Source organism: Arachis ipaensis, chromosome B3, assembly GCF_059453495.1.
Source record: "Arachis ipaensis isolate K30076 ecotype BB chromosome B3, ASM5945349v1, whole genome shotgun sequence".
NCBI classification, from domain to species: domain Eukaryota; kingdom Viridiplantae; phylum Streptophyta; class Magnoliopsida; order Fabales; family Fabaceae; genus Arachis; species Arachis ipaensis.
Window position 1 is genome coordinate 3,851,241 of NC_142438.1, and position 72,089 is coordinate 3,923,329.

Below are 72,089 nucleotides of genomic sequence, written 5' to 3' on the forward strand. Positions count from 1 at the left end.
AATTATAAAAAATATATAATATATATAATTAAGATCAACAGTTAAAAATTACTAAAACACCGATATACTTTATAATTAAAATCAACTATTAAAAATCATTAAAACATCCATACACCGGTATACTTGAAAACTTTCCCATATTTTATCTGAAGAGTATGAATATGATAGATGCGGACGCAAAGTCACACTTCAAACCAATTTAATCGCTGTTGGATGAAACGACAACCCTTTCAAAGTTACAACTTACAACCCTCTCACTCTTCTTAGCTTCCTTTCTTTGTCACTCTCTTACTCTCTCTCTTTCTCTCCTTTCTTCTTGGCTTCTCCTTTTCACGCTCTATCAGGAACAAAACAAAGGTCAGCATACACAACTCTCCAAGCTTCTTCTTCACTTTCTATGCTTTCAACTTGTTTTGCATTTACATTTTCTCTTTAAACTTTGCATTCATATATAAAATGTAAGCAAATAGCCAAATGGGGTTGAATATAGTTCAAGTCAATGCACATACATTACATTCTTACCTCACAAGATCTCAAAACTTCATATTAAAAAGTGGGTCTCTGCCACTTATATTTTTACTATTTTAGGGTGTCCACATTTCCTTGCAAAATTACTTTTTTTTTTTAATTTTTTTCTCAAAAAATTTCCGTGTAAAAACTATTTTACTTTAAGGAGAGTAAAAGAAAAAAAAAAGAAACTTCTTTTCTTTTAAAGCTCTCTTTTTGCTTTTCTTTTTTTTTTTTTTTTCCAAAAGTGTCTTTGCTTCTAACTGATATATAGTTTAGTTTAGGAAACATTTCAAGGGTACCGCGGAGTATTGGTGCACCGGTACTCCCGGTTAAAATAATTGGAGCACCGGTTTATATAGTTTATTTTATATTTATTTATTATGGCAAAAGAAAAGAAAATGCGGTTTTTCTGCTTGATAATGTAGTTCAGGAGCTGCAAGGTTTTGTAGCTTTCATGTGTGTAAAGAAAAGCAGCACAGAGAATATATTAAAAAGAAAAGTGGATTCTATAATGTACTTTATTTGTCCCTTTGTTTGTGAGCTTCTTCCTCTCTTTTTTTATGCTTCAATAAATAATATTTCTCTAAATAGTGCATTCCTTCTTTCCACTTTTTAATCTCAAAATATGGGGTGTGTTCCCATTTTTCTACTATTTGTTTTTCCAAGGTTAATTAATTAATTAACTAAAATGTTTCTATATATTATCCATATATATACTTTTGTGGCAGAGTTAAATAATGTTTCTATGTATGGATCTGATTCCTCTTGTTTTTGTTCCCTATGAAAATCCCTTGTTCTTCTAATTTTTGGCGTTTTTCCCACTTTTCCCTCTTGAGTAACATAGCATGTTGTATTAGAAAAAAAAAAAAACTTTTTTTTAATGGTTTATTGTTTTTAAAATGCAACATTGAAATTTGAAACAATAATGATGTGAAAAATGTCAAAGAGTTGGAGCCAATTTGATCAATTGGCTTTCTTGTTTGGCAGACAGAATCTAAGTTTGAGAGTTTTATAGGTAATAAAATATATTTTTTCATACCAACTACAATTGGCTATTCCCTTCTTTCACGGCAATATTGGAGGATATTGAAATTTTCATTTCAATTGTGATTTTACAAAATACCCATTACACATGGATAAAATTGAAAATTTTCATGGTCTTACATGGGGGGTACTTTAGTAATTTCCTCCTCCTTCTATGTTGGTTTAGTTGTAGGTCCCTCTTGATCATAACTGGGATGTTGGAGCCTGAAAGACCTTATCATAGCATTTGGTAAAAAGTAGAACATTTTTTTTTCCCCTTAATTTTGTGGACATATGTGGTTTGAGTTTGACATATTCATAAAAATCTACTTCACTTTTTTATTTATTTTGTCATCCTATATAATAGTGGTACCCATAACCTAATATCTTTATAGTGAAACATTTTTGAAGGGTGGGGTACTTTTAGGGACTGAATCACTGAAATGTGAAAACCATAGTAATGAAGAATCTTGTGCATTTATGTCTTAAGGGGTAAATGGTTGATATGATAAGTAGTGCATCTCATATTGCATGAACACATTTATTTTCCCATAACTTCATCAACATTCACATTGGATTCTCTTGTCTCATTTTTTTTAGTCCTTGTGGGTCTGAGAGCATTGAAACAGTGAGGCCCAAATTGTGAACCCATTTCTCTTTTTGGTGGATACAAAATTGCAAGGGCAGGGAAGGAAGCCATGCAGACCCCTAACCCTAAGACAAGGTAATCTTGAAATGATTTATAACGCTTGCTTTTATAACCGTTAGCCCTAATCCAAATGGAATTTCAAGGTTTAATTTTTCTATAGGTCTTATTTGTAATTAGATCCTTATACTTTTTTTCTTTTCAATTGAGTTTTTATACTGCTTTTAATTTTATAATTACGTCTTTTTCATGTTAAAATTGTTAAAATTAATTGAATATCTCTCTCAAAAAATATGTGATCAAAGATTTAATTAGGTTTTTAATTGTAGATATCTTTAATTTGCAGAGAAATATTTAGCTAACTCTAACATTTTTTTATACTAGGAAGGATCTAATTACAAAATTAAAAATATAGAAACCCAATTGAAATAAAAAAAAATAAAGACCTAATTATAAATTTGATAAAACTATAAAGACCAACAGAATAATTAAACCGAATTTTAATCAGCTCCATGGAATTGTTTAGCTTCATATATTTTGGATAAATATAAGCTTTTATATAACCCTTCATGTGGTTAGTAATAGCAGTTAGTGCCGAAAATGTTTTTTATTGGGCCTTCTACTAATAAATAAATACTTGTTCTTAATTTTCTTAAAGTTAGTTGTGAGTTCCCTTTTTGATAAATTTTGTTTAACAAAATAAGTCGTTTATTTTTATCTGAAGTTTTTTCCAACATTTAATTTAAGGTGAGAGAATGCAAGATTATTATTCTTAAATATTGTAATTTCTCTATATGTTTATTTTTAACAAAATTGAATTATATCATAGATTCAAATAATAAAAAAAAAAAAAAATAGTTGACGTGAAAACTAAGCTTGAATACCATTATCTTCTAAGACAGAATAAATTTTATCTGTCTAGCTGTTTAGATCGACTAGTGATTAGTGATTACTTAAGAAAATAGATTGATAATGATGGCTAAGCTTATTTGTCTCCTTAGATTAATGAGTAATTAGGTATCCCTATATCCTTTTTCGTTCAATTAGGCTTCATTACCCCACACCACTATAATTGCATTTTCATGTGTTCCTTTTTTAAAAAAATAAAACTAAAAACGAATTATTCTAGGGAAGACACAATTTGGACCACAATAGTAGTTAAGACTTGGAATAGATCCTCTCAATTTTTTTCTCACATGAAATGGTAAGGTATAATTTTTCACCACTAATTTTATAAATGAAACAAAAAAAAAACTATGCGAGAGAAAGCATTGAAGGGTTAGAGATGAGATATGACACTTTATTCCTTCAATTGAAAAAAAAAATTGAGAGGATTCATTTTCGTTACGGCCTACTAAGGAGGAAGATCTCCTTCATTAACACTAAGGTGTTTGTTTGATGAGAAAATGGGAGGAAGAAAAAGAACAGAAAAGAAATTGGAAGGAAAATAGCTATTTTATATTATTTGGTTGAATGAAAAAGTAAAAAAAAAAAATGAATATTGTAAAAAAATAGGTGTGACTCATTAAATTTTTTTCTCTCCAACATTGGATGTAAAATAGGAGAAAAATGTACTTACTGTTAATATTCTAATATTATCCTCTTATTTTTCAACATATTTTAAAATATATAAGGATAAAATTATTTTTTCATAATATTATATATTATTTCCTTCCTTTTCATTTTATTTTCATCCAAACATATTAAAAAAAAAAATCTATTCCATTTCTTTTCTTTTCTTTTTCTTCCTTCCTCTCTATGTAGATAACTAATTGGATATTGTTGCATAGCAAAAATAACTAATTTTTAAACTTACTATTTAAAAAATTATTTAAAAGTAAGAATATGATTGAATGTTACAACCAAAATTAAATTTTGCTCCCTTCATTTCATATTAAGTGTCTCTTTGCATTTTTATTTTTTGTTTGCAAATTAAGTGTCCTCTTATAATTTCAAGAAGTCATTTTTACCTATTATGCCCTTCATTATTAAATAGAAAGAGTAACATAGAAGGCTAAAGAATTAATGGAGAGAAAAATAATACTAGAGATATTTTTTATATTTTTCAATAAAATTTTAATGATTATCTTAATACATGTGCAAAACTAAAAAGAGACACTTATGAAATGGAGGGAGGATTAATATAGTTTGAAACTTATCATAATCATAAAATGTTCTTTAAATAGCTCTTGGAACTTGGAAGACTACATTTTCAAAATGAATTTAATGAAGTTGATGACATTTACACCTAGCTACATTAGCAACACTTTATTGTGACTAATTGAAGTAGTTCTATCCACCCAAAAAAAAGGTTACAGTGTTTCTTAGGTAGCAGCATTAAGGCTGAGTTTGGGTAGACAACTTAATTAAGTTTCTTTTGAAAAAATAGCTTAAACAATAAATACTTATATTAAAAGTAGCTTATAAATAAGTTATTTTGTGTTTAGTTTTTTAGTTCTAAAAGTACTTATTTTAAAAGAAATGTGATAAAAAAAAATTTATTATGAGAGAAGTCATTTTTTTTAGAGAAAAGGACAAATAGGTCTCTGACCTTTTGCCCCACGGACATTTTCGTCTCTGACCATTGAAAAATACTTTTAAGTCCTTGACCTTCACAAAACTTGGACGGACCAGTCCCTGATGAAGGCATTTGGACGGATCAGTCCTTGACGGAGGCATTTAGACGGAGGGACTGATCTGTCCAAATTTTGTGAAATGTCAGGGACTTAAAAGTATTTTTCAATGGTCAGAGACGAAAATGTCCGTGCGACAAAAGGTTAGGGACCTATTTGTCCTTTTCTCTTTTTTTTAACTTCTTCATAAGTACTTAAATAGTTTCTTAGAAAGTTGCAATTTAATTTTAAAAGTTGCACCAGACATTAATACTACTACTTTTCATAAGTCAAAAAACTCAAAAAAAAAAAAGCTTTTGAAGCTTCCCAAACGGCCCTAATACATACTTGTTTTTGCACCTGCATTTTTGTCTTCTGGGATTTGGATTCAACAATGTGTACATGATCAACACCTCTCTTTGTTTTGATTTCAGAAATGGCGGATCCTCTGAAGTTCCTCATAAGGTTTCGCCGCGTGCGATGCGCCAACTAAGGCCTACCGGTCTAGACACAGACGCTGTATCTTCGTTGAGCCAAGCTAATAAAATGTCAAAGGAAAGAAGCCCTAAGATCGCCGACCGCAGATCGCCGAGAAGCCCTGTTCCAGAGGTAACTTGTTTCACAAGTAACATAATTATTTGGGATAACTTCCTTTTTCATTGAAGATTTAGGATGCATTTGGTTCGTTTTTATTTTCAGCGTTTTCTGTTTTCAATGAATCTGTTTCTTGATTTCTATATTATGAAATTATCATTGTTTTTTTGTGGAAACTCAAGTGCAATCGATTTCACGTGAAGTTGATAACTAAAAGCCATTAGATGAAAATTTAGTTAAATCGGTCAAATCATCTAACAGCTCTCGGCTATCAACTTCATGTGAAGTTGACTGCACCTGAGTTTTCACCTTGTTTTTTTCATACATTTACATGTTGAATCTTTAAAGCATCCTGTGTTTTGTAGTCATCAAAATTTTTTATAGTTCTAAACCATTATAATTCCTTGTTTCCTCAGAGGAAGCGCCCGAGCAAGATATCCGAATTGGAATCACAAGTTTCTCAACTTCAAGAGGATCTGAGGGTGGTAAGGGACCAGCTTATTCTGTCCGAATCGAGCAAGAAGCAAGCTAAGCAAGAGGCCGAGGATGTCAAGGATCAACTGTTAGTCCTATCAGCGAAACTCGAGAATTCGCAGAAGCAAATTCTAGAGCTCTCAGCTACTAAAGAACTTCATGATTCTGAGCTTGAAAAAACCATAGAAGAGCACGAATGCGAACTCGAGGCTTCTAGAAACCGGCTTTCAGTTGACTCTGCTGCACTTGCCTCTGCAATGAATGAAATGCAGCATCTCAAGGCTCAGCTTGGACTGACAGCTAATTGTGAGACTCAACAAATCCAACACATCGAATCGGCGGATACAGAGCTATTGAGCTTGAAGCAGAACTTGTCAGAAACTCTCTCTCTTGTGGAGGAAATGAAAAATCAATTAAGGAACTGCAAACAATCTGAAGCTCAGGCCCAAGCTATGGTCAATGAGACTTTGTTGCAACTTGAGGAAGCTAATAGAACTGTAGATCAGCTAAGGACCGATGCTGCGAAGGCCGTTGATGGCTACAACTCCATTGCTTTAGAGTTAGACGAGTCTAGAGCAAGAATCAACTCACTCGAGGAACTTGCGAGCAATCATTCTGGAAATTCTCTGATTGAAGGATTGAAAGAGAGCGAGGATCCTACTCCGATCGAAGGCGAAACTCATGCTTTGAAGGCCGAGGTTGCGCGACTAAGATCTGCTGTAGAAACTGCCGAAACTAATTACCAAGAAGAACAGATTCGAAGCACGGTGCAGCTTAGGAATGCCTATGAGTTGATGGAACAGATAAAATCTGAATCCAACAAGAAGGCATGCGAGTTAGAAGCTGAATTGAAAGCGAAGAAAGTTGAAATCGAAGAGTTGAAAGCTAACTTGATGGACAAGGAAACTGAATTGCAAGGTATTGTGGAGGAAAATGAGAATTTGAGTTCAAAGCTTGATGAGAGCATTGCATCCAAAAAGGAGAACAAGCTTAAACAAGAACTTAACAAACTCAATGAATGTGTGGCCGAATTGAAGGCTGATTTGATGGACAAGGAGACAACACTGCAAAGCATATCCGAAGAGAACGAATCGCTGAAATCGGAAATCAACAAGAGCTTGTCAGATGGTGGCAAAGTTAGTAAAGAGGAGGCTGCAGCAGAAGTCGAGGCGGCTAAGGCTGCAGAGCGCGAGGCACTCGCGAAACTTGGGATTGTGATGGAGGAGGCGGATAGGAGCAACCGGAAGGCTGCGAGGGTGGCCGAGCAGCTGGAAGCAGCGCAGGCGGCCAGCTCGGAAATGGAAGCAGAGCTGAGGAGGCTGAAGGTGCAGTCTGATCAATGGAGGAAGGCAGCAGAGGCTGCGGCGGCTATGCTTTCGGCCGGAAACAATGGTAAGATCACAGAGAGAACTGTTTCTTTGGACAGCAACAACTATAAACGGTCACCATTTGGTGAACACATGATGGATGATGATGATGACTACAACAGAAAGAAAAATGGCAACATGCTTAAGAAGATTGGTGTGTTATGGAAGAAGCCTCAGAAATAATTATCTTGTGTTGTAGTCATGAATATATTATTGTAATGTCTTGTGTTTTTTTTTTTTTTAATTTCTTTTTGTTTGTTAACTACCCTCTGCTTTGAACTGCACTGTAAATGCTACCTGGGTCTGAGTCTCAGTGTTTGTGAACTGAATTTGCAAATTTAGTTTAGTTTTTGAATGAATGAAGATCATTATTATGTAGTATGATCTTTCTATATCTCATGCATTATTTTCAAACTTACTCATTATGTGTGGATTGAATTAGGGTTAAACATCTCATCTTGGTAAGTTGACTAACTATAATTATAAGGTGGAAACTCAGGTGAAGTCGACTTCACATGAAGTTGATACCTGAGAGTCGTTGGATGAAAATTTAGTCAAATCAGTCAAATCATTTAACGGTTCTTAGATATCAACTTCAGGTGAAGTCGTGAAGTCGACTTCACCTGAGTTTTCACCTAATTATAATTAGAATTGTCTTAAGGTTAAACACAAGTATGATTTATATTAGGGCCTAGATACAAGATAAATAAGTGATGAAAGATAAAAAATAATTCAAAAAGATCATTTACAAGATGATCAACGGTCAGTAGTCTTATTATAAACATAATATATGATAAGATTTAAACATTGTTTAAAATTATAAAAAAAAAAACTTTTCTTTTAATAATTTTTTTTTTATCATTTTTATTTTACAATAAATAATTTTATGAGAAAAAAATTAAACATAAAATAATTTATTTATAATCTATTTTTAATATAAATCCTTATATTTTAAATTTATTTCTTCAACCATTTTCATCACCTCTTTTAAATTTCAAGCATTTGGGTTAGTCTTGAAAATATTAATGTAATTTGTGGCTACTGAAAAGTGAAAATGCTCAACCTCAAAACATGTCTTGCATAGAACATGTGTAATATATAAGCATTGAAGACTGTGATAACTGACTGATAAGAAACTTGGTATTTTCTGCACTTGAACGTCATGCTTCACAAAATACTCACGCGTTTCATTCCAATTTTTATGGTAACCACTATGCTTTTTATTATCTTCTCAATTCACGCAATTTATTTGACCCAAAATATGCACTATATACCCAAAATGGAACTTGTTATATGAAGATTAAATAAAATTGGTCCAGAATCAATTGTCGTATAAAAGTATATATTCAGTATTCATGAAAAAATATGTTTATGCTATTATGAAGTGAGCAATGCTACATAATTAGCAGATATTATTATTTTTTATCAGTAATAATTTATATTTATATTTATAAATATTTTGCATACAAAAAATATGTAATTTACATCTATATTTATTAGAGTTTAGCACATTTTTTTTTCAAAAATAAAGAGACTCGAATCTGCAACCTCTAGATGAGTATGAGAAGATTATGTCATTTGAGTTTAGGTTTAGCACACATAAATCAATATAGTTTACACACATAAATTAATAAAATTTATTTATTGAAAATAATTTAATATTTATACTGATCAAATGATGACAAAAAAAATACTACAATTTATTGTCTCTAAAAATTTTTCTTATGAAAAATATATATAATTATAACCGTTAACTATGTTATTGCTGATATAATAATGAGTATATATTTAATGAATAAATATAGAGAATTAATTTTTAATTAATTAATATTTGTTAATTTTTTATTATAAAATTATCTTTTTAATTCTCAATTTTTGTAAAGATTAGGGTTAAGATTTTAGATATATGCTGAAAAGTAATTGATTCTTTAGTTGAACTCTATAATTTTAAATTTGAATTATGAAAAATGTAAAATATATATTTTATCATATAGAAATAGGAACTATTTAGATAAAGACGTTTAAAATGTCTTTTTTTAAAGATATTTTTTATTAATTAAAATTTAATACATATAATTGACTAAATTGTGTTATTTTTATCAAAATTAGAACAGATAAATTGATTTAGCCAAAAAATAAATAAATTACATCTTAAACCGATTTAAATTAATATTTTTTTTATAAAAAATAATTAAAATACTTTTATTATTATTATTATTATTTTGAGAAATGTACATCCTAACCTTTCTCTTATCTCTGTACCATTATAGAGTTAGGATTTAAGGTTCTTAAAATTAAAATAAAAAAAAATATATATTTATATATATATATAATAAAAATATTTTAGTCATTTTCTATAATAGAGTTATTATAGTTATTTGCTATAAAAAAATATTAATTTAATAAATTCAAAGTTTGGTTTACCGATTTTTTGACTAAATCAATTTGTATAATCTAAGTTTGACAAAAATAATACGATTTAATTGATTATATGTATTAAATTTTAATTATTAAAAATTATTTTAAAAAAATTTTTAAGTATTTTTATCTGAGTGACTTTCTCCAAAAATAGCCATAATTTATTAAGTTAAACTCGTAATAAGAGTTAGTAATATCATCTTAATGGTAATGATAAAGTCTAAAAGCCCTTTAATTATATGGCATATTGGCATGTGCATGTGAGCTAAATAAACAAAGAGATAGTGGTAGCTGAAGACTTTGACCATCAACACTTACTCCATTTTCGTTCTCATTTGAAGCCTCATCAACCAAAGTGGGTCCATTATTCGGTTGCGCTTTGAGGTGATTGCGACGGTCAATATAAACTATATATATACTTGATGGATAATATATAGTTTGTTTAATTTAAATTACATCTTTATTTGTCATAATCATGTAATTAAAATATCAACCTATGGCCCATCTCCACCTATCAATGTTCAACAATGTCTATCCTTATGGCACTATATCAAGGAGGACAAAAATGTAATCATATGATATCTCTCAACTAGGTGCAAGAAAATGACTTCTTCTTCCAATGCTATACAGCTGCTTTATTTTTGTTTTTATATGCATACATACACAATGAAAATATCACCTTGATTTGCGTTATAATTATCATTAGATTAGAGCTGAATTCAATTTAAATGAGATTCAAATTCTATCCCATTTAATGATAAATAATATGTAGGATAAAATTCTATTTTAATTTTGAATATTTAAATCATATTTTAATTTAATTTTTAATATTTTAGATATTTTATTTTTGTTTTAAAAAAATTTAAATGAATTTATAATTATTATATTATTAAATTTGACACGAATAATTAATAGAGTGATTATTACAACGCTATTAGTTGTTATATTATATTTTTTTGTATATTAAAAAAAAATTATCAAAAATTTTTTATAACATTTTTTCTTTTCGAATTTTTTTGTACAAAATTCTAAATCGTAATAATTAATTATCAACACTTTAAAATTAAAAAAAAATGTTTACATTAATAATCGTTGGTGTATCGATTTTATTTACAAACTAAAATCAAATGTTATTGACTTTTTAATATATGAATTATTTGTGTCAAATTTAACCGTGAGACAATATTAAATTATTTAAAATTTTTTAAAATTAAAATTAGTTGTATAAAACTTTTTTGAAGCTAAATATAATAATTAAAATATTAGAGACCAAATTAAAAATTAATCAAATTAATTAAGAACTAAAATAATATTTATCCTAATATATATGTAAATCAAACGATACTGTTTTATAACGTTTTTTTTTCTTTTTTCTTTTATACCGTAGAAACCAAAAAGTAATTCTCCAATAGTGACACCGTAACAAACCAAATTCTCTTTTTCTGACTTCATCGAATTCTTTTTGTTCATATTATTTCTACTTACTTTTGAGACCACAAAGATCATTTTAATTAAATTTATGTATTTAAATAGTGTACTTAAAAATTAGTTATTTTTATTAATATAATAATATACGATTAATTAATTATGTAAGAGTAAATTATTATTTTTGTACTTAACGTTTGTGATAAGTTCTAAAGTTGTCTTTAACGTTTCAATCGTCCTATTTAAGTCCCTAACATTTCAAAATTGACTCAATGTTGTCCTGGTCATTAGGAATCCGTTAACAGAATTGACGACGGAACAAAATTGAGACGATTTTAAAACTTTAGGGACTTAAATAGGACGAAAACGTTAGGGACAAAAACGATACATAAAATTAAATTTTTATCTTTCAATAATATTAATTTTTTACTATACATAGTATTCAATTATTTTTTAATTACGTCTAAATAAATTACACTTAATCACATTACTTTCATTTTAAATAAATTTATTTTTTTTATAATTTTAAAGAATTTTGATACATTAGAGACAAAAGGTATAATTTATATTTTATTGTATATATATTATTTTTTTTTTCTGCAAGTTTATATACTAGTCATTCTACAAACATTTCATGATAACTAAAAATTTTTAAGAGTAAAATTATAAAAAAATTAATTTATTTAAAATAAAAGTAATATGATTACGTATAATTTACTTAAATGTGATTAAAAAATAATTGAATACTATGTATAGTAAAAAATTATATTATTGAAGGATAAAATTAAAATTTATTTCTATGTATCATTTTTGTCCCCAACGTTTTCGTTCTATTTAAGTCCCTAACGTTTTAAAAGCGTCTCAATTTTGTCCCGCCGTCAATTCTGTTAACGGATCCTTAACGGCAGACAACATTGAGTCAATTTTGAAACGTTAGGAATTTAAATAGGATGATTGAAATGTTAGAGACAACTTTAGGACTTACTCCAAACATTGGGGACAAAAACATACTTTACTCATTATGTAAAATTCTTTTAAATTGATAAAGTATAAAATTTAAATTGTTATTATTATTACAAAAATGGAATTAAATTATGATCAAGTAATGTGCAAAATTTTAAAATTAACTAAGAAAAAGCAATTCAGTTCTAATTAATAATAAAAGTTAACATACAATTAAGTTAGGCAGAATGTTAATTTATGGTAAAGAATAATATTTATTTCTCTACTCAACGTGTTTACGCAGTGTTGTTTTCTAATGTAGAAAAATGTACACGTTAATCAAATTTTTTTATAAGGCGCCAAGAATCAATGTCCATATATAGTTATAAAATATTCAAACAATGATGTAACAAATGTATGTAGTAGCTCATGGTACATTGATTAATGGTAATGGATGCACATTATTTTATTTCAAATAAAATAATTTTGAGACTGATTACTGAAACAGATTCCATCACGCCCAAATCTTAACTCGGATTTTGGTCTGCCAAGTGACAAAAATCCTTGCCGAAGTTGCCGCATTTTGATATAATACGAGTGTAAAGTAATTTTATATGTGTAAATAATTACGTAATATCATATCAATAAAGATAACTATTTTTTATATATACTGTATGAATAGTTATTCAAAGAGTTAATACTCAATTTGAACTTATACGCGAGTTTCAATTTAGTTTCTGAGGTTTCAATTGCCTCTATTTAGTCCCCAAAGTTTATAAATGTGCTTCATATTAGCCCCTGAGACGATTTTTAGTATAAAAACGTTAATGGAGCGTTGTTATAGACTATCAGATGTCGCGTTAAAACTTGTAAAATGATGTAATTTTGGTTTTGGAATTTAAATAGCTCAAAAACGGTATCATATCACTTATTTTGTTAGGTAAAATTTTAATAAACACTACTTACGATGTTGTTTTTAGGTTATTTGAGTGTCAAAACTAAAACAACATCATTTTACAAGGTTTAGTGTTGCATCCGGCTGTTCACGACAGTGTTCCGTTAACGTTTGTACGTTGAAAATTGTTTCAACGACTAAATGAGTTATGTTCACAAAATTTGAGGACTAAATAAAGGCAATTAAAACTTTAGGAACTAAATTGTGGTTTGTATGCAAGTTCAGAGACCAAATTAAGTATTATCTCGTTATTCAAATAAAAAATATAACTGTACAACTGTATAAAATATTTTACAATACCATATATCAAAATTAAATTCAATTAACACTAAAATTCTTACCTAGAATTTTATAGTTGAATTTAATAATACATTTTCAGTATGGTATATAACTAGTCAGTAACAAAACTAAAGTACAAAACATGTTCCAAGAATCTACCTGATGAATGAAAGAATATAAGATGCAATCAATGGTGGCAGAATATCTTGAAACCATAACTAATCTATGAACCTGAAAATTTGATTCTAGGTGTTCAGAATTCAGAGAGTTGTTTCAGGGCTGCACATAATTTAAAAATAAAAAACCATGAAACATCACTCTCATTCCCTCAAATCTCTCTCTCTCTCTCCATCTGTCAAAATTAGGAAATGATGCTTCATCTACTTCTCTCCAACTTCATTGACTTGGTTACCAATTACTACCATACAAACCTCAAATTTCATCTCTCTATTCATCAATGAAAAAAAAATAGCACACAATTTTTGACAAATTGCTTAGGAAAACTAAAGAGAAGGGGGAGACAAAATGAATCATATTAATATTATTAACATGATTCAATTCAACACTCTTAAGGATGAAAATCTTATAAGACTTTTACTTTGATATTTTGCTCAAACATGAGAGGAATTTATCATTTAATAAGCAAATAATTAAACTCCATTAAGCATGGCATACAAATCTAGAATTTCATTAGTCTATTCACCAATTAAAAAAAAAAGAAAGATAATAACACAAAAGTTTTGACATTTGCTTAAAAAAATATTAGAAACAAACAAGAAATAAATAAAACCTAGAAAGAAGGAAAAAAAAAAAAAAGGTGATTCAAGTGAATCAAATTCCTATTAATCAACCCAACACTCTTAACACTAATTGATACTTTAAAGAAGAAATTAAAGGGTAGCAATTAATTAATTAAACTCCATTGTTGTTGTTCTACATTAGGGGAGTATTGAGAAGTCCATGCCAAGATAATGGAGTAGTGAGAGGACCATTACCATTCCAACTTGCTCTTGATAAATCAATATCTCCAAGCATGTTTGTATCTCCATTGATCTGCCATGGAAAACCCCACAAAACCTTATTATTATTATTGTTATTACTATTGCAATTATAACTAACATTGCAGAGTTCTTGCTTTGTGGTTGTGACAGTAACTGCTTGAGTTGTTTCAACACTCATTTCTTGCTCATAAGGAAGCATAATCTCATTATAAACCTCACCCATGTCCCCATTTCCACCATAGTACAAATCACTATGCATGGTGTTGCTGTTGAATCCATTGCTCCTAAGTGCATCCAAGAATCCTTGTTGTTGTTGTTGTGTTGTGGTGTTGGTGTTAGTGTTAGTGTGGTTCACCAACATTGAGAGATCATGGTGGTCATCAAGACCAAGATGCACACCACCTGTTTGTTTTTGGAGCCTAGCCAATGCAAGTGTGAATTCAGAGTCATATGACAATGGAGGGAGAGAATTCATGAGAGGGTTATGATCTGGGTTAAAGGGTAATTGATCTTGAGCTCTCTTTGATGAAGAAGAACATGATCTTTTGTTCTTTCTGCAGCCTCCACCTACTGGAACATTCCTCAATGTTCCTCCTTTTGTCCAGTACCTTCTGCAAGATTTGCAGAAGTACCTTGGCTGTGAGAGACTGTAGTTGTTGTAGTAACAGAACTTTGTGTTTGTTGAATCACATCTTGGACATTTCAATGCTTGTTCTGGTTGTGGCCTTGGCTTCTTCTCTTGTTGTTGTTGTTCTTGTTTTGTGCAACCCAACATCATGCTTTCTAGTGACTGATTGTTATTATTATTTCCCATTTGCTGAAACAAACAAATAAAAATCAATTACTGAGTTTTATGATTAAGATCAACGGCTAAAATTACTGGAACACGAGTGTTTCTGTTATACAATTAATAAATATAAGAACAAGAGAAACATGTGATGATTGGAACACATGAAATGGTACATATATGTCTCATCACTCACCTGCTGGTTCTGTTGTCCACTAGAAGGATCCATCCATATAAAATTTAAAGCTTATGGAGTCTAATTAATAAGACAACTCTGGATTGAAATTAGAGATATAGAGAGTGTTCTTAATTTTGGGTGTATGTGTTTTTGAAGTAGTAAAAGAAGAGAAAAAGGGGAAAGAGTAGAGGTTGGAGAAGAGAAGTAAAGAGATGGTTTAGCTAGGAAGTCATGCAAAGTGGAGATAATAGAAAGCACATCTCAAGTGTTCTTATATGTAAATAAAGCAAGGAGGCATAGGAAAATGCCAATCCCAAGAGTGAGAAAGAGGAGGGAGATTTTTTTTTTTTTTTTTGTATAATAAATATTTGATTATTTCATGTTAAAGTATATATATGTTTTTTAATTTTGTCAAAAATTTTAAAAATATTTATAAATTTTAATTTGTTTTAATTTTGTTCAAAATTTTTTTATTTGTATTAAATGTACCTCTAACAGTTAAATTTTCAAGAAATTTAAGAACAACTCAACAATAATTTTATATAAACAATTTTCGACACAAATAAACTAGATACAATTCTGTCACTATTTTTCAATTATTAAATATTATTACTGGATTGATTATAAATTTTTTAAAAACTTATATGTCATGGATAAATTTAATATGAATAAAAAAATTTAAGACAAAATTAAAATAAATTAAAATTTAAACATTTTTAATAAATTTTCTAGACAAAATATACATTACTCATTAATTAATTTTGGATTTTTGTTTTTCACTCAGTCTGCCGATGAGTATTTTTAATTTAAATTAATCTTCACTGAAATTTTGAATTATAAAAAGTAAAATGAAAATAAATAGAAATAATTTGTGGATGAAGATGGCTTGCACGCAGAGAAGGAATAATAGGAAGGAAAGGGAAAATGGAGTGAGAGTGAGAGAGAGTGTGTTTGTTGCTTTCAGCAATCAGCAGTGAGCACCACCCACCCAATTCAGATTTCAGAATTCTGCAACGGTTTCATACAACAAACACTAGTCTCAGTCTCTGACAACTCCTGTGGGACCCACATTCTCGCGTGGATTCAACTATTCGTGGACCCCACACTCATTCCTTCCCCTTTCAGTCCCCACACTTCCACCTCCTTTTTTTCTTTATTTTATTTTCTTTCGTATTAAAAATTTATTTATAATTATTTTTATATAAAATTAATATTCGAAAATTATTAAAAATTTTGATAGATTTGATTAAATTATTATCTAATAATTATTAATTATTAATTTTATATAAAAATAATTGTATTAATTTTTTTCTTTTTTTATACTTTAATTTCTCTCTTTTACCTTCGCATACAAAAAAAAATCTATTTTTACTACATCTTTTAATCTAATATATCAAATACTAATTAATCATAATTCTAAATTTTATTTAAAAATTTATTATTCATCAGTATTTATAAAATAAAATTTAAATTTTTTATATATATTTAAATAAATTAATAAATTAATTTAAAAAATGTTATTCTTTTAATCTTTAAACACTATAAATTTCATCTTTTTTGATAAAATATAATTAAAAATAAATAAAAAAGAAGGCTACAAGCTAAAATTGTACATTCAAAAGAATCTAAGAAATTATTTTAAAGTTGGGTTTGACTACAAGTCTTAATAAATGATCCCATATGCATAATTCCGACTTTTTCTTTAAAAATAGACATGGAAAGGGTAAAAAATCCTCTGAAGATAGTTGAAAAAGGCCAAATCACACTTGCATTGTTCTATTAACGTTCGCTATTAATTTAGTATTACAAAATTTAGTTGCTGATAAAAAAATTTTAAATATACTATTAAAAAAATAATTTTTGAATTATTTAAAAATATAATAAAATAATTAATAATTATTATATTTTTGTAAATAATAAAAAAATTTATATTTAACAAATGATTTATTTATTAATTTAAACTTTTGTAAAAATATTTAAAAGTTAGAAAAAAATAAAATTTAATATTTAGATTTTTTTTTTTTTTTAAATTATGATTATTTACAATAACTTTTTTTTTTAATTTCGTAAATGGATGACACTAAATTTTACGTTGTAAATATATGATAAACTAATACACGCAAGAGAAAAAAAATGCGTCATCACATAAATTTGATGTGATTCAACTTATATTAATTTTTGATAAAAAGAAAATTGTAGTCTCGGGTTTCGGGATTCGGTCATCACCTAATACTAGAAGGACGAGGGAATTTATTTCACAATTTGTAAATTTGATTCATAATCTAAACATCAATATTAGGTTGTCACCTAATACTTATATTTAATTGTGTACTAATAGTTGAGAGAGAGAGAGAGAGAGAGAGAGAGAGAGAGAGAGAGAGAGAGAGAGAGAGAGAGAGAGAGAGAGAGAGAGAGAGAGAGAGAACCCTTTTATTTGATGGTATTGATATGCAAATTCAAATTTAAACTTACACCCAATTAATCATATCAATTTGTAATATTAGTTACTATTTTTTGCTTGGAATATGGCCATATGCAATAAAATAAATGTCTTTTTTCAAAACAATAATGTTATATGTGTTGTAAAATAAATAACTAAGAAAGATAAATATAAAATAAAAAAATATAAATAAAAAATTATAATATTAATATAATTAGCTCAATAAAAATTATTTATATATGTATTTACTTTTATATATATATATATATATATATATATATATATATAAAGTGAGAGAGATATATAATTAAAGTGAGAGAAAGAAATATTGCTCTGCGAAGGAAGGGAGAGAATTATTGTTGTATTTTTTTCAGAGGCCTAAGCCTCTATTTATATGCGTACATTATGACACTTTTTCAAATTACATTAAATTAGGTCATTCTTGATAAACTAAGCTTTATGGGAAATAGACAACCACATCAGTTATTATCACAACACTCCTCTTTAGATGACTATTTAATATTATGCCTCATTAAAACTTTACTAAAGAAAAATCCAATGAATAAAACTTTAGTAAAGAAAAAAGAGTACAAAATTTTTTATGATAGAGACTGCCTCATTAAAATCCTTGTCAAGAAAAATTCAATGGAAAAAAACCTGACCAAGGAAAAAAGAGTACAGTCTCCCCCTCTTGTCGACGTTATTTAATATCTCGAAATCGACACATCCCAATCTGATGTACTAATATTTCAAAAGAGGATTTTTGGAGTGACTTTGTAAATAAATGTGCCAGATTATCACTTGACCGGATTTGTTAGACATTAATTGTCCATTGATTTTGAAGATCATGAGTGAAGAAAAATTTGGGAGAAATATGCTTTGTCCTATCACCTTTGATGTATCCACCCTTAAGCTGAGCAATGCATGCTGTATTATCTTCAAACAGGACAGTTGGAGCTATATCTTATGATCAATCAGTCCACATGATAACAGAATATATTGGATCAAGCTCCTGAGCCAAAAACTCTCGCGACTAGCTTCATGTATCGCTAGTATTTCAGCATGATTGGAGGATGTTGCCACAATCGTCTGTTTTGTAGACCTCCATGATATAGTTGTACTACCATATGTGAACATGTATCCTGTTTGAGATCTCCCTTTATGTGGGTCAGACAAATATCTAGCATTTGCATACCCAGCTAATTGTGACTTTGATTCATATGGATAAAACAATCCCATATTAACCATTCCATGAAGATATCGAAAATTTTGTTTGATTCCATTCCAATGTCTTCTGGTTGGAGAGGAACTATACATTGCTAGTAAATTCACAGCAAATGATATATCAGGTCGTGTATTATTAGCAATATACATTAGCGCTCTAATGGCACTAAGATATGGTACTTCAGGACCAAAAATATCTTCATTTTCTTCTTTAGGACGGAATTGATCATTTTCCACATCCAAAGACCTTACGATCATTGGGGTACTCAAGGGATGTGACTTATCCATATAAAATCTTTTCAAGATCTTCTCTGTGTATGTTGTTTGATGAATAAAGATCCCATTTTTTATATGCTCGATTTGCAGGCTGAGACAAAATTTAGTCTTTCCAAGATCTTTCATCTCAAACTATTCTTTTAGAGTTTTTATAATTGTTGGAATCTCTTCAGGAGTTCGAATGATATTTAAATCATCAACGTACACAGTAATTATAATGAATCCAGATACAGATTTCTTTTATAAAAATACATGGGCAGATATCATCATTCTTAAATCCATTTTTGGCCAGATACTCATAAGACGATTATACCACATTTGTCCAGATTGCTTTAGACCATATAGGGATCTTTGCAATTTGATTGAGTATATCCCCTACGAATATTCATTGGATGGTTTAGATATCTTTAGTCTTTCAGGGACTTTCATATAGATATCACAATCTAATGAGCCGTATAAGTAAGCTGTTACCACATCTATTAAATGCATATGTAATTTATGATATACGGATAAACTGACCAAATAATGTAATGTTATTACATCCACTACAGGGGGAATATGTTTCTTCATAATCTATACCGGATCGTGAAAACCTTGCGCTACAAGTCGAGCTTTGTAGCGTACAACTTCATTTTTTTCATTTCGTTTTCTCACAAATACCCATCGGTATCCAATGGATTTTACATCTTCTGGTGTATGGATTACAGGTCCAAATACTTCACGTTTTGCAAGTGAGTCTAACTCAGCTTTCATAGCTTCTTCCCATTTTGGTCAATAATTCCTTTGTCGATATTCTTCGACTGATCTTGGCTCAAGATCTTTACTTTCATGCGTGATATTTAATGTCACATTATATGCAAATATTTCATTGACAATTATCTTATTTCGGTCCCATTTCTCTCCTGTAAACACATAATTTATCGAGATCTCGTCATTTTCACAATTTTCACGTACCTGAACATCTTCTGGCGTTAAAACTATATCAGAATTTTGGACAATTGCAGGTGTCTCTATTATATCTTTTTCAACAGGAATAGTATTTACCTATTTTCTCTTTCGAGGATTTTTGTCTTTAGAACCGTTAGTATATAAGACTTGGTTATCCTCTTTGTGTCGGAAAATGTATTAGGCAATTCATTTGCTATTCTTTGCAAATGTATAATCTTTTGAACTTCTAGTTCACATTACCTTGATCGAGGATCTAAATGCATTAAGGATGATGCATTCCAATTAAGTTCCTTTTTAGAAAGCTTATTCTCTTCCCCTAATGTTGGAACTTTTGATTCATCAAAATGACAATCCACAAATCGGGATTTAAATACATCCCCAGTTTGTATCTCAAGATACCTCACTATAGAGGGAGAATTATATCCAACATATATCCCCAATTTTCCTTGGGGTCCCATTTTGGTGCGATTAGGTGGTGCAATGGAAACATATATCGCACATCCGAATATTCTTAATGGAAAACATTTGGCTACTGGCCAAAAGCTAATTGCATAGGAGAGAACTAATAGTAACTTGTTGGCCTCAAACGAATAAGTGCTGCGGCATGTAAAATAGTATGCCCCAAGCCAAAGTTGGAGATTTGTTCTCATAAGTAAGGGTCTAGCAATTAATTGAAGGCGTTTAATAAGTGATTCTGCCAACCTATTTTGTGTGTGAACATGAGCTACTGGATGTTCAACACTTATTCCATTAGCCATACAATAAGCATCAAAGGCTTGGGAAGTAAATTCACCGGCATTATCAAGACGAATTGCTTTGATTGGATTTTCTGGAAACTGTACTTTTAATCGAATAATTTGAGCAAGTAATCTTGCAAACACCAGGTTGCGAGAAGACAATAAGCACACATGTGACCATCTCGAAGATGCGTCTATTAGGACCATGAAATATCTAAAAGATCCACATGGTGGATGAATAGGTCCACATATATTGCCTTGAATCCTTTCTAAGAATTCAGAAGACTCAAATCCAATCTTTACTGGTGATGGCTTTAAAATCAACTTTTCATGAGAACATGCAGTACAACAAAATTCACTAGATTTAAGAATCTTCTGGTTTTTTAGTGGATGTCTATGGCAATTTTCAATAATTCTCCGCATCATGGTTGTTCCTGGATGACCCAATCAGTCGTGCCAAGTTATGAATTCATTTGGGCTAGTAAACTTCTAGTTTACAATGACATGTGATTCAATTACACTAATTTTGGTATAATATAACTCAGATGAAAGTGAAGGTAACTTTTTCAATATAACTTTTTTATTTAAATCATGAGTTGTAATACATAAGTACTCATGATTTCCCTCATTCATTGTTTCAATATGGTATCCATTTCGGCGAATATCTTTAAAACTCAATAAGTTCCTTAAGGACTTAGTAGATAATAGTGCATTATTTATTATAAATTTTGTTCCTCCAGGAAACAAAATTATAACTCTTCCGAATCCTTCTATCACATTGCCTGAGCCAGTAATAGTATTAACATATTCTTCTTTTGACACAAGATGGGTAAAGTATATATTACTTTTAAGAATGGTGTGTGAACTTGCACTATCCGCAAGGCATACATCTTCATAATATATTATTGCCATTTTCTTTTAAGACAAATAATAATAAGATGAGTAGTACTACATGCACAATTAAATTGACACATTTAATGATTTCAAAATTCATAAACATTAATATTCATTATTTATATACATCATATTTGAAATTTAAATACATAGAAAATAAAACTTAACAATAAGTTCTTTACATTATTTATTTACATGAATACTTAATAATTTCATATATTAAACTATTCCATCATTGATCAAATGACCAATATTTCCTTCAGGGTCCTCAAAGAAATCAGATACATCATAATGAATAGTAGAATTTTCAACAACATCATTTGAAACGAAATTTGTCTCCTTTCCTTTGTCATCCTTTTTCACAGATGCTTGGTAAAAATCGACTAGGTGCCTTAGGGTACGACAGGTACGCGACCAATGGTCCTTTGCACCACAACGGAAACACTTATCCTCTGTTGATTTATTTTGCCCAGAGTTTCTTTCTTTATTCCACTTCTGGTCAGATCTTTTCTTGTGAACATAATTCCTTTTCCTTCCATAATTTTTCTTGTTACTAAAACCTTGCCATTTACCTCTTCTACGGTTATGATTTGCCGCATTTGTTTCAGGAAATGGGGCGGCGCCAGTTGGGCGCGCTTCATGATTTCTTAAGAGCAACTCATTGTTGCGTTCAGCAACAAGAAGACAAGAAATTAGCTCAAAATATTTTTTAAATCCTTTTTTCTCGATATTGCTGCTGCAGGAGCACATTCGAGGCATGGAAGGTTGAGAAAGTTTTCTCTAACATATCATTATCAAATATCTTTTTTTCACATAATTTCATTCCTGAGGTAATTCGAAACATTGCTGAATTATATTCATTTATGGATTTAAAATTCTGTAGACGCAAGTGTGTCCATTCATATCGGGCTTGAGGAAGTGTCGCCGTCTTTTGATGATTATACCTTTCTTTAAGGTCTTTTCATAAATCTGCATGATCTTTTAATGTGAGATATTCATTTTTCAACCCTTCGTCAAGATGACGACGAAGGAAAATCATGGCTTTGGCTTTATCCTTTTAGGATACATTATTTTTAGCCTTAATGGTATCTCCAAGATCCATTGAATCAAGATGGATTTTAGCATCTAGTATCCATGATAAATAGTTATTTTCAGATATATCAAGAGCATTAAATTCAAGATGAATGAGCTTCGACATAATGAAAATTTGTTACCTGGAGTTTTCCTAAAATTTAATCAGAGTCTCGTGCTGATAATGTGTTGTAAAATAAATAACTAAGAAGGATAAATATAAAATAAGAAAGTGTAAATAGAAAATTCTAATATTAATATAATTAGCTCAATAAAGATGATTCATATATGTATTTACTTAATATTATATAATATATATATATATATATATATATATATATATAAAATAAAAAAAAGATATATAATTAAAGTGTGAGAGAGAAATATTGCTAAAAAAAAGAACGAATTATTGTTATTGTATTTTCTTAGAGACTTAAGCCTCTATTTATATACATACATAATAACACTTTTTTAAACTACATTAAATAAGATCATCTTTGATAAACTAAACTTTATAAAAAATGGACATTTACATCAATTATTATCACAATAATATGAAATTTATGATAATTATACTAATTAATAACACTATATACTAAAATTACTTTTCAAACAAGATCACTTAGTTACTTTTGTTTATGTTTTAGAATTTGTATTTGTATTTATTTAATTATTTATTTCCTTGAGGTGACCACCATATATATAAAAATGAGAGTTGCCGTCATTTTCCGTTAATTATTTTTTAATATTCAATCTATCTACCATAAATTAAAGAAACAAAGAACATCTTTCCTAATTATACGAAAAGAACAGCACTATAATTAAAATATTGTTTCCTTGTTAAACACGAAGCAGAACAGAGATTTGATTTGGTGTGAGAGAAAGAGAGAGAGGGATGTTTTTGGATGTGTGTGATGATGATGCAATGGGACCCAAACATGGCATAGGAAAACAAACATTACTATATGATTTGAGATGATATATACTATTGAAATGAAAGAATTAAAGAAAGATAAAAATTAAAGAAATTAAAAAGAAAAAGAAATTAAAATTGGATTGTGGTGGTTTGTTGAATGTCCGAGTGATGTGGACTTGTGGTTAATTATGTTGGGGACACCCTTGACAATGACACAGGTCCTCCATTCTCAAATCCTTATATAATATATTAGAAAATTTTGTAATATATGAACATAATAATTAATATTAGTAATTACTATTCTATTTTATAAATAAAAAAGTTTTAGTTAATTTTCTATTTTTAGTAAAAAATAATTATAATTTATTTTATTTAATATTTAATTAAATAGGATAAATTTTAGTTATTTTTTATAATTTAATTATTATGTCAGTTCTTATAATTTTACTTTATTAAATCTTCATACCATATCAAATTTTATAATTAAGTCTTTGTTGTAACAAAATGTTAGAATTAACGAAATATTTTATTAAACAAAATAAATATATTTAACAATTGACTAAATATTTTTTATAGTTTAATAAAATATTCTATTAATTTTAATATTTTTTTATAATAAAAATTTAATTATAAAATTTGATATAATATAATAAAAATTTAATTAAAAAATATATATAAAAATTTAATTAAAAATTTAATAAAATTTTAAGAATTAGCTGAGTAATTAATTTTTTTTTTTATCTCTGTAACATTATCGAATAATAATTATGAGTATAGATAAAAGTGTGGGATGCTTTTTACACTTTGATTGTGTTGGACTCTATATATATTCAGTTGGAAAAAGAAAATATTTACTAAATAGTTTATTTTCTTCCAACTTCCAATTGCAGGTTGCCACACATGTATGTGCAGATATTATAGGATCATTTGATGATATATTCTTTCATCCTTTTGATGTGTGCTCACAGAATCTGTTCCCCCATTTCATTATTCATGTATGTGTTTTCATTTTATGTATTACATGGGATGTATTATGTACAATACAACAACAGTACATGTTTCATTGTTTCCTTGCTATCTAATGCTTTTGGTGTCGGGTTGTGTCTTAAATCTTCTTGAATTCTAATTTATTCGATTTCAGTGGAGTCCGTTCATGACAATCATATTTAAGTACGTAGTTCATAATACACTTCTATTCGTAGTATAAGGTAAAAATTTACTAACAGTTAATTTTATGTGAAATTAATAATTTAAAATTATTAGATATTAAATTATTATTTAATAAATTTTAATTATTAATTTTACATAAAGTTAATTGTATTTAAATTTTTATATTTATATAATTTTTACTAAGCACTAACCAAACATGCATTATTAGAAGTTGTGAATTCTTATTAATTAATCATGTTTTGAAAAATACAGATTGACTATATAATTAGATATTGTATTATTAACTGTTTTTTACTCATATATTATTGATAAAATAATTATAAAAAAAATTTATTAATTAGAATACGCTGATAAGCATTAAATTTAAAATAAGATAAAATAAGGATAACATGACTTTTTAAAATTTGAAAGAAAAATAAAAAAAATAGTATTCTAAGCATTAAATTTAAAGTATTGATATAAAATATAATAAATTAATAGTTAATATTTTTTTAATTAAGATTTAATTATTATATCTGTTCGTTCCTATAGTTTTGCCAATTTTATGATTAGGTTTTTATATATATTTTTTTCCAATTAAATATCTACACTACTTTTAATTTTATAATTAAGTCTCTATCGTTGTAAAAAATTGTTAAAATTAACAAAATATGTTTTTACAAAATGAAAATACCTACAATTAATTAAGACTCTAATTAGATCTTTAAATATATATTTTTTTAAAAAATATTTTATTAATTTTAATACTTTTGACACAAAAAAAAGTCTAATTAAAAATTACAAACAATATAAAAATCTAATTATATTAACAAAAAATATAAAAATTTAATTATAAATTTAATAAAATTATAAAAACTAACCGAATAATTAAATTTTTAATTAACAAAAGAGTGTTGTATTTTTATTTAATAAGAAGCAGATCAGCCATAAAATTCTAAATAAAAGATAAAAAATCATTGCTATATAGCTTAATAGTAACCTAATCAACATGAATAATTTTGATTATAACAGAGGGTACTAATAACAATAATTATTTGTGTACTATAGTAGTAGTATGCCACTGAGCAGTGTCACCAATATCCCTGAATTCATCAGTCAATTTTGCTTTACTTGGTTTGGTCTTTTGGCTCTTTAATGTAATATGGGTGGTCCCATATTTTGATGATGATAATGATAAATAATAATAATCTATGCCTACAGTATTCACCGACTTGTCTTACTCAACTTCCACTAATTGGATCCACTCTTAACCTTTGTTCCCATTACCACTTCCCCACACATTATTATTTCCCATTATAGTCACTTACTCACTTCACTACTCTTCAACAACCATCCATACACTCTGTAAAAAAACGGAAATGTTTGGTAACCAAAGAAAATCAGCCAAAAATAGTTATAATTTATTTTATTTAGTATTAATTAATTGTTGTGACAATTAATTAATACTAAATAAGACAAATTCTGACTGTTTTTTTTTTGTCTACCTAACATTACCAAAAAAAAAATATCGAAAATATTTTGTAACCAAAGAAAATCAGCCAAAAACAACCATAACTTACTTTATTAAGTATTCATTAATTGTTGTGATAATTAATTAATGCTAAATAAGGCAAGTTTTAGCTGTTTTTTTTTTTGTCTACCTAACATTACCTAAAATATATATATATATATATATAGCATTAATTAAATAATATGCATATATATAATAATATCCATATTGTACCTTCCGCCTTAAATGATAATAATAATTGATATCTTCATCTTCGTCGTCATCATCATGAATAATCATGATTCATGCATTCATGGATCTAACTAGAAGAAAATGAATATCTTTGAATATGCTAATTCGTAAACATATAGTACTGAAAAGCCCCTGATTAAGTAATTTGAAATCCTATTTTTGTGTATCATTTAATTTAAGCTTCAAGCTAATTAAGGCCAAAACCCTGCCACTACTTGTGCTACATTCTAAAATATAAAATCATTTTAGATACCAACTTGAACCATTAAGTTCATTAACTGTATCAATTATCCAATTAAGAATGAAATAAACTATTTTTTAATTAATATTAACTAACTTTTTTTTTAAATTCATTTCTTTTCTTCTTTCTTTCTCCCAACACTATACAATTTTATCTCTTTTTATGGAGCACTCAATACTATCCTAAATTTTAAATTTTAAACTTTTAAAAAAAAAATAAAAAATAAAAACTAATTAATATTAACTAATTAAAAATTAGTTTTCGCACTTAAACTCCTAAGTGTGATTAGTATAATTTACTCTATAAAAACACACTAGAAATAAATTTCTCAAAAAAAAATAGTAATATATATATAGATTGAAATTAAATTGGGTTGGTCTAGTAGTTAACTCATTAATCTGCTTAAGTAAGTGTCGGAAGTTCGAATCCCACCTTATGTATACAGTAACGCGTTGGCTGGAACTCAGTACCATCGGCATATTAATCTTTAGTCTGTCGAGTTGGGAGATACAGTAAAAAATAAATAAATAAATAAATAAATATATATATATATATATATAGACTGATGGGTCTGTTTTCCCAACTGTAAGTAACAAGAATTGGCAAAACAGAAAGTATGAGATTCATCTGATGATCCGCCAAATATATGGGAAATCATTCTGTGCCAGTTGCCATTATTTACCAATGCAGAAACTTGAATCATTATTTTCGTTTTCTTCTTTTATTTAATCCATATCCATCTTGTCTTATCTTATAACTAGTTATATATATAATATTCTCATATATGGCGCTTAATTTGTCGCTTATAGTTGGTAGAAAAAATAATTAATTAAATAAAAGAGAGAACAAAGTTGGTAGGATAAGATAAATTGAACAAACTAAATGTACTACTCTCTCCTTTATTTTTTCCACAAGGACATATTTAGTTTTAATCTTTAATCAAGATATTAAATAATTACGGGAAAGTTCACATCCATCATTGCATTTTATCAACTTTTAATTAAGCCCTAAGTTTAGATAAATCATGGAGCACATTATTTCAATTCTCTATCTGCGGTAACAAAATTAAGATAAACGTGTAATATCTTACCAAACTACTAATTGCTAACCTAACAAATCATAGCTATTATTAGGTGCAAATCCCGGGGGAATAATGAAGGAGGAGAATTAAATATAGATCATATAGATTAAATCGAATCAACTTAAATTGGTCGAATAATTAGTTATTTATTAGTCTATTTAAATAAATATTGAGAATTTGAATCTCATTTTATATATATAGTAATTTATTAGTCAATAATTTAATAATAAATTTTTAAATAAAACTTAATTAGATCTGTGACAAATTAATCATTGACTTTTTAAATCTAAAAATACCGTAACAAAAAAAATCGGAAATATTAAAGAAAATCAGCCAAAAACAGTCATAACTTGCCTTATTTAGCATTCATTAATTGTTGCGACAATTAATTAATGCTAAATAAGGCAAGTTCTGGCTTTTTTTTTTCTACCTAGCATTACCCAAAAAAATATACATCAAATCATAGGAATTATTTATGTTTAAATTATTAATTAATTATTTAATTATTATCTCAACCCACAAGCAGAAAAAGAGAAAGTAGAACAATGGTTTCTATATATGACACTACCTACTACTATATAGTACTATGTATGATTAATTGTCAAATTGAGTGGTTTGTTGTGCCTCCATTTCTTTGTGTATCAGATTCTCTCTATAGAGTAGTAGTGACTCGCCGGAAATACTATGATACTAACTATAATAATAATAATGATCAATAATTCATATACTATAATTAATCATTATCCTTTACGAGTACTTGTGGAAAATAATAGCATGTACAATCATTGTTTCCACTTTCACATACTTTAGTTTGGATCCCACGGAATTTTAGCTTTGGGTGCACCCTATGTACCATTAGGGTTCCTAGTTCATATCTAGCTATTGTATTCAAAGTGACCACTGACCAGTAAATAGATTGAATAATACTGATGAATTCCACCACTACAGGATAATGATAAAGTGTTTGAGAAATATGGTTTCTATTTTTTTAAAATAATTTTTGTTTTAATTCTTATAATTTTGGAAGTTGAATTACTTTTTTTTAATTATTATTTTCTAGAATATGTAACTACGTTGAAAATGATAATTAAATAAATTCTTTTTGTATTGACTAAATTTTGAAAAAAAAAAATGTTTAGAACGATAATGCAATTAAATGAATTTGTTTAGTTTCTAATAGTAAACTTATTAAGAAGTAAATTAAATTTTATAGAAGAATAATGGATGATGGATATGTTATTATATGGTAGTTGAAATAACATGCGTCTGAAAATACATGATTTTGAGGGTATTTTAAGTTGATCAAAGATTGGAGGATGAGTGTTCAGCTTATTTATTCGCTTAAGTAAGTGTCGGGAGTTTGAATTCCGCCTTATGTATGCAGTAATTCATTGACCAGCGGCAGATCCTTAAATAAAGTTTAGATCTGCGACGAATTAGTTTTTAACCTGTCGGATTGTGGGATACCGTTTGGTTAAATAAAAAAAAAGATTGGAGGAGGAAAAAAAATGGTGGGGCATGGTTGTAGTTGTGGGGTTATGAGAATGAACATCATATTCATAGGGATCAGTCATGTTGGTTTGACTAGTCAAAGAGAACATACTCAAGAATATAAATAATGGAAAAAAAATAAAATAAATAAATATAAAAAATAAAAATAGAAAAAGTAAAAGTGAGTAGTAACGATGGGAAACTGTGCCCCAACATATCCCAAAGGAGCACATAAAAAACAACATATATACATAGGGTAACGTTGTTTGTAGTATTAGCATTGAGCAATGGTGTGAAGAAAAGAATCTGGTGTTCCCACTTCCACCACTTTTCTTTCTTCCAGGCAGCAGAATCTTTGTCTGAATGGTTGAGGTTGATATGTCATGTGATTTTGTGTGCTTGTTTTGCCGTTTTGGAGTTTAATAATCATAAAATCATAGTAATAATCAATACATGAGATGTGATAGGTTTAGAAGATAAAAAGAAAAAAAAAAAAAAAGCTGGATGTGATAACTATGGACCAAAGTAGACACATTGTTGTAGTTTACAACTTCAATGAGGTGGCAAATTGAAAAGAAAAAAGAATGAGAGAAAAAATAAGGAGGCAAAACGGCCATGAAATTTTTAGTGCTTTTGAACATGGAAAACTTTTTATAATGAACATGATATATAACAATTTTATAAAGTTATATCAATTAAACGAGTTATTGTCATATATTCACAGTTGGTAGCAGCTATACTATATAGATCAAATTCTTTTAAAATAACAAGTGAATTTAATAATTTTAGATCATTTTTACTTTTTCGAAAAAATAATGAGTCCTGCCACCAAGGAGGCAGGGAAGAATGTTTAAATTCTCTTCTATTCATTGCATTTTCTATGTTTGGAAAGACCATTCATTTGTTTTCATTGGTGGGGTTGTTTGATTGAACAATAATATATATATATATTATTTATCCTAAAACTTGTGTTAAGTATACATAAAATATCAACTAATAAATTATTTTTTAATCTATAGATAATATTTTAGTTATTGTTTTATCAAAAGGATTTAGTATTTACAATTTGTGTGTATTAAATATTATTGTATCTCGTAAACGAATTATAACTCAAATAATATAATTGTTAGTGTTGTAAGTATGAGGAGTGTTGAAGTTAGTCCCACATCAAAGAAAATAAAGAAGAGTGAAGAGTTTGTAAGATGAGAGATCCATTAACTTAACACCTTAAGATTTTGAATTTGATGTAATGTCTTCTCATTTTATGTAATAAATAATATTGTATCTCCTTTAATTTCAATATTGTACTTCAGTAATCTATCCGATATTCTAACAGAATTCAATAATTCATATAGGTTAGGTTGAGTGAAGGGTAAGCAAGTAATTGAAAGAGAGAGAGAGAGAGAGTAAGGAAGAAGAAAACAAAGGAAACATCGGCGATGAGAGTTGAGAGTGTTGGTGTGAAGTGGGTCCACCTCTGTCTTCCCTCTTAACACGTGTCACGTCTTCCGAGCAAGAAAACATTGCCTACAACCTCCAACCTTGCAATGTCTAAAGTCTAAACCATAACCTATAAAAAATAAAGTTGGTTATCTAAGATATTTTTATATACAAACAATAATTAAGATATAAATATACAATATATTAAGTAATTTAAATTATTTAATATTTTTAACTATTATTTTATATAACATTATTTTAATGTGAACAATTGTTATAAATAAATGATGAATATTGTATGTGTGATTTTTTAATGTTTATGTATATTTATGTGTTCTTTATATAAAAAGATATATAAAAAATTAGAGATAATTATTAAATTGATGTCCAAAAAATTTAAACGATGATAAAATAATAATAAGAGACGTTATTAATAAAAGGCCTCTAAATATTTTTAAAATTTGGTAAAAGTGACCAAACGTCAATTATTCTGTTTTTGAAAATGAGCAATTAGTTGGTTTTGGATGTATTATTAGAGACAACATGAAAATTTGAATGAAATATTGTTCTATTAGTATACCTCTTTCTAGTGTTCTTTGTTGTGAGCTACGTGTTATTTAGAGAGGGCTTATTATGACTTGGAATTGCGAGTGCAAAGAGATCATATGTGAAACTAATCATCTTAATGCGTTTCTTCTTGTTTCTCGAGTGAATAAAATTGTATATGTGATATTTTCTTTCTAAAAGTATTATTTGTACACTAAAATCAGTCATTAAAATCAGTTATTAATATATTTATTTATAAATATATGTATGATTTAATTTATTTTTAATATATATTTATATTTTAATATATATTTTATACTAATAATTAATTTTAGTAACTAATTTTAGTTTCATCTAATATAATCGTTCTCTTCCCTGAAGCAAGGCGTCGCAAACTCGATAATTCCAACTCCACAACTCTTCTCCATTTGGGAGTATAATTTCATGTTAAGTCTTTCTTATCCACATTATACTTTCACTTTTGGTGAAAATTATGTACGAAAAAAAGTAAAAATTCAGGTATAATCGACTTCACATGAAGTTGATAGTTGAAAGTTATTAGATGAAAATTTAGTCAAATCAATCAAATTATATAACAGTTCTCAGTTATCAACTTCACATGAAATCGATTGTACCTGAGTTTTCACAATAAAAAAAATATTATTCTACATTTCTACTCAAATATATACTACCCCGGTTCGTCAATATTGATAATTTAGTGAGTTAGTAAGTTAGTTAAGTAATACTACTAGAATCAAGAAGAAGTTATTATTATTATTATTATTATTATTATTATTATTATTATTATTAAACGACAAATATTCTATATACTATTTTTAGTATTATAAAAAACTAATATATATATATATATATATATATATATATATATATATATATATTAAGTAATGTAACTTTGTGGATGGTTATTTTAAGGTAAAATTGAGTGCGATATGATTGGTCTGGTTATATATATATATAGTGACAGATTCAAAAAAAATTATATTGAAAGGACAAAAATAATATATATTATTATTAAAAGATATATTAATCTAAATTTAAAAAATAAAAATATACATTAATTATTCGAATATAAAAAAATAAAAAAATTATATTAGCAGTTACCTTTTTTTTCTAATTTTGAAGATACTTCTTTTTTTTATTTTTATGTTTTAAAAATGTTGAATAATTATTTTATTATTTACTTAATTGTTGTCTCTATTTATATATGTAACCAAATAATTATTACTATTTTAAAATATTTTTTTATTATTATTTCTAAAAATAAAAAATATATATTCTAAATTAATAAATTGATCAATTGGCTTTAAAAATTTATATACAATATAATTACATATAATAAAATAAAATAAACAAATAAACAAATAAATAATAAAGATCACTAAATTGAGAATAAAATAAAATATATAAATTCATGAATAGAATAAAAAATTAGATTAATACCTAAATTAAACTATAATTATTTGAATTAAAATTTGTAATTGAAAATATCAAAAACATAAATAATGAAATTGAAAGATACATAGAGTCATAGAGAGAGATATAAAAAAAATAAAAAATTTAAAATTTATCTTTTGATGAATAGAAGATAATCATTAGACAAGGAATAGAAAAAGAATGTTGAAAATATAAAACTGCAAAGAGAGTTTAAGAGAATAAATGAGTGGTGATGGCTAGAATTTGAAAATGAAAAAAAATTAAATTTGATTAAACTAATTAATAGTTAAAATGATAAAAAGATTAAATAGATTTTAGACTTTAAATAATTGAATTTAGTTTATTTACAGTGAGATAATTTAAAATTTAAAATAAAAGTATATTATATATGAATATTTTTTTAAAAAAGAATTGAAATGAGAGTAGAGCAAGATCTCCATTGCCCTATGTAGGTTCGTTTGTGTATGTATGATGTGTCACGTGGACAAAATGATTGAATCAACTAGAGGACACGTCAAGGTTGTTTGTTTTGTTGGTGCAATCCAAAGAAAAATCAAATGGTATATTATAAGGTGATGATTATTTAAGTAAATATTACATGATAGTCAAAATATACATATATTAAAATTATTTAATAATTATATATATGAGTATGTGATAAATGAATTTCTTATGCAATTTAATCCCTGAAATAGTGAAACGTGAACTAGGAAATGAAATCATGATTCATGATGATGGCGATGTATGTGTGAAGATGAATGAATGCAGAGAACGTGAAGGAAGCAAAATAGAAGGGTGTTATGATGGGTACCCGTTAATTATTCATAAATCATGACAATTTCCAATAATCCACAAAGACTGTTTTGCTAACGTTGGTTATTTGGATTTTCCAACGTGATGAATGACCGACCAAATTACAGATTCAACTATGAGAAAGTATGGAAACACAGTAATTTTAGTATATAATTATATACAATAAAATTAAAAAAAAATAAAATTAAAATTAGTATTTAAATTTATTCACACAACATATGGTTATTTTTAATTTCACTATAACCTCTAATATACGTCTAAAACTTGCCGCCATCTTTTCTGGTCCTCACATCACGCTGCTGCACTCCTCACCGGTCATACCAAAGCCGTCGCAGCCTCCCACCGACTCTACCTCCACCTCTGCCGATTAGCCCGACGCGCCTCGCCCTCTGCCGCTGTTTTCGCGCCACTCTCCCGGCAGCCATCATCACGGACGGTAAGTCCTACCTCCCTGTGGCGCGTCTCTCTCACCTGCGCCGTTGCAACCCACGGCCGACTGTGCCGCCGACGCCGCCACGGACTCCAGCCGACGCCGCTGTTTGAATTAATCGTGTGAGTAAGGTAGATGTAACGCACGCATGCTTGAAAATAATATCAAATCAATCTTACTTTTGATTCTTACTCATGTTTATCTCCTCCTATGTTCAAGCTTTTTTTTTTCGTTTTTTGTTTCTCCAGTTGTATGTTTACATTAAATCATAAGACTCATGTGTCAAATTATATATATTTTTTAATAAAAATTAAATCGTTGGATGATCATAGTTTCTTTTTCTATTTATTCATCTCCTTCTTCTATTTTAATTGTCAATTTAGGATGATCATTTTAGTAGGTATGCGGATAGTTATTTTAATTTTTATGTAAATGATTATTTTGATTGGATTGGATTTAGTTATATATAATTAAAATATGTTGGATGTTCAATGATGATTCTTTTTTTTCTTCAGTAGATGGTTATTTTTATTAAGGGTGAGTGGTGTGTGGCAAGTCAAGCATCAAGGGTGAAGTGGGATAATTATTAATGAAGGTGGAGTGACCGCCGGTTGAAAAAGAAGAGAATATTAAAGTGAAATGTTTTGGTAAATTAAGATTTCGGATAATTATTTTTTTAAAATAACTAACTATATTTTTTAAAAATTTAAAATTTAAAATTAGAAAATTTAAAATTTAAAATTTAATGTAAAATAACTAAATAAAAATTTTTAAATTTAAATAATATAATTTTTATTATTTATCCTTATTAAACTAAATAACTAACCCATTATATACATTGTCAAAATTTTTTATTGTCTCTCTAACGAGATTCTTCAACTATACATATAAATTTGCTATTACATACATTACGTCACTTACTTTGTAGAAACATTCAAAAGATAACAAGTCATATACGTTTTGCCTTATGTATTGCATGGAATAAGGATAAGAAAGGTTCAGGTATTTTTATGTGAGATTAATATTTAAAAATTATTAATTAATTTAATTTATTTAATTAAATTATTATTTAATAATTTTTAATTATTAATTTTATACAAAAACACATAAATATGAGTTTTCAATATATTTGTCGTAAATATTCTTAGAGTGAAATGCGCATTCTAATTTACTTGAAGCGATTTTCATATAGAAATACCAAGTTTTTTTTTTAAATAATTTTAGTTAAAACAAATTTATAAAAAATAAAAAAAAACTGTAAAAGAATAAGAAAAAAAATATAAAAAATTAACTCTGATATCATAATAAAATTATGAAAGAATAAAAAAAATATAAAAAAATTTTATTGTATGTTATTGTATTATATTATGAAAGAATAATGTTATCTATTTATATTAATTAATAAACTGATTTTAAATTTTAAAATAAGTTAAAATAATCAAAATCTCTAAATAATTCTGTTAAAGAGATAAATATAACTAACTTAAAAAAAATAAGTATAATAAATTTTGATTTTAGAAAAAAAAGATAAAATAATAAATAAAAATTTAATAAGACTAAAATATTTATCGATCGAATGCATTACCTCTTGAGTCAAAGGTCAAAAGGAAAATGGTTTAGTAAGGAAGCAAAAAAAAAAAAAAAAAAAAAGACTATTATTCATACATCATAATTATTTAAAGAGGAGTGTTAGGGGTCACATTTTTGTTAAATTCTGGCCAGTACTTAATCATTAAAAGAAAATTAAATGATTTTATACTATTAAATACAATCTCACACCATTAAAAATATCATTAATAATTAATTAATGGTTAAAAATCATAAAATCTACTGATCCCGAAACTTTTTGTTATTTTTAAATTCGTTCCTAAATAAACTATTAAACCACTCTTCCACCTTAGCCCATGACAACAATAAAGACGTCTCACGGCCCACAAATTCAGCCCAACAGAATACACAAATTAAATGATAATTTAGTCTTTATCTTATCTTATAGTTATCTTTATCTTTATCTCTATATCTTATCTTTATCTACTTTTATCTTTCATAGGCCAATACTCTATATATACTTAATTTTACTTTCATAGTTTACAATTCATTCAATCAACAATCAATAAAATTTCTTCATATTTCTCTTTCACAATTCTTTTATTTTCCTATTCTTTCACAATTTTATTATGGTATCAGAGCTCCTCTTGAGCTCTGCTGACATCCATGGATCAAGGAGAAAGGGCACACCAGCAACTTCATCTGGAGTCTCTTTTGGACCTTTCGTCAGCCCAACACTTTTCTTTCATGGCACTTCCTTTCAATGAAGAAGCTCGTCCTTCAAACTAACTTGAGCTTCTGCCAAGTCCAGCTACTCATTATCTTTGTTCTTTCAATACCTTTTCTACTGTTAACAATTCTTCAAATCGAGATTCATTCTTGAATACTTGGATCATTGATTCTGGTGCCACAGATCACATTGCATCAAATTTGTCTTGGTTTATTTCTTACACACAAATTTCTCCTATTATTGTTCATTTACCAAATGGTTCTCGAACTACTGTTTCTTATAAAGGCATCGTTCAATTTTCACCATCCTTGGTTCTTCATGATGTTCTTTATTTACCTCATTTTAACTTTAATATTATCTCTGTTTCAAAAATTACTTCAGCACTCATATGTGAACTCACTTTTTCATCTTCTTCTTGCACTCTACAGAGCAACAATTTGGGGACAATTGATTTGGCCAGAATGAGAGAGGGATTATATGTCTTTGAACCAAATTTCGGTAAAAATTCATCCACTACACACTCCATAAATTCCATCCAATCTCCACCCATTACACCTTCCAATATATGGCATTTTCGTTTAGGACACCTTTCTGAGCAAAGACTTAATCATTTACATAAACAATTTCCTTTTATCTCTATGCATCATGATGAGGCTTGTGACATTTGTCATCTTTCTAAACAAAAGAAACTTTCATTTTCTCAAAGTTTTAACAAAGCCAATGCAAGTTTTGATTTATTACACTTTGATATTTGGGGTCCGTTTCGACAAAATTCTATTCATAATCATAAATATTTTTTTACTATTGTTGATGATTTTAGCCGCTTTACATGGGTTACTTTATTAAAATCAAAAGGAGAAGTACAGAATCAAATAAAAAATTTTATTACTTTAATTGAAACACAATTCAACTCCAAAGTCAAAACTATTCGTTCCGATAATGGACCAGAATTTATTTTACCTGATTTTTATACTTCAAAGGGCATTATTCATCAACGTAGTTGTGTTGAAACTCCTCAACAAAATGGAAGGGTAGAACGCAAGCATCAACATATTTTGAACATAGCTCGTGCTTTTATGTTTCAATCTAATTTACCATCATCTTTTTGGTCTTATGCTGTTAGACATGCTGTTTATTTACTTAATAGAGTTCCATCATCCGCAATTAATTTTAAAACACCATTTGAGATTTTATTCAATCATCCACCAAATTATCATGACATTAAAGTTTTTGGATGCTTATGTTTTGTTTTACCCAAATGGTAAATAGATCAAAATTTGATCCAAGAGCCAAAAATGCTGTATTTATTGGCTTTCAATCTGGTTTTAAAGGGTATATTGTTTATGTTTTAGAAGATAAAAGAATTGAGATTTCTAGAAACGTGATTTTTTATGAAAAGATCTTGCCCTTAGTCACAAAAAATGTCCAATTCCAGACACTCAGCCCAACATTATCAAACACACCTTCTCAAAAACAAGATTCAGTTAGTCTTCCAGTTGAACCCTCACCTATACCCATTGACCCAACTCCACCTAGTTCTTTATTTTCTCCAACAACCTCTCCTTCTTCCTCACTATCGTTTCCTAACCAAGTTGAACCCATGATCACCGAATCACTTTCAACACTAGACACCAGTCCACCATCACCTTCTCATCCCCCGTCACCTTCTTCACCACCTGAGCAACCCCATCCTTGTCATTCCGACCGGCCTCACCGACCTCCAGCATATCTCTCTGATTACTTGTGTAATTCCACTCTCATCTCTACAAATCAATCTCCCTCAAAGTGCAAATATCCTTTATCTTCAGTCATGTCTTTTTCTTCTTTTTCATCTTCACATAAAAAGTTTCTTTTATCTCTACATTCTGTCGTTGAGCCAAAGTCTTTTAAGGACGCCAATCAACACTCTAATTGGCGTAGTGCTATGAAAGATGAGTTGGATGCTCTTGAGCTGAACAAAACTTGGCGTCTCGTTGATTGCCCTGCAGGGGTTAAGCCGGTTGGCTGTAAATGGGTCTATCGCATCAAACGCAAGCCTGATGGTTCAGTTGATCAATATAAAGCACGCCTTGTGGCTAAAGGGTTCACTCAAACTGAAGGTGTTGATTTCTTGGAAACTTTCTCCCCTGTTGTCAAGCCTGCCACTATCAGATTAGTTTTGGCATTGGCCTCTATGAAGTATTGGCCTATACATCAGTTGGATGTCAATAATGCTTTCTTACATGGGGATCTTTCTGAGGATGTTTATATGACTCTGCCACCCGGATTTATATCTCCTCAACCGAATCAATGTTGTAAGCTACTAAAGTCACTGTATGGTTTACGACAATCTAGTCGTATGTGGTATGACAAACTTTCTCATCTTTTGCTATCTCATGGATATCAGCAGACCTCATCTGATTATAGTTTATTTGTCAAATTCATTGGTAATCAAATTTCTATCCTTTTAGTCTATGTTGACGACATTGTTCTCACTGGTAATTCCATTTCTGAACTTGCTGCCATTAAGTCTATTTTACATCAACACTTCCGAATTAAAGACTTGGGCCCATTAAAATATTTTTTGGGTATTGAAGTTGCTCAATCGGAGAATGGAATTTGCTTATCTCAGAGAAAATATTGTCTTGATCTTTTGGATGATTCTGGTTTATTAGGTGCTAAACCTGCATCTGTTCCAATGGATAGTACCACAAGACTATATCAAGACAAAAGTCCCTTGCTATCCGACCCTTTTGTATATCGTCGTTTGGTTGGCCGTCTTATCTATCTCACCACTACTCGACCGGACATCATGTATGCCACTCAACAATTAAGTCAATTCATGGCATCTCCTACTGAATCTCATCTTCAAGCTGCCAAGCATGTGTTACGATATCTGAAAACTAGTCCCGGCAAAGGACTTTTCTTTCCAAGGGAATCAGAAATTCAGCTTCTCGGCTTCAGTGACTCTGATTGGGCTGGATGTCCTGACACTTGGTGATCTTTAACAGGTTATTGTTTCTTCTTAGGCAGTTCTTTAGTCTCTTGGAAGACCAAGAAACAAACCACCGTTGCCCGCTCTTCCACGGAAGCAGAATATCGTGCACTTGCCAACACAACTTGTGAACTTCAATGGATACTAAATGTGTTACAATTTTTACGCATCTCTCCTATCCGCCCACCAGTTTTATATTGTGATAATCAGAGTGCTCTTCATATTGCTGCTAACCCGGTTTTTCATGAACGGACCAAACATTTAGAGGTTGATTGTCACTTGGTTCGACAAAAAGCTCAAGCTGGAGTGATAAAACTTCTCCCAATTCCCTCTTCTGGGCAACTAGCTGACATCTTCACCAAGCCTTTGTCTCCTCAACCCTTCCATCTTAATCTGAATAAGCTTAGTGTTCTTGACATCTTTCATCCTCCAGCTTGCGGGGGCGTATTAAACCACTCTTCCACCTTAGCCCATGACAACAATAAAGACGTCTCACGGCCCACAAATTCAGGCCAACAGAATACACAAATTAAATGATAATTTAGTCTTTATCTTATCTTATAGTTATCTTTATCTTTATCTCTATATCTTATCTTTATCTACTTTTATCCTTCATAGGCCAATACTCTATATATACTTAATTTTACTTTCATAGTTTACAATTCATTCAATCAACAATCAATAAAATTTCTTCATCTTTCTCTTTCACAATTCTTTTATTTTCCTATTCTTTTACAATTTTACTATAAACCATACGTGGTCGTGAATAATGCGGTCAATAATTGCATGCACCAATAGCTTCATCTTAGTGGACGATGATAACATACGAAGAATATGGATTGTTAATTGTTGTTGATAGATACCAAATATATTTTATTTTTGATCAAGTCTCTTATAAAATGGAATTTGTATGTACCTTTGTGGGTCCTAGTTGTTGTCAAGTATTTAGATTTCAATTTGGGATTGTTCATTTTTCGCCACAGTTCAAATATTGTGAGCTAAGCATGCGTGTCTTGACCATTTAGTAACAGTATTATTAGTTTATTAATGACATCATTTAGAATTTAAAAAAGATGTTAAGGGAATATATATGTCCAGTGATGACATGCGTACAAAACATAATTAACACGCATCTTTATCAAATCGTTTTCAAAAATCTCGATTCTGATTCTCTTGATCCTCCAGTTTGTTTGTTATCTATGAGGTTTTCTTAAAATATAGTATAACAAAGTCGTATGTTGGATTATCTTCTAACCAAGATCAACATTTGCTCTATTATTACTAGTTGACACTTACGGTGATTGTGTTTAGTTTGGGACATTGTAGTCAAGTTGTGTTATAATACATGTTTAAACAATGATTAAAGGTATGTTATCCGTGTTTTAAAAGATAATCTAAAAGCATGTTATCCATATATATTTTTTTTTTGACAAAAATGTTATTCGTACATTAAAATTGGTCACTAAAATCAACCACTAATATATTTGTGTATAAATATATGTTTAATTTAATTTATTTTCAATATATATTTATATTCTAACATATATTTTGTATTAGTAACTAATTTTGTTAACTAATTTTAATATACACATAGCATATTTTTTTTTTTGGTTGACTATGTTATCCATATATTTGTGCCAATAGGATCTGATTTGGATTCATTCAAATATAAATAAGTTAGATATTGGGTATAGTAGCATTAAATGTAAACAATTTTTCAGAGTTACTTTTGAGACACTAACAAACTAATTTTTAACGTTTATCTAATTATAGATGTTTTTTTAAGTTATGAATTTAAAAATTAGTTCATTTTGTTGATGTGGTAATATATGAATTGATAATTGTATAATTTTTTTTATATTATTAGATGAAAATTAATTTTTTATCTTTAATTAAAATTACTAAAAAATATCAATAAACTATAATTCAAATGACATAGTCTCTTCATACTTATTTAGAGGTTACAAGTTCGAATTTCTCTATCTTTAATAAAATTACTAGAAAACGGGAATCTAAAAATATATGGCATTAGTAATTACTAATTAGTTTATTGATTGCATAGATATTATGCAAAGTGGTATACTATGAATTAACTTTTGTGCTAAACATAAGGGTTGTTTAGGGTGCAGTGGCGGAGCTTGAAGAGATTGGTGGTGGGGGTGTTAACACAAAAATTATAATAATATTTATATTAGAATAAAATTTATAAATATAATTATTTTTAAGTTTATTATTAATATGATAATAAATAAATAATTATATAGATAGATATTATAAAATATTTTAAAATTTCATAACTAAAAATATAAAATAAATAATTATATGGATAAAAAAATTAATTTTACTACAACTAACTCTAATATTAAAATTATAAAACCTAGTTGATAATAATAATAATAATAATAATAATAATAATAATAATAATAATAATAATAATAATGAGAATAAGGTTTTAATTTGTATAAATAAGCTAATAAAATTTTTAATTGGTAAGTTTATTGAAGTCCAAATTTAAAATGTTATTGTAAAATAAATAACTATACAGATAAAAAAATAATTTTACTATAAATAAGAATGAGATTTTAATTTGTATGACTAAGCCAATAAAATTTTTAATTTGTGAAAACTTATTAAAATCTAAATCCAAAATGTTAAAGTTTAAAATTAAAAATAATTAAATAAATACAAAAATTTGGAAGTTTATCCCACAAACTTAATATAAAAGTGTGATATTTAAACTAATTGAACTATATTTTTGTATTAATACTGCTAATTTTTTTTATAAAAATTTTGGAGAGACTATGATCCTGATTGTCTAAACTAAGCTCGGGTTCTGTTAGGGTGAATATGAGCTAAAGTGAATGGCTTTAGCCTTCAAGTCTTGCTGTTAGAGTTAGCTAACGTGATTGATCAAAATTAGTTTATTTAGTGGGCTTTAACTTGAAGTGCAACATTAGATGCAGGCCATGTTCTCTTTTTGGTCTTGAGTTAGATTTATTTTCCAGTTTGGATCTTGAACTACGTCAGGCCCAACCCAACTAACTAAATCAAGCAAGCCTAAGATAAGGTTTGTTTCCAAAGACTGTATCTAGGCAAGTCCAACAAAAAATAAAAAAAAGACTGTATCTAGGTGATTGGTAGTAAGAAATTTGAAATTCAACATTTCAGTCATTTCAATACTTTTAAAAGATAAAAATAGATGCCACTAAAAATGTCTTTAATTCGCGTTTTTATTTTTAATATTTTTTATTTTTAAATTTTGTGAAAAAAAAACCAAAAAGTGAAAATAAAAAACTAAGATTTTATTGTTTTTATTTTTTTATTTTTTTTATAAAATTCAGAAAATAAAAAATATTAAAAATAAAAATACAAATCGCACTCATTCTAAAATTTTTAGGATTAAAAATTAAAATTTTAATAATATTTTGTTTAAAAATATTTTTATTAATTTTTTTAATTTTAAATTTATTTATTTTAAACTAAACATAATATTTAAAAATAATATAGTTCAACATATTTTATATTAAATATAATACAAAATTTAATTTAATTTTTACTAATTTTCATTCTCAATTTTAACTGACTTAAAATTTTGCCTTGCATGTAACAATTAGTTAGAAATTAGCTTTTCATATTCGAATTAGCTATAAATTTTTAAATAAAACTTAGGGCCAAAATTTAGATTCCCTACAAATTAATGGTTGATTTATCATACCGTGGACAAACAAAGAAATTAGTCTTCGATGTGTTGAATTTTGTGTAAATAATTTTAATACACTGAAGAAATCAATTCGTTGGAAGTGTTTAGATCATCTCGAGTAGGAAACTTATCTCAATTTCTATTTATGGCGTACCTGTCATAAAAAGTAACTCCACATCAGCTTTTGCGTCATAAACGATAAATAGGAACTCAAAGCATCTCTCTCTTCTCCATTAGGAGGAACTAACTTTAGTCTCTATTGTAGTCCCACTTAATTAATTAATTAAAATACTTAAAATTAATGTAATTAATTTTTTTTAATAATATTATTTAAATTTATAAATTTAAAAATAATTCACTATTAAAAGATATTAATATTAAATAAATTCATATATAATAATAATACTCAATATATAATTCGGGATTACACTAATTTATAGTTTTGTGTTTACAATTGCTAATTTTAATAATATCGTTAGCATTTTAAATTTTAAAAATAAAAATAACTAACTCAACTAAGAATTATTTTGTAAGGTGTAAAAATTAAATTTATTTTTTAATGTAAGTAAATTTAAATAATTATAATTTAATATAATAATATAAATAATTAATATAAATTATTAATTAAATAAAAATTTAATTATTTAATACAATTTTTATTATAATTATTACTAATTTAATTATTATTTTATTATTTAATATAATTATTTAATTATTTCAGATTTTATATTATTATTTTTTAAAATAATTTGTCAAATAGTAAGTTATTATTGGTTAACTTGAGTCCCTGTTTAGAAGGACTCCCTCGTCTTAAGATCCGTGCGGAACTCATTCATTTACTCCTCAAATGATTAGAGTTCTTATATGTCACAAAAAAGTGAAAGATGAACTCACTATTGTAGGTGCTCTAAGAAATTGGACCATAATATATTCCCAAAACCACGAAATTCTTCTTCGGAAAACTCAATCCCCAGTTTGGCTAACAAACAAAAACAGATTCCCTAGCGACCGTAAATTGTAATAATCCATCATCGTCCGATGGCGGCGTCACGGATCATATCGCATCCTCACCGTCCATTCTCTCCTCCGCCATCTCAACCCCATGCGCACTCCTCCATCACCCTCAACTTCACACTCCACCCACCAAAACGGTGTCGTTTCGCCTGCGTTCTTCGCGCCTCGCTTAAGGAGAACGATCTCAACGATAAAGCTGACCTATTTGCGCTTCCCCGTAATTCACTCACTTCATTCATTCGTTAATTCATTTTTTCTTTTTTTCATTTAATTTAATTTGGTGTATTAGGGCCTTTAACTTCCACTCAGCTCTCCGATTCAGTTTCCGATGGTCCACGTCTTCAAGTTGCATATCAGGTAGTATTACTTCCATGTCTCATATTCAATTCAATATTTTTTCAATTGAATTGTTGAGTATTGGATTTAGCATTTGCATTTTTATTTTATTTTGGTGGAGCTGGTTTAATTGGGGGAATAAATTATTTTATTTTATTTTATTTTTCAGGGGGTTCCTGGTGCTTATAGTGAATCAGCAGCACAGAAGGCCTACCCAAATTGTGAAGCTGTTCCATGTCCACAATTTGAGAATGCATTTCAAGTATGATGTTGTTTTCATTTTTGCTCTTTTTTCCAAGTTTCCTCATTTGTTGCATTGGTAGGAATATGATAACATTAGAAATTGAAAGATATTCCAAATTGATTGTCATTGTAGAACTTAGTTACATAAAGAGTAGTTTAATGTGTAGATTTTTTTGACAAATTTAAGCGCAAGTTCTTGAACCACTTATTTATGTTACACTAGAAAGTTGAGAGGTGGCTTGTGGATAGAGCAGTTTTGCCAATTGAGAATTCTTTAGGAGGGAGCATCCACAGAAATTATGACCTTCTACTCAGGCACAGGTTGCATATAGTGGGAGAAGTGAAATATGCAGTTCACCATTGTCTGATGGCCAATCATGGTGTTAAACTCGAGGATCTGAAGCGTGTTCTTAGTCATCCACAGGTTTGTTTCTAAGTTTATAACTTATTATCTCCTACCTTTGTTTGGACAGTCACAAACTCATCTAAGATTGGTTGTGTTTTAGGCTCTTTCACAATGTGAGCACACACTGACGAAGTGGGGATTGGTTAGAGAAGCAGTCGATGATACAGCTGGTGCTGCACAGGTATGCATAGAATGATGGGAGCTGGTTTCTGGTATCATTCCTTGTTTTTCAGTTAAGCAACAATTGCACTTAATTTACTGAGTTTCAATTATCAAGACATTTTAGACATTCCCACTTTTTTTTGTGTAGGAAATATACTACTTTCCCTTTAGGCATCAGAGTATTTTATGCTTTTCATGGTTCTAGGTGTACCTTTAGTCATATAAGTTGGTCTTGATCAACTCCATGATCTATTTTTAAAATTAACCAACTTTTATCAACTTATGAAGAGTAACAACTTGAATTGATATTGAACCTTGGGTTTTAGGATGGAAAATTCGATTAAGCTGCTATTGTTGACTTTGTTATCATTGTGACTTACCCTAAGATTGTTACAAATTATAGTATATTGCCATGCATGGAGTAAAAGATGCAGGAGCGGTTGCTAGTTCTGCTGCTGCAAAGATTTATGGCTTGAATATACTTGCCCAAGACATTCAGGTCAGAACCCATGGCTGCATTGTTCTATCAAACATGATAATCATTCATGTTAATGTACATTACTAGATTTCATCTCTCACAGTTTTGTATTTTCAGGATGATTGCGATAATGTCACCCGATTTCTAATGTTAGCACGAGAACCTATAATTCCCGGTACAGATAGGCCATTTAAGGTACAGACGAATAGAATAAATAGCTGAAACTATTGCATTGAATGCACCATACTTCTCCTCACAACTAATTGATTTGTTATACGTCTGCCTACTTATCAAATATTGTGTATAGTTGTTGATTGTGGTGTTGAATTCTCAGACAAGCATAGTTTTTTCGTTGGAAGAAGGTCCGGGAATACTTTTCAAGGCTCTTGCGGTGTTCGCTCTGCGTCAAATCAACCTTTCAAAGGTTTGTTTTTCTTATTGGCATCAGATGCTTGTTATGGAAGTTGCAAGTTTACTTCTAAAACAATTCTGATCACGAGATTTGTTTGTTTTTCTATCAGATTGAAAGCCGTCCTTTGCGGAACATGCCGCTGCGAATGGCTGATGATAATAGCAATGGGTCACCCAAGTATGAATGCCATAACTACAGCTCCTTCTTTAATTTAAATATTTTCTTTCTTCAAATTGATTATTCCAATTCATAACTAGTACTGTATCAGTGAAAAAGGTTTTATGATGATCTTTGTGATGATCCTAAGTTATATTTTTTGTACAGGTATTTTGATTATCTTTTTTATGTTGATTTTGAAGCGTCAATGGCTGATCCAAGGGCACAAAATGCTCTGAGGCATCTGAATGTACACTTTAATTTTTATGAATCATATCCACAGGATTATCTATGAGCGGATGCTCTAAAAAACTCTATATTTTTACAGGAGTTCGCTACATTCTTGCGAGTTCTAGGGAGTTATCCGATGGATACTGGCACGGTGTAAATAATATCCTGAAAGGGTGAGCACCATCTATCTGAACAGTTTTCCTGGATGTTATTTTGTCGTTTGCTTTATTGGATGAATTAGGATACTTTTAATGTTATGTTTCTTGCTCTATTCTGAATTTCTGATGTTGATGTAGGGTTCTTCAAATTGTTTAATCATGTTCATGAATATGCACCAAGTCTGCATTTCTTCAAACGCAGACATACACAGAAGCATTGGATGCACAAGCTCCTAACAGTTTTGGCGTGCCTTCCCTGGCTTTAGCATCTCTGTTCTTAGAGATATAGTGTTAGTTTAAAGCATACCTACATGTTGGCTCAAATGCAAATATAGCTTATACTCTTTTGAACCCAATTAGTTCCTCTCAGATGTTTCAAAATGACCATGCTTGTCCTTTGAAGTTACGTTAAGTATTCAGATTATCTCTAAAATGAAATGATGAAACACTAATTTGACTAGAGAAAACCTGGCTTATACATTTTTGCTGGCGAGGTTATCAAGAGGTTTCAATAGATTAAGTGCTTGTTTGGATATTTATTTGCAATTTGCTAGCTTACTTATTAAGTAATCAACGTTTGGAGTTTTGAAAAATCAACTGTGTGCTAATAAACGTCGTTTACTCTCTGAAAGTTACACTTGGTGTTTCTATGGCGACTTTTTGTAAAGAATTTTTGCATCAGCGAAGTTCGGGCTAAAACAACAAATCGTAGCATTTTATCATTCATATATTAGCTTGGAAAATAAAAGTTAACAGCATAATGTTCTTCATTATCCAAACCTTCAGCTAAGTACACCAATTAAAAATATAATTTATTATCTTATCTTGCCCAAATGAGGGGACTCGTTAGCTTTCTGGGTAACGCATGAATGTTGGATTTTTCATTTTCATCCCAATAGGTTGCAATAGATCTAAAGAAGCTAAAATATGACAAAAGAATTAGAGAAAGAAATAAACAATTATGGGACTGCGATAATTCAAAGTGGGATAGTGTTGTCTTTCTGTTACTATACTTTCTTTTTATGGCAATAAATATGACATCTAATGTTGCATATCTATAGACCATTTGTTTTGCTTGGACAGTAACATTAATGTATGAGTTGATGAGTAAAAAGGTAAAAATGTGTTTGAACTTTGAATAGTTCTAAAACTTTAGATGTTATATTAACAACATCGATAAGCTGTTTGGAATCTTTACAGGCTATGCCAACTTACACGTTGCTTCAGACATGAAACTCATCAAAATGTGTTCTACATTATTAGTATTTACTGCTATCTCAACTCCCATTAATATGATCAAATCAAACAATTATGCAGATGTCTTCTAAATCTCGAGTTAGAGGATGCTCCACTTAGATTCAAGAGTTTTGATTTGCTGCCATTAGCTTTTTAACCAAGGTCAAGATCTCACCCCGCATCTCGGCAACCGCAATTGGAGTAACCTGTTCCTTCACATCAGGGAACCACAGCTCCGTTAAATCAATATTTTTGCAGTTTACATGCCAGTTGCATATCACTCTTGCTATGGCCATGACATACAAACCACAATCATAACCATTCTCTTGTTGGGGTGAATCAGCCCATTCCAAAAAGCTAGGTTCAGATGCCGATCCGCATTGCCCCATGTATCCACCAACAGCTCTATAGAGTTGCTTAGCAGGTGCTGAGTTCATGCCTCTGCAACTATCATGGTGAACAAACTTGTTAGCGCGCCTGTAATAAGCAAGTAGGCTCCAGTGAGACCCACCTTCAGCTTTACCAACATCTTCGTTATCGTTGACGGGGAATATAACCAGTTCCTTATCAGACAAATGAAGGGGCTCTATGAAATCTTTGAGAGCCTCAGCAACAGGACATTTCATGATCCAAAATGCTATGGAGGGTGGAACCAGCAGGGTATCCTGAGAGGGATAACAAGATGGAAGATAGCTGAAATACAACTCGATAACTCGATCATTAAGATAAAACGGACCGTTGAGGATGGTTAGATCATAACGCCGAAGCACAACATCGTTGTAGCTCAGAATCATCTCATCTGATGGTGATCCCTTCATCTGATGAAAATGAAAGTTCAATGTCTTAGTTAGATGAACAATCACCTACTTTGCTATTTTAAATTTTCTTGCTCTAGTTTGTGATAAAACATGCAAAACATCTTCAAACCAGTTCCCCTTCCCTCAACTTTCTTTTGCCCCCTCCAAAATCAAAACTCAAAAATGGCCCCCAAAGGTTTTCATTTTTCACGGATAAATGCAACAAAAGGAAATGCACAAATATCAGTTTTTCAGCTGGGCATTTTCACATACATCTGGATCTGGTGAATATTTTCTTTAACACAATAACCTAGGCATCAAGTTCTTCAGATCAAAGTTGGGCACACGCTACATATTCAAGCAATCTAATTATCTAATGGAATTAGCGATTGCATAATAATAAATTAAAAAGAAAAGATCCATTTCTAAATTATCAACGATAACATAAGAAAACTCGTTTCCCAATTATTGAAAAATGAGCAAGGATTAATAACCCTAAACCTAGAAAGGACTTACAGTCAAATTGAAGAAAAGGACTGGTTGGTTGGTTGGTTGGTTATTGATTCAGGAAAAGTTGGAGTTTGATATGTAAGAACCCTCAGGAAAGCATCGATGTCAAATACTCGCACGAGTGATACTCAGAAGTAATTTGTTGTTCGACTTTTGCACACAATGGAATGCAAATTCTCTTGGGCTCAAGCCTGGTTAGTGGTTACTGTAGAAGTGTTCTATATACCATTTGATTATTTTTCGTGAACATAATTTTTCAAAGGTGAATATTTTTCATGAGAGGTTTGAAACCAAGATAATAGTCAAATTCGGCGAAAGCTAGTGCACTCTGGGCAAAGTAGGGAGTGCAGCACTCTTTAAAAGTTAACCTGTTATCAAAAGTAATTAGGTAAATTAAATTTATTTATTATTATTTTTTTTGTCATGGACTGAACAAACAAATCGGCACTAACAAAAAAAACTAATTCGCTCGTTTAACACAGGACTATCTTTACACCAGAAGAGTACTCAGAAAAATTTGATCGATTTCCTCTGTTATTCTGTTATTGTTGATGTGATGTCTTCAAGCATTTTCACGGTTTTGTTTGCTAGCAGGTGCTTCCACTATTGTTCTGTCTAGCCACATATTTTGACGCTCTTGAATCCACCCCATTCCACATCTACCATAAATGGACCTTCAAAACCTGAAAAATTGCTACCATAGAAAAGGAAGGCACCATAATTCTCAGATGACAACGCAATCAAAGCACAAAATACATGACAGTTACAACAAGTCCATTATCTTTTATTTCAAATTATCCTCAACGTGTACGTAATAGAATGAAAAATTAAAATACAATTATATTTAAACAATTATTTGTATTATTTTTATTAATTTATTCAAAAAATAATTAAATTTTGAAGCTAATTGGTATAAAATATTACATATATAAAACTAAGAAAAATTTTTATTTGTATAAGAATGAGCCTAATAAATAATTATTTTATTTAATATATAATTAAGAGTATTTCTTTCTTTGCCAACGAGTTATAGTTCAAATGACATAGTCTCTATATTCACCTAAGAGTTGGTAAAAAAAAAATACTTTTTTTTATTAACTTTTTTAAATATTAATTATTTATTTTACATACAATATAGAAATAAATGAATATAATATTTATTGAGTAGACGCAGTTACGTAAAAAAAATTTATTATCATAGTATTTGAACCAAAGAAAAAAAAATATTATTTTAAGAAAAACTAATAATATATTTTTAATAATATTCTTAATATAAAATAATAAATTTTAAATATTTTTTTAAATAATATATATCAACTAAAATAATATAATTATCCCAAATAATATATTATAAATATAGTAAAATGACATATTTCAATAAAAAAATTGTTAATAAAAACTTATATGAATTTTTGTTTCGCACAAAATAAAATTATTATATGTTTGTTTGTTTTTTACGTTGTATATATATTTTTTTAATTAAATTAGTATAATACAAAATTTTTTATCATTCTGTTCATATTTAATGTTTTAATTTTATTTTTCACAAAATAAAATTATATATATATATAACACAAAATTTTTTATCATTGTGTTTATATATATATATATATATAACACAAAATTTTTTAGCATTGTGTTTATATTTAATATTATAATTTTATTTCACACAAAACAAAATTTATTTAAATTTTAATATTATATACATAATATATATTTAATATTATTTTTTTTTAAATTCTAATATTTTTTTTTTTCTAGATTTAGTACATGAATTTTTAACTTATTTTTTATGTATTATTTATTTTAATTCTAAAGTCCAATAATTTTTTTTACAGACATGTTGTTTTTAATATTTATATACTATTTTTTTATTTTAAACTTCAACCCAATACTTGAGACTTACAAAAAAAATCTAAAACTTATCAAAAATGATTAACCTGATTAACAGGTTACCTTTTTAAATCCAGACCATTCAAATAAAATATAATAAATGAAGAGTTCAGATTTACGAATTCACAAGGTGTGCAGCACTCCATAGTTAGCAAGGAGCGTTTAAGGATGAGCCGTCAAATTCGTTTACGAAAGATCACATATTTTTTATTTTATTTTTGGATGATTTTTTTAATTAAATTAATTCCTAAATAATTTTATTTAAATTATATTAGTTCTTCTGTTTAGTTTTTTTACATTGTCGTTACCACTTTTGTTCAGAGTCTGTTTTTATCCTCGACCAGGTCTCATCCAATCTTCACCGTATATGCGCGGTTCAGATCCCTCACATGGCGAATTTCTAACCTTCCGGAGTCCTTTGGGTTCTTGATTTTTCTCCAAATGAGTTTTTTTTTTTTTTTATTCTGTCTCATCCCAAAAAAAATTTCTATAATTAAGATCAATCATATTACATGTAGACATTGGTAATAAAGCAGTTTGTATTCAGTAAGTAGAAATAGAGGTAAGGACATATTTTATCATAATAAACATCTTATCCTAAAAGTTTAAGTTAATTTTGGAGTTTACTAAGGATTAAACTCTTAATCTTTTGGATTTAGAGCTCTAACACCATGTTATAATACCACTCATTCTAAAAGTTTCAGCTGATGAGAAAAGATAACACTAATAATTATATCTCTAATACTAAATCGGACATCTCTAAATCTCCATTGTACACATTGTATAAATATTCCATTGGCTCCTTATACTTTCTCATGTCTTTATAAGTATTATATCTTCGAGTGTAGAAGAGGCACTCTAAAATACTTTTCGAAATCATTTATTCTTGTAAACCACAACATTTCACTAATCTCTTCCTTAACTCTGAGACCCATAGCGGAGGAAAAGAAGATGCGAATTTTATCATTATTCATTTTCTGGTCCAAGCTGTTGCAAAAGCTTCGAGAACTTTTTTAATAACCTCTTCAAGCAAATTGGCTTCCACTAGTTGTACTCCACTATGACACTAATAAGCTGGAAGAGGCGTTCTATATACAAGACAAAAAGATACAGCGATAAAGGGTCACTCTAACGAATGCCTCGAATAGGGAAGACATCCAAGACTTTCCCGTTTTAGAGAACCCTCATCCTCGTAGAGATGCATTAGAAATAAGATTAATGAAAGGTTGGGACAAACTAATATTCTTCGGAGTATCTTCAATAAAGCTCCATTTCAGTCTATCATATGTTTTTTTCAAGTCGATCTTGATCGCCATCCACCCTTTCACTCCTTTCTTCAATCTCATAGAGTGAATCACTTCCTGAGTAATTATAATATTATCTGAATTCTGTTTTCCAAAAACAAAACTGCATTGGGTGAGTTAAGTTAACTCAGTTAACTAATTTATCTATCCTAGCCAACACTTTAGTAATGATTTTATAAAACACATTACATAGGCTAATAAGGCGCATTTGTTTCAGACTATAGATTGGTTTCACTTTAGGAATAAGGGTAATGAGTGTATCATTTATCTCACCAATAGTCCCAGAATTCGCAAGAATTTTTTCCACCAGTTTCTACATGTCATTTTCCACAATATTCATTGCTCTTGATAGAAAATCACTTGTAGACCGTTTTTTTCTGGTACTTTCAAACTTCCAATACTAAGCAGGTATTTTTTTATCTCCATAATAGTAAAATTGCTTCCAATCTGATTCAACTTATCATTATAAAGAGTGGAAAGAGCTTTGTTTAAGATAAAAGGGATATCAGGGAGGTCATCAGAGTACAAATTAGTATAAAAAGAAGTAACCATGTGCTCGAGATCAATGTTGTTTAAAACCCAGTTACCTTCATCATCTTAAAAGGAAATAATCTTGTTTCTTCTTCTTGTAGCTATAGTAGTGCCATAAAAAAGTTTAGTGTTTCGATCCCCGAATTCAATCCATTTGCATCGTGATTTCTGAAATCAAAAGAGCTCCTCTTGAACTAAAATATTTTCGTATTCGATCCAGAATTTCCCTTGCATTTTCTCAAGAAACCTATTACTTCCCGTATTCAAACGGTTACTTATCCCTTGAAGTCTTCTCAGGATCTTGGATTTCTTTTGATGAATATTCCCAAAAACTGTCGAGTTCCAATCTTTAACCGAATTCTGAAACTCCTCAATGCACATATTCCACGAGTTCTGATGGTTCCATGCATTATATATATGCCTTGTTGATAGCTATTACATCGCATTTGCAATTATATTATTAAGAGTTAATTTTGTTATTTTTTAATGGTTCAAGGCCAATGAGTAATAACTCAAATGGCATAGACTCCTCATATTCAATTAAGAGGTTGCGAGTTCGAGTCTCTTACCTTTAAGAGGTTGCGGGTTCGAGTCTCATATCTTTGGTAATAAAAAAAAAGGTCAAAGTGTAAAGAGGTTGCGGGTTCGAGTCTCATATCTTTGGTAATAAAAAAAAAATGGTCAAAGTGTAAAACTTTTTAGGATAAAATCAGTCCCATAAAAGGAAAAGTTTATCGGGGGCTATTTTAGGTTTTTCTCTAATTATCTTTGTTTATAGTGTAAAATAATTATGTAAAAGGAAAAGTTTTATACCAACTTTTAGGAGGTTGTCCAAAATAAATAATTTCATTGAAATAGTATATTATAGTATTGGATATTTGTATAAAATTATAACTTTTTTCTAACATGAGAATGTTTTTTAGACCGTAGACATTTCAGCATGTTTTTCGAAACCTGAGAAAGATGCAAAGACCATCTCTCTTAGACGTAGTTACGTACTTACTTTGTTGAACTTGAAATTAGTGTTTGTTGAAAAGTTTATAGGACTTCTTGAACATTTTTCAAATATATAATTAAAATATGGTTTAAGACTATTATTTGCCACTTAAAATAAAACACGATTAATTAGTCACTACACAACTCAATTAGAGGAATAAGTCCTGGATTGAATCAACGTTGACATAAAAATTTCATTCATGATTTATATCATCCTTTTGGTGAAGTTAGGCTGAGAGCAAGACCACTTGGTGGTGTTTTGTTGACTGAGCCTTTCCAATTTTAACTGCCTGACTTTGCTTTACACGTGTTTCTCACGTGCCTTTTTTTTTTAATCTTGTTTTTCACTTTCAAAATTTCCTGCTTTAGTAAGAATGGGGATTGACACAAATTTTGTAACTTTAGGCTACTTTTGGTTAGTGTCTTTGACACATACAAATACACAAAAATTCATAAATATAAAGATACATAAATTTTATAATGTGTTGGTAATAATATATAAAATACATATGTATAAATTAAATGTCAATTTTACTTTTTGCGTTTTATGCATTGATAATTTTAAAAATAACTAAGGATAAAAAGGTTAAATTTTGTGTTTTATGCATTGTGTCTCCGTGACTTAATTTTAAAAAAAAAAAACGTTAAATACATGTATTTTATATGTATCTATATACTATTGTATTTATTTAAATTCGTGTCTCGCCAAATAAACAGTGGACATATACTACTGTATTTAACAATTAGTATTCATATCTCAACAAACAAATACAATTTTATTGACTTTTTAAATATTAGAATGACTCGAATAGTGATACGAAATCTTATAATCCTTAATTGAATAATGATAACATAATAAAATTTTACTAAATCTTAATTTAAATTATGCATGAGTTTTAATTTTTAAAGTATTGAGAAGATGTTAGAACAAATCATAGCATAATTAAATTATTGGTTGTTCGTACCCTACTCAACACTATGGTCCAGGCCCAAGTAAGCTAAAAAGTCTAATTTAGAGGTTGGCCTTTACTATCTACCCGACTTCTTCGAAGAGGTCGGGTACGACATAAGCCCCCTCCAAAGAGGTCGGGTTCAGTATGAGCCGACAGATAACACTTATTCAAATAAGTAACTGCCCCCTAAAATCTCTCATCCACTTCTAGAAGAGATATCTCAACAACCCTAAGATAAAGGGACGGTTATCCACCTTCAAGAGTGGAACTACTCCAACGGTGGTTATTGGATCATCATCTATAAATACACTGATACACTCAGGTAAAACTAAGTCCAATACTCTAAACCTGCTTAACCCCTTGCTAACTTAGGCATCGGAGTGTGTTTTTGCAGGTACCACCCCCATTCCTTCAAACATACAACTCGGACGGCGGGCGGCTCCCGAATGAAAACAAGTCAGAGACCACTTTCTACTGACGTTTGAGCCAATTCTTCAAACTCAATCTATCTATCTTAGATTACCTACGTAACATTAATCATTAATAATTGTAATAAAATAGAATTTGAATTTTGGATATTTTTTAAATGAATAATTGAGTTGACCACTCGGTTAATTTAATTTAATTGTTTGCAACAAGTATATTATCTTTATTATAAATTATTGCTTAATCTAAAATTATAACTCAATTAAATGACTTCGATGTTAAAAATGTCCGATGTTAATATGGCATTAAAGTTAAATAATCATATTAGAGATATACAAATAAATTAGCCACTAAATCTATAAAACATATACTAAAATATAAAATATAAAATATATATTAAAAAAATTTAACAACACATATATTTATATCAAAAATATATAATAACTAATTAAAATTTTTTTTTTTGTTCACATAGCATTTTTGGACGTTTAAATGCGCTATTTATGTTAGATTACTTCTTCCATTATTTTCATTGTCATATGGAAGTTTTCCGAGCTCATCATCTTCTTCCTCTCTAATGACATCTTATGACAAATTTTTAATCTCCATACAAATTTGATAAATTACGAGATTTTAGATGAAATGTTCCATTATTATTTAGACAAATTAATTATATGGTTATTATCGAATTATAACTTAAATAGTATAATTTATTTATCTTTATTTAGAGGTTTTGAGTTCGAATCTCATTCCTAACTAAAAAAAAAGTTATCTATATGACTATTTAAAAGAGAGACTATTATCCTTGTGGAGATTTTTCAATACCAATGTTAGTATAAAATAAATCTCGACCAGAGAAGTGTATCAATCGACTTCGATGATTATTCCGTTTTATTTAGAAATCAAGCATAAGAAGTCAAAGTAAATATGATGATCGATAAAATGATGATACTAAAGAGAGAAGTCAAAGAAATAGAAGAGTTGATCGAGATATTGCTGAGCCAAAATATATATCATATTTTGTGAAATGTTGATAACGATGAAGGGTGTTAATGGTGAGAGTCGAAAGTTAAACAAATCATTTAGCAAAATTGTTAATGTGTAAAGATCATGACAGTCGAAGATATGAGTAAAGAGTCACAATTAACATGACCTTAAATTTAAAGTTAATCCTAATGTATAAACTGTTATGAATGTGGGGTGAATTAGTTAACTCTCAAAAATGTGGGTATATCTTTAAAGAGCAAGTGAAAGAAAGAATGTGGAAGATCTTATAAAACGGTTAGGAAAAAGCTTCTCAATTTTCTCTATGAATAGGATGAGACAAATTTTAGAAGGGACTTCTATTCAACAACACAAAATCACACTAAAAATTATGCAAATTTTCAGTCATATTGACGCTAAAAAAATTATGAAATGCAAGTACATATAAATATTAAAAGTCGATTTGTTTAATTTATGTATTTTATTTCCAGTTTTAGTTTAGGTCCTTTCAATTCTTTCACTTTTACATTTTGTTATGTATTTGTCAATTGTCGGTTATATTTTTTAGTATTATAATGTTTTTTTATCTTTTCTTTTGTTCATTCTCATTTTAAATTTGTGCTTGATTCTAATTTTTATTTTTATTCATGATTAAACATCTGTTTATATTATTGTTGGTAAAAATTTTGATTTTTTTTTACTACCACTGGTTTCGGCTATAAAAATAGTATTTCGATTACAAAAATAGAAATAGGTAAGTCGAAGTCGAAGAAAGATAGTACAAAGAGCGTTGGGGTTGAAAGGATAGTTATTTTTTTTTTTTTTATCATCAAGGCTTGCTACTCAACCTTCAAGTTAAGTGGAGGACATGAGTGCGAAATTTGAGGGGCAAGTTGAATAAACGTGGGGCTTTAAAGACCAAAGAAGACGTGGGTGTCAGAATTTCGAAGTCAAAATTTTTCATGATCAAAGAAAAGTCATGGCTAAGAAAAAAGAAGAACTAAGATAGTGGATAAACATGCTCCATAGCAAATCTATTTCCATGATCTATAAATAGTAGAAATTCAAAAGAGTTCGAAGACTTAAATCAAAAATACTAAATCATCACATAACCTCATCAAATTTCCAGTCTCCGCGACGCAACGGAAGAATATAGAGTGCAAGTGTATGTGAGTATTAGAAATCAATTTTTAACTTGTTTCCTTTTGTTTATTTGGTTTAGTTTTATTTAATTTCTTTGAATTTCGTTATTTCTTTATTTATCATAAAGTTTACCACTAGTATTCTCGACATAGATTGTCTTGACATCAATTAAATAATTTTTGGGTCGAGCTCACTCTTTTTTAGAAGAGCCGTATCTGCTTTTCGATACTTGAGATCTTGATGCAAGCTCGTTTCGACACCACCTGTCGAAGTCGACCAAAAAATAAGTGAAATAATTATATTGCTTATTTATAATACAAAAATTGAAATTTTTTATTCTATCGATATTTGATTGATAAATCTCGGGTAAAATCCTTTTAAAGGAGTTATATTAATTCCTTTGAGATCGTTAATATAAGTTTGATCAATATAAATTTAATCAAAACTCCATATTAAAAACAAAAATAAAACGAAACAACAAGTAAGAATTAGTAGTAGGGATGGCAACGGGTCTCCATGGAGTGGAGACATCCCCCCCTCCTCCTCCCCCACCACTCATAATCCGTCCTCATTGTCACATCCTACCACACCGAGCTTTACACCTAGGATGTAAAACAGAGGTGGCGAGACGCTATGACCTCTAAAAGTAAAATTATATACATAATATAAATGGAAAAAGTTTTATCTAGGAGCCTTTGAAGAAAAGTTATTGAACGAAATACAAGTAGAACAACGCAACACTCACGATCGGATACAAGTAGACAGGTTGATAAGATGAACGAAAAAGATAACATAAATATATAAGACCAAAGTTCAAAAAATGCAATTAACAAGCTCTAGGCTCGGCTTGCGAAGCAAAGACCGACCAGAGTATACATATACATATATATACACCCCAAAATAATTCAAAACAAAAAACTGACAACCTGTTTCTCCGAGTCGACCTCTAAGAGGGACAAACATAAAATACAAGGTGGAGAATCCATATACATTTATAAATATAAATAAAATACAACCCTGAATCCCAAGAGTTCTTCGCTTCTTCAGAGTCTCCAGAATACACAGTGTGGTACTTTTCAACCTGCATCTGAAAAACAACAACACATATGAAATGAAAACTAGAGGTTCTCAGCATGGTAGTGGTGCCGCTACATAAGATATAAGGTCTCGAAAAAGTCAGAGGCAATCCTAGAACTTCCGACAAAAGATTCAAACTTAAAACTAACATTGAAAATCATAGACAGGATGAGGTATCTAAGTATTCTAGATTATATCTCAATTTCTAACTTAAGTCTCTAAGTTCATCACCTTTTTTCCGATCCTCCGAAACACCGATGCATAGACACACAAAGCAGATAAGGCAAACACAAGTAGATATTCAAATATAGCAAATAAGCATAGATATTCAAATAAACAAACCCAAGTAATGCAAAACCAAACAAGTCACATAAATGCATATGATGCATGCCTTTCCTACTGGCCATGAGCTCACGTGTCGGTTACTTTGCCAGAACCCGACACATCCAGCAGCTAACCCGGATATTGTCCTCTTGAAAACCGGTGGGCGTTACACCACCACGAACCCCACCTGGCGGGCGGTGCACCACCACGAACCCCACCATTGTAAGCAGTACACCACCACGAACCTCGCAAGATCTTCAATTGGAAAACAACACACACACACGTGGGCGGTAAATCACCACGAACCCCACATAACATTCTCTTTTAAAAACATGTGAGCGGTGCACCACCACGAACCCCACACAACATCTCTTTTAAAAATATATGGGCGGTACACCACCACGAACCCCAAACAACATTCTCTTTTAAAAACATGCGGGTGGTATACTACCACGAACCCTACACAACATTCTCTTTTAAAAACATGTGGGCGGTACACCACCATGAACCCCACCTATATCTCCACATTGGGCAAGCGATAAAGCACCACGATTCTTTCCATCTCGACCATTCCGGCCATACTCAGTCATCGCCAATCTCAACATTCACCCCTCAATTCAATTACATCACAAGTCAAACTTTACTATTTTCAATTCATTAATCATACATCGTCATCAATTCTACACTTCTCCAACCATAATTTATCCTTCCAAACCTTTTCTTCACTTCTAAGTAACCTCTCTTTTCATAGATTAATCTTGTCACTGCACTTAAAACTAATCTCTAGGGTCTAAAAGAGTAAAAATAGAGGTCTAGAGGTTCAAAATTATATTTTAAAACACAAAACTCACTTTACTGATTTCAGGGGTCACGTGTACGTGTGGGCGTGTTTTTCTTTCTCGCGTACGCATGCACCTTGCTTGCGTACGCGAGATGTCCAACCCGAATAGGTTGGTCGCGTCGCGTGTAGGTGGTCGCGTACGCAAGATATGCAGAGTGGCAAAAATGCTGAATGCTGCAGAATTTCAGTTTTACACTTCAAACTTCCGATGCACATAACTTTTTTGTTTTAAAACATTTTTCATCTGTTCTTCGAATGACGTAAACTTCACGGACTCAATTTTGTTATGAAATAGGTTTGAAAAAAATTGAAGATCCGGAAGGCAAGTTATGGCCTGTCCAAGTTTAGTCAAAAACCAAGTTTTTACCAAAGATTTCTAAACCTCTATTTCACCAATTTTCTTTTCCGAAACCAAAGTTCTACATTTCAAAATGACTCCAAACACACCCAACACAGCTCCATATTCAATCACAACCAATCATGTCTCAATTTTAAACCACTTCATTCCACGAGTTCTCAAATATACAAACACAATTATCAATTTATCAACATTCATAATCTTCATCCATTAGCATCAAATTCATCATTCATCAATCTATTTTACCAACACCAACCACATTCACAGCAATGAATCATCAATCTAATCATACCTCATCATTTTAACATACATTGACAACTAAAGTCATTAAACATGCTCCAAACACATATTCAACTTATCCTATAGTCATCTAGCCTAAGTTTTCACAAAACATTATATATTAAATACGAGAAGCCAAAACCATACCTTGGCTAATTCCTTGTAAAACTCAGAACGTCACAATTGACCATTGTTCCATAAAACCCAAGGCTCTAAACTTCTCCAAACAAAAAATTCAACTACCAAGTCCAAAACTTAAGCTTCCAACTCCATGAATTTGCCACCAATATATATATTCAATCTAATATCATATAAACACCACTAAATCAATATAGGATCTGCTATATACAAAATTTCACAATGGTTAAAGACTTCTCACCTTACCAACGAAAAATTGAGACAAAACCCGGCAAGTCCACGAAACTAATTCGATCTTAAACACCAAAATTATACAATTCCTCAACACTAAGCCCAAATAATTTCGGAATTAGGAGAAAGAAAATCGAAACTGAAAAGCGGATTTCTTACCTAATTGAGCACTGGCTTTGTAGAGCTCGATTTCTTACCGAAGTCGAAGATGGCAACGTTTCAATCTCCTTGTGATGTTCTGCCTCTCCTGAAGATGAAGGCGGCGATGCTTCAAGCTCCTTGCGACGATTCTGCCTCTCTGGAAGACAAAGACAAAGACGAAGATGCGAGGACAAAAACAAAAACAGCGACGCTTTAAGCTCCTCACGACGACCTTGTGAGTGAGAGGTGGAAGCAGTGAGAGGAGACGTGGTAGCGGTCTGGCGCACGGCGATGAGAGTGGAGGAGGATAGCGGTCTGGCGAAGAGGAAGGGGAGAAAGAGAGAGGGAGAATCTGAAGAGAGTGAAGGCACAGAAGATGAGAGTTAGAAATTTAGGGTTACAACTAACTAATATATATATATATATATATATATATATAAAAGGAGTATTTTCGACATTTTTTATATATGAAAATTATACAGGTCTCTGGAAAACTAGAATTATGTTTCTTGTTTTGTCCCGTTTGTTTTGCGGGTCTTCGTTTTTGTCTTTCACAGATAAAAAAAGACCCAAAATCTATTTCCGATGAATAAATTCTCACAGATACGAAAATACCCATCTCACCGAAGAAATTGCCATCTCTAATTAGTAGAAAAAAAATTAGAAACAAAAATCTCAACATTAATTATGAACGACAAAAATCCATACTTAAATGCTAAAAACATTAATAATGGATTGATAAGTATAATGAATTGCTTGGATATTATTATTTAATTTTGTAATATTATTAATTGTTTCAATATTACATTTTAAATGGGGGACGAAAATCAAACGAAACAACCAACAAAAATTAATAAGATAAAATTCATAAAAAAACAAAATTTAGAAAAGAAAATCTCAATATTAATTACGAACGACAAAAATCATACTTATCCATACTTTAATGCTAGAAACATTAATTCCATGCTTATGTCCACACATGCATTGAGAAGTATAATAAATTGATTGGATATTCTTAGCTAACTTTGTAACATTATTATTAACTGTTTCTATATTAAATTTTAAATCGGTTTGTATTTTGTACTTACTGCATTAATTTATATAATTCATTGATAATTTTAACAACTAAAATTAATAATTTCTTAAAAATTTGGAAATAAAAAAATCTAAAAAGTGGGAAAAAGTTTACTAATCATCCAAAAATTTTAATAATAGTATTAAAAGATCAGTATATTTTATAATTTATAATAATTAATTAATTATTATTAATATTTTTAATAATATAAAATTATATTTAATAATATAAATTATACATTTTTTTAATGATTAAATATTGACTAAATTTTAATGAAAAGTATTAGTTCCTAACACTTTTTCAAATTCAGAAATTCTAATGTAAATCTAAACCGTTTAGTTTATTTATAGTTGTCGGATAATCAGTAATTTCCTACCGATTAAGTAATAGTTAAATTTTAAAATACAGCCAAAACAATTAAAAAAAAAATTCAGGATTATTTTCACCTTTATTTGTAATTTCTTAAAATATAGCTTATGCGAATGTGCCAATTTGTCCTCCTAAATAATGATCTCTCTTATCTGAAAACTACAAAATTATATAGAGTTGAAGCTTAAATAAATACACTTGCTTGTGACGTATCAACTAAAAAAATTCATTATTTTTTCTCACGTCAAAAATAGTTCCTGTCAACTTTTAAATTTATAATTGACATAGTTGTCAGTCAAATAATGCGTACAGTAGACAAACGCTTTTGACTTAATATTATCTGTTATTTTTTCTGGATTAGGATATTGTTCTTATTATCTTTAATCAAATTTAAATTATTGTATGCTCCAATCAACGAGCAAAGGCCAAAAGCTTACACAAATCACAAATCACATAAACAAAATGCAAGCAGGCATTGATGGCAGTTGAAATAATTGAATGATATGGGACCGTGGATCAGAGGCGGCTACAATCTGTGCCGTTGGATTCAGCTCCAAACGCGTCCTTCATAATTTTATTGTTATTATATATACATTATATATTCAAATCTACAACGCATTTCTTGAATTTAGCAAATAGAAAATAGTATTGTACTTTTCACACAATTAAGGAAATTCTCCTCGTGAATTTGCATAATTATTAAATAAATCTCTTCGTAGTTCTTAAATTAACTTGTCTGTATCATGAAGATAACTATCTTCAATTATTGATAGATTTTACACATATTACCGTGTATTCTTAAGAGAGTAATCAGAGTATATTTATAAAAACTATTCTATTTACTTATATTATCTACACTTTACATAAATAAAATAAAATAAAATATAAATCGTCATTTAATTATATATTAAAATTCGTAACCACTTTAAAATAAGGTGTTTGCTATGGTGCCTAAAAAGTATTACCTAATTACTAAAATAGGTAAAATAGTTAATTTTAAATTTAAAAATATAAAAATTAAATATTTTTAAATATTTTAAATTTACTATAAAAAATAATTTAGACAAAAATTAAACACCAAACAAAAGACACCATAAAATTAGTCTTAAAATAATAGGTATGATGTCATACATATAAATTTAGATAAATGTATACAAATTTTTGAAAACAATAATATATTATCAATAAATATTATTTTTTTCAACACTTGATTCGCAATAATTTCACTCATATTTATAAAAATTTTGTACACAAAAAAATATATAATTTATATTTATATTTATCAGAATTTGCACACATAAATCAATACAATTTATCTTCATATTTTTTATAATTTATACACATAAATTAATAAAATTTATTTATTAAAAATAATTTAATATTTATATTAATTAAATAATAATGATAAAATATTAAAAATTGATTACTCAAAAATTTCTCCAAATTTTTTATTCTTATATTGACAAGAAATTCACATTAAAGATAAATTTAACACCGAATTTTATTTGACTTTGTTAATTTTTCTACGCTCGCGCGTTTTCGCACCTTCTTCCTTACACCTGCTTCGAAGGTGAAAGTGTAACTCGAAAACTAAAACGTGCTTACCCAACCGAGTAGAGTAGACCACGCAAAACGAACACTCACACACTCACTCGTAACTCTTCCTCTTATATAAATTCCCAATTATTTCTTTATATTTAAATTCTTCTTCAACACACTAACCTTCCTTCGTCCCTCTCAACGGTTTCTAGAGAGAGAGAGAGAGAGAAACTAAAAGTCTCCGTTTAGAGAGAGAAAGTAGAAAACACCGATGGCCGGCGTTAATCCAAACGGTGCCGCGGATTTTCCGGCGGTTCCGACTCACGGTGGACAGTTCATTCAGTACAACATCTTCGGTAACCTCTTTGAGGTCACCGCTAAGTACCGTCCTCCGATCATGCCTATCGGTCGTGGAGCTTACGGAATCGTTTGGTAACTACTTACTTCTGCTTCTTCTTGATTTTCATGTTTCTCTTGAGTTGAATCGTCGTTTTGATTTCTTTTCGCTTTTGAAATCGCGGTAGTTTTTCTGAGTTTTTGTGAAAATCTGTGTGTTTATGTGTTGCTGTTCAAATCGGAGCTGAATTGTTCGAAGATGATGATTGCGAGAATTTTGACTTCGATTTTTTTTTTTTTAAGGTTTTGGTTAGTTTTGTTTTTGTAGTAGATTAAGACACTGATTAAGCTGAATTTTGTGTTTGTTGTGATTTTTGAAGCTCGGTGTTGAATACTGAGACTAATGAGCTGGTTGCTGTTAAGAAGATAGCGAACGCGTTCGATAATCACATGGATGCGAAGCGCACACTCCGTGAGATTAAGCTCCTGAGGCATCTGGATCATGAAAACGTGAGTTGTCTGTCCTTTCTCGAGTTTAATATAGTTTGGATATCGTATACAGTGACGCTTATCTCTCTGAATTTGTAGCCAGTTGTTATATATACATTTTTTTCCAGAGTGATAGCTTATGATTTTTAGAGAAAAGTTACAAAGACACTTAGCAGTGTGAATTTTATAGCGATTTTTTTTGGCGCGATATTATTTTTAGAGAAAAATGATAAGTGGAACGAACTTTTGCAGTGTGAAAAACATTTTCCATCTGTTCATAACTTTCAACTTATTTTGATCAGTTGCGAAATGCCACCACGATTTGTTATCCGCTGCTCCATGCACTTCCATACTATAAATCTTTGTATCGTTAGGAGCATTGCTCTTTATTTTAACCTTTGGATGGATTTGAGATGTTGACTCTTTTGACTTATTTGATTATTTTCTTGAATCTTTGCAACTTATAACATCAATTTGAGTAAAATGATTTTCTGTGATTCTTATTATGTATGGTATATGCTATACAAATTCAATTGATTCTTGCTGTCAAAAGTTTGTTCAAGCGGCAACATAAATGGCCATAAGATACATGTGGCCACACGTTTGATGGATAAAACGCAATCATTTAATAGAGCCAAGCATAATTGATGACAGTTACCTGATATCCCTGATATGCGGAAGGCATATGAGTTGCTACTCGTACTAGGTTCCATTATAAATTCATGTAGATCGTAACATTTTACTTCCTGAAAATGGTTGCTCTTGTTCATGCTGATAAGATTTTAACATTTTATCATTTTATCAAAGCCTGATTAATAAAATATTTTGTTTGTAAAAACAGGTGATTGGTTTAAGAGATGTTATTCCTCCACCCCTTCGTAGAGAGTTTAATGATGTCTATATTGCTACGGAGCTCATGGATACTGATCTTCATCACATTATTCGCTCCAATCAGGGCCTGTCGGAGGAACACTGCCAGGTGAATGCTCACAATTTTTTTACTATGATTTTTTTGCATTTTGGCACTGGAGCTTTTTTTTCTCCCCTCGGTTTTACTGATGATTATATGCTGTTGTGCTTGCAGTACTTCTTGTATCAGATTCTTCGTGGGCTGAAGTACATACATTCTGCAAACATAATTCATAGAGATTTGAAACCAAGCAATCTGTTGCTGAATGCAAATTGCGATTTAAAGATTATTGATTTTGGTCTTGCGCGGCCAACTTTAGAAAATGATTTCATGACAGAGTATGTTGTCACAAGGTGGTACAGGGCTCCTGAACTGCTGTTGAACTCGTCTGATTACACTTCTGCAATTGATGTTTGGTCTGTTGGTTGCATCTTTATGGAACTCATGAATAAAAAGCCTCTCCTCCCAGGGAAGGATCACGTGCATCAGATGCGCCTATTGACAGAGGTTAGTTGAAAAGAAACAATGTACAAAGTTTCATGAACATCTTTTTAGTAGCTCATATAATCTGATAATCATAAAACTGTCGAGAGTAAGTCCGCTGAATCTTTGCGTAGTGCTTACACTTCTACTTTTCTGTAGCTTCTTGGCACTCCAACTGAGGCAGACCTTGGGTTAGTGAAAAGTGAGGATGCGAGAAGATATATCCGACAACTTCCTCAATATCCTCGCCAACCTTTAGCTAGGGTCTTCCCCCATGTTCATCCCTTGGCCATTGATCTTGTTGATAAAATGTTGACAATTGATCCAACTAAAAGAATTACAGGTAACTTTCTCAATATCCTTTTTGTCTATGTTTATGTAACCGTGCAAAGAAATGTATTGCCTCATTTGAACATTTGTGGGCGTTGCATTAGCTTTGGATTTTAGAACAAACCTGGAGGCAACTCACTGGTGTAGCAACAGCAGAGTTTCTTGTATTGAATAAAATTGTGCTAAATTTCATCTCTTTTTGTTTGAAAACTGGCAGTTGAAGAAGCACTGGCCCATCCATATCTTGAAAAGCTGCATGATATAGCCGACGAACCTGTCTGCATGGAACCATTCTCATTTGACTTTGAGCAACAGCAGTTGGATGAAGAACAAATAAAAGAGATGATCTACAGAGAGGCATTGGCACTCAATCCTGAGTATGCTTAAAGTAAAATGACATGAGCAATTTGAAGTTTAGAAGGTAATAATAAATTATTAAAAAAAAATAATGTGTAATCAATTCTTTTATTGCAAAGTTCAACACAGTGGGAAGTTGTTACAGGCAGGAAAGAACCAAGTTAGAACGAGGATTGAATCCTATTGCTGATCAAACCTTCCCGGGTAAATCCTGTTCAATATGTGAGATTAGTTAGGTTCAATTTATTGCTTTTAAAACAAATGAGTGCCTTAGTGTTGTAAAGCACCATATAATGATTATTACTCCCCAGAATTCAATATCTTGGGTTCTTTTCTTCTTTTGGGCCGAGGGCCTGTTTTTGTGGTCAACTCACCTTGTGTGTTGGCTAAATTATTTTGCTTTGTAACTTTTCGCGACCTTGATTACAGTTTTATATGCTATATTATCTGTATAGATGATTTAATTTCAGTGAGCTGAATATTCAGAACATTTTCTTCTATGGTTTAGAAAATTAGGTGCACCGTGCACGGACCATAGTATAACTAGATAGGAATTACTGCATTACAAAAAGTGGTGGAATTCACATTGCCTTGTGTTTGAGAATTTTAATCCTAGGCTGAAATGCAGCAGAGCGTCTAAAAGTTTTTTTTTCGTTCTTTGGTCAGTAGAGCGTCTAAAAGTTGAGGCATAGCAAATGCTAATGCGTATCGGGAAAAACAAAGAATGTACAACATTCTTTGAAAAAAAAAAAAAAAGTCAGGTAACAAACAGTTTCCAGGTTTTCATTTTTTAGCTTTTATATTTTTTTTTCCAGAAAAATAATTAACTTCATTATTATGTTATCTTTTTAAATGTGAATTATTGATATAAAAATATAACAAATTAAGAGTTAAAATTTATTTAATTAATAAAAAATAAGTCATAAATTTTTGAAAAATTTTAAAACTATATATATAGCCTTTATCGTTTGAATATGTCTCATTTTAAACTTTAGATTTTAAAGGTTAATACCCTTATCAAAGATACTGACGTAACGATAATAAGTTGACATGTACTAACATGTAAAGTGAGTTTTGATAAAAGTAATATTATTTACTAATATTTTTAATATTATTTTTATTCGCAAAAATATTTCTTGAGTAATAATTTTTTTAACCATTTTGTATTTTGTTTTAATTTTATTCTAATATTTTATCATTTAAATGTGTTTTAATATTATAATTTAAACAAGTATATGTTGAGCGTTAGAAATAAAATTTACAAATTAAACAATAAAAAAAAAATTGGGTAACAACTTTCACTTGATGCTCATCGGTTGCTAATGTCAAATCATTGAGACTTGCCTCATTGAGCCTCATTTTAAAACATCTATGAAGATTATAATCTGATAGGGAATAAAAAATAACGTGTGGGATAAAAAGAACCAATATTAGAGCAAAAAAAATTATAACACGACAATATAAACTGATTTTTATTATTTATATACCTAATTACTATTATAATCCATGTATTTAATAGAAGTACCTAAAACATATCCAAATTATATTATTCATAAAAGCCATTTAATGATAACTAAACAAACTATATAGAGAAGATACATGAAGCGTTGACATTAGATCTTCGTAAATCTGCGAAGGATCATTATTCAGTTTGTTGTTAGTCATATTCTACAGATAGTGGAAAATCATAAAATATATCATTATACAATTGTAAAACCAAGTATAAGTATAACGGATATCATTTACAGTTAGTGAAAATAAGCTTTTTTTTTTTTTTTAAAATCTTTTTTGCTCTTTGAAAACATTTTCATGGAGCATCGCTCCTTGCTCCATACAACGTGTCTTTAGTTAAAGAGACCAGCAACGAAGAAAAAGTTAGTGATTGAAGATATGATTGTAAGATCAAATCACAAATCAGAGTTTTTGTCATGAGGAATCGGAATGTGGGATATTAGTGTGTTTCGTACAATCATACGGTCCAATGGCTTGATGTTTACGAACCTACAACCGAAATGAAACAAAGAAAGCAAATTAATATTTATACCAATACCAATCCAAATACCAAGCGCAAATCAGATTCAGAAGTGACCAATGATCCGTGAAGAGCTTCCAAAGTTCATAAAATCTATTTATAATATATTAAAAAAAATTAAGATAATTCTACAATTATTCTTAAACATTTAACATCATTTTATCTGGTTACACAAATTTTTTAGATGGTATAATATTTTTTAATCTATATGGGTATATTAAGTTTTGTTTTCTTCATTTACTCTTTTTAAGGTGATTTAATGATAAAAGGTTATGAAAAAAAATTAATATTAAGAACACTTATTAAATTTTAATTTAAAAGATAATTATTCCCAATAAATTATAAAAAATCACAACAAAAGACAAGACAATTCGTATGTGCTAATGTATTTTTTGACGAGAATTATTATTATTTTGAAAAAATTCATCATAAAATTGGAGAAAAGACTCAAATAAAAACATCGATTTAACACAATTGTGATTTTAAAATTTTTGAACGAAAATTCTCCACAATGTGTTAAATTTTAAATACAAAATTTTACCATCAAAATAGAAGACTAAAACCTTAATAAGAGAAAATCAATTCATATAGAAGCATTTAGAAAAGTGTAGGATTTTTAATAAACATTTAATTTTTTTATTCAAAAAGTGCGTATCTTTTCTAATTTTTGAAAATAATTATTATTAACACATTCATATTTACTTGAAACCATATTTAAATTCACAAATTAGTTATCTCATGCAATAGTTTACATATACTCTTTAATTTTTGGATCTATAGTTACAAATACAATTTTATTTCTTTTTCTAATTGTATTTATATATTGATATTATTATTATTAATTTTTTTATATGAGTAACAATTATTGATAATATCCATTTTGCTAATCATAATTTTCTTTTACAAAAATAGTTTATTCTTGTAATTAGAGAATAAATTACAAAAAAAAAAAATCAATAAGATGAATAGTTATTTTTAAATTTCAAATATAAGTAATTAATTAATATATACAAATAATTTTAATTAAATATAATCTTTTCAAATAACTTAATAAGGATAAATTAAATATTCATTTTTATAATTTTTATTAAATACTTTTTTAAATACAAATTTAATTATTTTAGTTTCTAGACATGTTTAAATTTAGTGTTTAATAATAATAATAATAATAATAAAAAGCATATGGCGCGAGTGCCTACTTCAAGTGATGAGAGTCATAAAAGAGATTAGGGTGATGTACGTTTTCCTTTTTTATGTATGGGCCTAGGCCCTCTACTTTGACCAAAAACAGAAAGCATGGTGGAGTTATGCGCTTAATTATAAGCTCAGCATTCAATTTTGAATTCGGTAAGGCGACATGCTTTTGGTGGTTGGGTTTTCATTATTGTTGCACCACTATGTGTCCTTGTATGTTTTGTATGGGTTGGGTTCTGCAGCCCATATCTGTCCAAAAAAAAAAGTTAGATCAGAATGAACCTACCGGGGACCAAGGACTTGGTTCTTGCTGAGGCTTCTCAGGGGGGGAATTTTGTACTGCACCGCCTTTCATTGTAAGAATCTCCTGTAAACACCGTAAATAATCAGACATTGGAAATCTACGCCATAAAATGAATCAGATTTCTTCGATTCAATTATTATATTGACGTGTAATAATAATGAGTTAATTGCCATATACGATACAAACATGAACATTTGACGTAACCCTATACAAAAGTATTACAAAAAAAGAAATCGAGTTTAGAAGCAAAATTGAGGTCAGGAAATGCGATTACCTCTCCAGCAGCTTCAATTGCAGCTAACCATTCATCAGAAAACGGAGCAACATTTGGTGGAATCTTCACAGAAGGGACTTCCGGCTTGCTTTTCGTCGCAGATTTCTCGCTGCCATTCACGAATTTAATGTTACATCACAAAATGTGCAGAGTATCCAAACTATGTTGTACATGTAAAATTGAAAAGGTTGCCAAAAGATAGAACAGCAAATTTTATCGCATTAAATAAGGTACTCACTGATGAGTTATTTTGCTGCTTTCTTCTGCTAAATGAAGGCTGCCAGTTGTCTGATTCTGAGTGTCAATATTAGTGAACTCATGATCCTCAAGAATGTTATTTTTCGCTTCCTGGGAACTAACTTCGCTCCCTTGTGGGATTCTTGTGTGAAAGGGCTCATTATCTGAAGCTGGTAACTTCGAATTTTCACTAGAAGAACAATGCACATCAGATTGGCAAGTAACTACCTCTTCGGTGATATCTTCACTGCTTTTTATGAAGGAATCAAACTCAGCAGACACAACTTGATCATTGAATTGAACTTCTGTTGGCAATATGTCAGTGGAACAAACTTTCATATTACCAATTTGCAGGCATTCTAACCTGTCATCCGCTTCAAGATTTCCATCTTTGTACTCTGGCGTTGGTTGTGTATGATGATTTGAATAGTTGCTTTCACTTGTAGAGATAATGCTTCCTTTTGATGCACCCTCAAATAGATTTTGGTTCTTGATTTCTTCAGAGTAAGCAGTATTTGTAGTCTCCCCATCACCCTCCAAGTGCATTATGTTATTAACATGCTGCGAATTTGCATAAACAACAGTAGTCCCCTGCAGTTCCGAAAGATGAGATTTTTCATTATTGTCAATATCACCCACCGACGGAAGCTGATCATTGGCAACTGAAAGACACTGTTCACTGTTGCAATTATAAATCTCAGGATTTTCAGCAAAGTTCAGGGGCTGTACATCTTTCGCAAGTGATTTCTCACTCTTGCTCATAGTGTGATCTAATTCCGTGACCGACTGAGCTGGTACAATGAGTTGCAAAAAGCGGGAGGGGTTTTCAGATCCACTACAAATAGAGTTTTCGGTGTTTGAAATGAAATCTTTGGTCGCACCACAAACTTCATTCTCATCAAGCAAGTGACCGTCAGTTTTCACCAAACTCTCATCTTCACAAACCATTTTGTTTGTTTCAGAATCTGAATGTGAATCAGCTCGTTGCTCAAAATTTCCTGGGACATCATGGTGATCATCTAATTGTGTTGAAGTGTGCCTAGAAGAACCATCATCTCCAAGCTGCCATTCAGGAAGTATATTAGCATGCTGCTCAAAGTTTCCTGAGACATCATACTGATCATCATAGCTCATAGAGGTATCCATTGAAGAATCATCATCACTAAGCTGCCATTCAGACATGTTGCAGTGGTCATTAATCAACATATCATTTGCCCTTGAGTCACAGTCAGCTTTCACAAAGTGAATATTTTCTGTATTATTCTCACAAATTGTTCTGCTTCCTGGAGATACATTTTTTACCTCACCGTCACAAATACTTGAAA

General features: G+C 29.6%; 6 protein-coding genes across 9 annotated transcripts in view; 3 read left to right on the forward strand and 3 right to left on the reverse strand.

The window, feature by feature from the left end:
• Nucleotides 1-225: 225 nt before the first annotated feature.
• RIP5 (ROP interactive partner 5) lies at nucleotides 226-7,618 on the forward strand. 2 transcript variants are annotated; one of them, XM_016331892.3, is made up of 5 exons: nucleotides 291-357; nucleotides 1,721-1,783; nucleotides 2,134-2,257; nucleotides 5,226-5,400; nucleotides 5,802-7,618. In XM_016331892.3, exons 3-5 carry the CDS (start codon nucleotides 2,232-2,234, stop codon nucleotides 7,407-7,409), a joined length of 1,809 nt encoding a protein of 602 aa, XP_016187378.1. In that variant the 5' UTR covers nucleotides 291-357; nucleotides 1,721-1,783; nucleotides 2,134-2,231; the 3' UTR covers nucleotides 7,410-7,618. The 2 variants fall into 2 exon arrangements, with proteins under 2 accessions (XP_016187377.1, XP_016187378.1); XM_016331891.3 differs by lacking the exon at nucleotides 1,721-1,783 and having other exon boundaries at nucleotides 226-357.
• A 6,294-nt stretch (nucleotides 7,619-13,912) lies between these two features.
• Nucleotides 13,913-15,507, reverse strand: TMO6 (TARGET OF MONOPTEROS 6). The gene is made up of 2 exons (XM_016331889.3): nucleotides 15,230-15,507; nucleotides 13,913-15,063 (listed from the first exon to the last, which is right to left on the reverse strand). Exons 1-2 carry the CDS (start codon nucleotides 15,260-15,262, stop codon nucleotides 14,179-14,181), a joined length of 918 nt encoding a protein of 305 aa, XP_016187375.1. The 5' UTR covers nucleotides 15,263-15,507; the 3' UTR covers nucleotides 13,913-14,178.
• A 27,596-nt stretch (nucleotides 15,508-43,103) lies between these two features.
• On the forward strand, nucleotides 43,104-47,140 carry ADT2 (arogenate dehydratase 2). Of its 2 annotated transcripts, XM_016331887.3 has the most exons (13): nucleotides 43,104-43,177; nucleotides 43,980-44,308; nucleotides 44,381-44,448; nucleotides 44,597-44,689; nucleotides 44,894-45,094; nucleotides 45,177-45,257; nucleotides 45,642-45,737; nucleotides 45,834-45,911; nucleotides 46,051-46,140; nucleotides 46,238-46,305; nucleotides 46,453-46,534; nucleotides 46,613-46,688; nucleotides 46,812-47,140. In XM_016331887.3, exons 2-12 carry the CDS (start codon nucleotides 44,116-44,118, stop codon nucleotides 46,670-46,672), a joined length of 1,110 nt encoding a protein of 369 aa, XP_016187373.1. In that variant the 5' UTR covers nucleotides 43,104-43,177; nucleotides 43,980-44,115; the 3' UTR covers nucleotides 46,673-46,688; nucleotides 46,812-47,140. The 2 variants fall into 2 exon arrangements, with proteins under 2 accessions (XP_016187373.1, XP_088365414.1); XM_088509288.1 differs by lacking the exon at nucleotides 43,104-43,177 and having other exon boundaries at nucleotides 43,988-44,308; nucleotides 44,401-44,448.
• Nucleotides 47,141-47,799: 659 nt separating this feature from the next.
• Nucleotides 47,800-49,471, reverse strand: LOC107629171 (Cysteine proteinases superfamily protein). The gene is made up of 2 exons (XM_016331886.3): nucleotides 49,223-49,471; nucleotides 47,800-48,727 (listed from the first exon to the last, which is right to left on the reverse strand). The coding sequence occupies exon 2, from the start codon at nucleotides 48,725-48,727 to the stop codon at nucleotides 48,032-48,034; it is 696 nt and encodes a 231-aa protein (XP_016187372.1). The 5' UTR covers nucleotides 49,223-49,471; the 3' UTR covers nucleotides 47,800-48,031.
• Nucleotides 49,472-63,786: 14,315 nt separating this feature from the next.
• On the forward strand, nucleotides 63,787-67,213 carry LOC107629170 (mitogen-activated protein kinase 3). Of its 2 annotated transcripts, XM_016331884.3 has the most exons (7): nucleotides 63,787-64,250; nucleotides 64,535-64,664; nucleotides 65,485-65,622; nucleotides 65,728-66,060; nucleotides 66,196-66,379; nucleotides 66,584-66,787; nucleotides 66,869-67,213. In XM_016331884.3, exons 1-6 carry the CDS (start codon nucleotides 64,090-64,092, stop codon nucleotides 66,751-66,753), a joined length of 1,116 nt encoding a protein of 371 aa, XP_016187370.1. In that variant the 5' UTR covers nucleotides 63,787-64,089; the 3' UTR covers nucleotides 66,754-66,787; nucleotides 66,869-67,213. The 2 variants fall into 2 exon arrangements, with proteins under 2 accessions (XP_016187370.1, XP_016187369.1); XM_016331883.3 differs by having other exon boundaries at nucleotides 66,584-67,213.
• A 1,097-nt stretch (nucleotides 67,214-68,310) lies between these two features.
• LOC107629169 (uncharacterized) overlaps nucleotides 68,311-72,089 on the reverse strand; it is a 7,500-nt gene continuing 3,721 nt past the window's right edge. Inside the window, exons 8-11 of the mRNA XM_088508820.1 lie at nucleotides 70,766-72,089; nucleotides 70,528-70,636; nucleotides 70,236-70,316; nucleotides 68,311-68,724 (exon numbers count right to left, since the gene is read on the reverse strand). The exon at nucleotides 70,766-72,089 is cut by the window's right edge and continues 1,234 nt beyond it. Coding sequence (XP_088364946.1) covers nucleotides 68,650-68,724; nucleotides 70,236-70,316; nucleotides 70,528-70,636; nucleotides 70,766-72,089 — 1,589 coding nt within the window. The 3' untranslated portion in view covers nucleotides 68,311-68,649. The remainder of the gene's footprint in view (nucleotides 68,725-70,235; nucleotides 70,317-70,527; nucleotides 70,637-70,765) is intronic.

Coding starts and splice junctions, on each gene's coding strand:
- RIP5 (XM_016331891.3), top strand. CDS start 2,232: ATGCAGACCCCTAACCCTAAGACAAG. Junction 2,258..5,225: donor ACCCCTAACCCTAAGACAAG/GTAATCTTGAAA, acceptor TTTTGATTTCAG/AAATGGCGGATCCTCTGAAG. Junction 5,401..5,801: donor CGAGAAGCCCTGTTCCAGAG/GTAACTTGTTTC, acceptor TTGTTTCCTCAG/AGGAAGCGCCCGAGCAAGAT.
- TMO6 (XM_016331889.3), bottom strand. CDS start 15,262: ATGGATCCTTCTAGTGGACAACAGAACCAGCAG. Junction 15,064..15,229: donor GTGGACAACAGAACCAGCAG/GTGAGTGATGAG, acceptor TGTTTGTTTCAG/CAAATGGGAAATAATAATAA.
- ADT2 (XM_016331887.3), top strand. CDS start 44,116: ATGGCGGCGTCACGGATCATATCGCATCCTCACCGTCCATTCTCTCCT. Junction 45,095..45,176: donor GTGTTCTTAGTCATCCACAG/GTTTGTTTCTAA, acceptor GTTGTGTTTTAG/GCTCTTTCACAATGTGAGCA. Junction 45,912..46,050: donor GTACAGATAGGCCATTTAAG/GTACAGACGAAT, acceptor TTGAATTCTCAG/ACAAGCATAGTTTTTTCGTT.
- LOC107629171 (XM_016331886.3), bottom strand. CDS start 48,727: ATGAAGGGATCACCATCAGATGAGATGATTCTGAGCTACAACGATGTT.
- LOC107629170 (XM_016331883.3), top strand. CDS start 64,090: ATGGCCGGCGTTAATCCAAACGGTGCCGCGGATTTTCCGGCGGTTCCG. Junction 65,623..65,727: donor TGTCGGAGGAACACTGCCAG/GTGAATGCTCAC, acceptor TTGTGCTTGCAG/TACTTCTTGTATCAGATTCT. Junction 66,061..66,195: donor AGATGCGCCTATTGACAGAG/GTTAGTTGAAAA, acceptor ACTTTTCTGTAG/CTTCTTGGCACTCCAACTGA.